At 40.4% G+C, this 72,089-nt stretch overlaps 1 protein-coding gene and 1 long non-coding RNA gene across 7 annotated transcripts in view; both read right to left on the reverse strand.

Moving 5' to 3' along the window:
- Positions 1-29,618: 29,618 nt before the first annotated feature.
- LOC108700011 lies at positions 29,619-36,268 on the reverse strand. The gene is made up of 3 exons (XR_001932923.2): positions 36,208-36,268; positions 32,142-32,187; positions 29,619-29,802 (listed from the first exon to the last, which is right to left on the reverse strand). It is a non-coding gene; the product is annotated as an uncharacterized LOC108700011 (long non-coding RNA).
- A 22,523-nt stretch (positions 36,269-58,791) lies between these two features.
- The window catches only part of mvb12b.S (multivesicular body subunit 12B S homeolog), an 82,328-nt gene continuing 69,030 nt past the window's right edge, over positions 58,792-72,089 (reverse strand). For all 6 annotated transcript variants that reach the window (XM_018232836.2, XM_018232837.2, XM_018232838.2 and 3 more), the window contains 3 exons: positions 68,708-68,763; positions 65,579-65,638; positions 58,792-59,069 (listed from right to left, as the gene is read on the reverse strand). In XM_018232836.2, the coding sequence (XP_018088325.1) occupies positions 58,983-59,069; positions 65,579-65,638; positions 68,708-68,763 (203 nt within the window). In that variant the 3' untranslated portion in view covers positions 58,792-58,982. The remainder of the gene's footprint in view (positions 59,070-65,578; positions 65,639-68,707; positions 68,764-72,089) is intronic.

The raw sequence follows: 72,089 nt of genomic DNA on the forward strand, positions 1-72,089 counted from the left end.
TAATTTGGTAAACTTTCCACTAGGGGGCAGCAGAGCCACAGAGTTTGGGTGTAATATTCCCTTGGCCACTAGAGGGAAATAGAGAGACAGGTGGTAAAAGATATAAAAGGAGGGGTTCCGCCCAGGGTGTGGTTCTCGGTTCTGGCAGGCATAGATAGACAGGTCTTTAAGTATGGCACTAGGTGCCTTAGTCAGACAGGGCTAGTTGGTATGGGAAGCTGGCACCCCAATGAGGAGAGAGTGGCTTAGTAGCCATGGTTCAGCCACAATCAAGGAGAAGGTGTGAGAATAGGGACAGTGTGGACAACTTAGGCAAAGGTGAAGGAAATTCCTACCCAGAAAGAGGGGGCACTGATGAGGTGTCAAGCTGACTGAAGCAGGGAGGTGGCACAAGGAAAAGTCCTAGCTGGGGTGAAGTGGAGGGTCGTAGAGCGTACAACTGACTACTTGACCAGTAGGTGGTGCAATTAAAAGGAACAGGCTGGGTTCACAAGTCCGGATTGCTGCGGGGCACTTTGGAGTACCTGATCACCCTTGAAAACCACATGGTATTGTGAGTGACATTTTGCAACTGTTTAAATAAACATTTTTTTATTCAGAAATTCTAGTGTCTTGTCTCAAAAGGGGCCCTTACAAGTGTTAGTTTTTTGCCCCAAAAAACACTAGATACATCTGGATATTATTATATTATTGGTTGATATTATTTTATGTATCCACTAAGCTTGTAGATGCATTTATTGCCATACTGAAAACATGACAAGGAACTTCACATATATGAACATTACAATAATGAACTTTCTAGATCTCTTACGAAATAAATTTTTGCCTAAAATGAGGACCAGATTTGTTTCAAGCAAACAATTGCCCCTGACACTGTATGCTAAAAAACAGCCTTACATTCATCATACCACCCGAAAATGGTTTTACAAGCAACCTTCGTAATGATTTGCACAGTCTTAATGGAGATTCCTCAGCCTCAACTTTAGTATCAAGGGTCAGCATCATCATTTGTCGAAAATTACATGCCAGTGAAAACTCAACAAGCCAGGGTAAACCATAGGATGACCAGAGTATAATAAACCCTGTCCAATAAAGAAACTGTCTTCAAATTATAGGCAGTCATACACTGGCCAATATTGTATTCAACGGACTGACCTTTGGGTCGATCAGTTGGATATCTGATTTGATCTCGCATTCATTTGATTTCTTTGATGTGAAAAGTGAAGGACCTGAGGCCAACTCACTCAGACCCGATTTATAATTCTTGCACCCCTAGGCTGGCCACTTTACTGTACATAGCCTCCCTTTTGGAAGCATGCACGGTTTCTTCTTTACTTCCTCACTGCCCCCATCACTTGCACATAGCTCCTTATCACTCATGTTTCTTATCAGGTCCGAAATTGGAGCGTTCTGGAGAAGAACAAATGCAGCTGGACAGCATGCCTCCCTTAAAACCGTGCCACTCTAAGCTCGGGCCTTTGTGGCCTTCTGACAAATCCAGGCTTGGACTCCTAAATATGCCACACCCACAAATGCCAGGGAAGAGGTCCAGTTTTCTGCATCTAAGTTCTCAGTTCTTATAGACAGACTACACATGGACACAATGGCACAGTATTATGACATCTCTCTGTCTAGTCTAAACAAGGATATTTATTACGGATATGGTAATATCAATTTACAGATGGCTTTACCTTCAAATAAGTCATGCCACATCCCTGGGCTACTAAGCCATTCCCCCCTGGCTTGGGGGTTGGATGGAGCTACAACATGGGAACACAACTTTCCCTTGTTTGTTATAGTTATACAGGAGCAGTGACCAGCTCCATGTTGTAGCTCCCACCCTCTCCAACTATAGTCAGGTGATCCCACTGGTGTCTAATAAAAGGGCAGCCAAGTTTGGGAGTTTTACTTTGAAAGCAGTTAGTAAGTTGCAGGTAAAACTTAGACCCTTTGTAAAATGTATAATGAAGCAATAGAATTCTTAATGAATCAGATGAAAATTAAGCATAGGACTGGCCAGATATGGGATGACTTTGACGTAGTTGGCCATCTTAAATATATGGACAAACAATCCCTGTTTTGTTTAAAGGGTAAGGCATTTTTCAGTAGCAGTATGCACAAAATGTCTCTGTCTTAAATATATTGATAATGGGTTGAGTGCAGAGGACCTCTTGTATTTGTGTATATATATATATATATATATATATATATATATATATATATATATATATATATTTATGAACTTGATGGTCGTGTATCCTTTTTTCACCCTAACTTACTGTGTTACTATATACTGTAAATATATGGTACTCAGAGTTTAAACTCTTCCAGTCATTGCTCTATGTTCTATTCTCACTCTGTATACTTGTTACACATTTCATTATGTAACTATTTCAGGAGCCCTAAAATGAATACCTGTAGTGATGGGCGAATAAATTCGCCTGGCACAAATTCGCGGCGGGAAATAAATTCACGAAACTTCAATGATGCTTGTCTTTGGACACGCGTCCAAAATTGACACCTGCGTAAATTTTAGCATTCATGAATTTCGCACAAATTTTTCGCCGTTTTGCAAATTTCGTGGGAAATTATAAAATTTTTCGGTGAAGCGAAACTAGAGAAATTCACCCATCACTAAATACCTCCCTTGAGGAGATGTTACTTAAAGAGTTCCCTTGTACACTTAACCCATTTCTAGTTCCAGAAATGCCACAATTTGCACCACCACTAAATAGGGTTCAATCCCTATTAAAGAATCGATTATTGAACTTGATGGTTGATTGAGTCATAATGGTAGAACTGGTTGCCCAATAAACCTGGCCTCCTGTTTAAATGGGTTGTTCGCCAGTGACTGAACTTTTAGTATGTTGTAGAAAGTGACATTCTGAGACAATTTGCAATTGGTTTTCATTTTTTATTATTTGTGGTTTTTGAGTTATTTAGCTTTTTATTCGGCAGCTCTCCAGTGTGATATTTCAGCAATCTGGATGCTAGGGTCCAGAATGCCCTAGCAACCATGCATTGATTTGAACAAGAGGCTGGAATATGAATAGAAAAGGGCCTGAATATAAAAATGAGAAATAAAAAGTAGCAATAACAATAAATGTCTAGCTTTAGAGAGCATTTTTTTTTTTAGATGCGGTCATTTGAAAGCTGGAAAGAGTCAGAAGAAGGCAAATAATTAAAAAAAACTATATAAAAAAAATTATGAAGACCAGTTGAAAAGTTGCATGGAATTAGCCATTCTATAACATACTTTACAGTTACCTTTCAATGTAGGACCAGCAATTTGTTTCATGCATGCTCCTGGGACCATTGCTAACGTCATGACTCGTAAATCTGAAAACGCTCTTCAGTCAAACTCCAAAAGACAGCCATTTGTTTTCATTACAAGGCAATGCATATCTAGCACAGACGGCTTGTGGTTATACTTTTCATCGCAGGAATCTCTGGCTCTTGACCTAGTTCTCTTTCTTATTAAAAACAGAATCTTAAAGGGGTTGTTCACCTTTGAGTCAACTTTTAGTTTGAAGTAGAGAGCGGTATTCTGAATCTATTTACAATTGGTTTTCATATTTTATTCTTTATGGTGTTTGAGTTATTTAGCTTTTTATTCAGCAGCTCTCCTATTTGCAATATCAGCAATCTGGTTGCTAGGCTTCAAATTACCCTGGCAACCATGCACTGATTTGTATAAGAGACTGGAATATAAATAGGAGAGGCCTGAATAGAAAGAGGAGTAATAAAAAGTAGCAATAACAATACATTTTTATGCTTACACAGCATGTTTTTTTTAGAGGGGGTCAGTGACCCCCCCCCTTTGAAAGCTGCAGAGAGTCAGAAGAAGAAGGCAAATACTTCTAAAACTATAAAAAAATAAATAAAAAAAAATGAAGAGCAATTTAAAATGTTTAAGAACTGGCCATTCTATCACATATTAAAAGGTGAACCACCCCTTTAACATAGTCCTGATGAATGTACTGAAACCTTCTTGTCAGTGAGAATTAACACAGGCCTTATGGGAGTAGTGCCAGGATACTAATAGAGTCATTACCCTGGGAAGTGCAGCGGTGGATCTACGCTATAAACCTACGATTATGTGGCTGTGAAGGACACGCCAGACTGTGTGTTTGTATTGCAGCATTATTGTGTGAGGCTTCTCTAGACAAGAGCCTTTAGATGCCTATACAAAAAAATGATGGAAATTATACTTATAGATATATTTTAACATCTCTTTAACAACCTATACATCTAAAATGGTCATTCTGAAAAGCTTTCCCTATTTTTAATTATGGATATGTTTCTGCCTTTCATAGACAAGAAAAATAGAAAACCCACAGATTTTTTCCACTGACAAAATAATCAAGGAAAAGGGCAAAAAAAAAAGCTTGACTTTACTGAGCAATAACTAAATAAAAGCATCTGTCAATAACAGCACTTGCTAGGTTTCAACACTATTAGTTGTCAGTAAAATGGCAGCAGTGTCGGACTGGCCCACTGGGATACCAGGAAAACTCCCAGTGGGCCCAGGAGTCAGTGGGCCTCTTGCTTCTAATCATTTGGCCTATTTCTTTAGGAGAACAAATAGGCTTAATAATGCAAGAATAGAGTATAGTATGTAGAGTATATATAGAGGTTGAGTGAGGAGAGGAGGTATAATAGTTTGAAAAGTGAGCCCTCAGCCTAAGGTTTTCTTGTGGGCCCCAGGCATCCCAGACCAACACTGGATGGCAGACAGGGGCGGAACTACCAGGGGTGCGATTGGACCAGGGCCTGTAATCCCTCAAGACTCGTCGGAGACTTGCAGCGACGCAAAGCCACTAGAAAAACAAATCCGGAAGGGGGCCCAGATGCACGGCCTGCACCCGGGCCCTACTTGTTCCGTTACTGATGGCAGAGAAATGTATGAGCAGTTAGAGGGCCTAGCTAGTTAAGACCCAACATCAGGTTTTTAAAGGGGAAATATAACTCAAAATGTAGTATGAAATTGGCATTGAGACAATATGAATACTTTGCATCTGGAAATTGGCAATTTGCATACTGCCTTATTGCTGGCCACTGCACTCTTTTGTGAAGCACAAACACCTGCAGGGGCAAAAAGTTGTGCTGTGGGCATTGCAGTGAAATTTCTTGACCACACCCATTTTATGGCCACACCCCATAATTACCACGTTCATTTTAGAAAATGTTGTAGGTTATGAAACACATTTCTGGTAGTTTTAGTGCACTGTTTTTGTTATAGCAGTTTTGCTAATGAAACTGAATTGCCCTTTAAGCTGTGAGGCTCAGTTCTCCCAAGAGAAGTTACAATTGTATCAGAAAATGGGACAGTTGGGAGGTATGACTATGGAGGAAGCAGAACCCGTGGTCGCTGGGGGTCAGCTTCCTCCATAGGAAAAGGGGAATTTTTTTTAGCAGGGGGCCTGGCGTGGTCTTGTTTCGCGTTGCTGCAACTCACCCCATAAATACATTGCTGTCTGCGTTATGATGTGCATGTTCGGGAGCGGGGGCCAATGTGGGCTGAAACAGGGACGTGAACTTCCTGCCTGCCCTATGGCAGGAGGTAAGGGCAGGGCTGGTCTACTCCTGCCAACATTTGGCCAGTCCCCAGGGAGAATTGTGCCCAATTACGAATAAAGTACAAAGCACATAGATACAGGTGAGTTAACACTTGCCTTGAGAAGATATTACTTCCATTAAGGGCCTCCATTAGAAATCACAGGGCCCCGTACAACAAAAATTTTTGTGTGCCCATAGGCACCGCCCACCCAGGCCCCACCCCAGATACCGCCCACTCCACACCACAGTTAAAAGACCACACAGACATCAGCGCTAAAAAAGGTAACCCCCCCCCACACACAAGTTATAAAAAGCTATTGATGGTCAGGGCCCCCTTATAAGTAAAAAAAAAAACTGGTGCCAGGGCCCCCCATTAAAGTTTTTTTTAAAAAATTGGTGGCCAGGGCCCCCCTTACAAGTTAAAAAAATTGGGGCCCCAAGAATATTTTTTTAAAAAAAACCTTGGCGCCAGGGCCCCCATTACAAGTTAAAAAAAAATTGGGGCCCCATAAAATATTTGGTGGCAGGGGCCTAAAAAGTATTAAAATAAAACATTGGTGGCCAGGGGATTAAAAAAACAAAACAACTCACATTGGTGTCAGTAGAATTGAACTTGTGGCTTCAGGACTTCAATTATAGCTGCTTTCGCGACTTCGGGACTTTTTTGCCGCTTCAGGACTTCAGTGTCGGCTCCTTTCGTGACTTCAGGTCTATCCGCAGCTTCAGAATCAGGCACACAGACACACAAACCTTCAAATTAAATTTAAGTATGATGTAGAGAGCGATATTCTGAGATAATTTGCAATAGGTTTTCATTTTTTATTGTTTAGAGTTATTTAGTTTTTTATTCAGCAGCAGTTTGCAATTTCAGCATTCTGGTTGCTAGGGTCCAAATTACCCCATAAACTCATGCACTGATTTGGATAAGAGATTGGAATATGAATAAGAAGCCTGAATGGAAAGATGAGTAATAAAAAGTAGCAATAGCAATACATTTGTAGCCTTACAGAGCTTGTTTTAGTTGGGGTTGGTGACACCCATTTGAAAGCGGAAAACAGTCAGAAGAAGAAAGCAAATAATTCAAAACCTATTAAAAAAAATGAAGGCCAATTGGAAAGTTGTTTAGAATTAGCCATTCTATAACATACTAAAAGTTACAGTAAAGGTGACCCCACCCCTTTAAATGTAGCAACAGCTGATCCAGTAGATGTTGAAGGCCGCAGGAGTATTTAGGTATCCTAAGAGAAGCTTCAGTTTAGTATGTGCAGAATACACATGCACAAAGGAAACATAAAAACATAGAATCTATGATGTGTGTCAGCCAGATTTGTATTGCCGGTAAGAAGAGCTGTGGGATCCTGTTAACAGGATCCCTATGCTGCTCTTATATTTATTTTTTGGGGGAGGGCTTCCATTATCCAGTTTCTGGATAATGGATCCCATATCTGGGTTCTATACTTGCAAACTGTCCTACAGAATTGTCCTTAATACAAGGAATAGTTACATGCTAGTATTGTACAATATGTTTAGCTTTAGCATATAAGAAATCCTACAGAATTGAGGGGTGGTCTGAAGAAGGTGTATAGAAAGGTATATATATATTACCATCCTAAGATACAAGGGCAATTTAGAAATGGTCTGTAAGCGATGCAAGTAAGGCCTTTCCTTTGGGGGGGGGGAGAAAGCAAAATAAAAAATAATTATCCTCATAATGCCTCAATTAAACAAATCCAAAGGGAGTTAAAGGTACAGTTGGCCCTTGAGTTGCTGATATGATGGCAATATTTCACTCGGCTTTTATTCAGGGTCTAGTTTTCGGTTTATATTTAGTGAAACCATCTGAAAAACATACCAGATTTTCTCCTGTATGAATAAAATGTTATAAAATACTTTCAGTCAACTCAACTTCACCACCTGCAGGCCAGACTTGGCAATGCAAGAAAAGCCCAAAGGCATTGTGCAAGACATGGAAGCTATGGCCATAGACATAACAATTATGATCTTTCCTGGAAAAGATCTTTCTAAAAAAGATTGTTTGTTTCAATACACACCTGTAGAGCTAAATTGTCAGATATACAGGTGGAAACAATAGAATTCTTCGTGTATCTGACGATTCATCACTTTCTAGTAGCTGATGTTCCTTCAAAAGGATCCCCTCAAAATTTTCCACCTCAGCTGATCGACAAGCCAACCGATATCCAAGCCTTCTGCTGATATCAGTCGGCTTGTCTGCCGCCATACACCAAATATAGTATGAAAATGTATTTATTTGATAATAGTGTGTGTATGGCAACCTTTAGGATAGGGGTGGTAAGAATCCTTCCTATAAAGATCTGCCCTGTATAGGATCTCACTCTTGTTTTGGCCTAGGGATATTAAAGGGATCCTTTCATCGGAAAACATGTTTTTTTCAAAACACATCAGTTAATAGTGCTACTCCAGTAGAATTCTGCACTGAAATCCATTTCTCAAAAGAGCAAACAGATTTTTTTATATACAATTTTGAAATCTAACATGGGGCTAGACATTTTGTCAATTTCCCAGCTGCCCCCAGTCATGTGACTTTTGCCTGCACTTTAGGAGAGAAATGCTTTCTGGCAGGCTGCTGTTTTTCCTTCTCAATGTAACTGAATGTGTCTCAGTGAGACATGGGTTTTTACTATTGAGTGTTGTTCTTAGATCTACCGGGCAGCTGTTATCTTGTGTTAGTGAGCTATCTGGTTACCTTCCCATTGTTCTTTTGTTTGGCTGCTGGGGGAAAAAAATTGGAGGGGGGTATATCACTCTAACTTGCAGTACAGCAGTAAAGAGTGATTGAAGTTTATCAGAACACAAGTCACATGACTTGGGGCAGCTGGGAAATGGACAATAGGTCTAGCCTCATGTCAGATTTCAAAATTGAATATAAAAAAATCTGTTTGCTCTTTTGAGAAATGGATTTCAGTGCAAAATTCTGCTGGAACATCACTATTAACTGATGCGTTTTGAATTTTTTTTTCCCATGACAGTATCCCTTTAAAGGGATTTGAAAAACTCTTTTTATTTGTACTTTTACTACAAACACCTGAATACTCCAAGATATTATCATAGAACAAAGCATGCTGGGATATTTCGGCAAATCCAGCCTTGTATCCTTAGGGCAATATATATTAATAAAACTTAACTTTGGCTCTAGAGTATCAGTATCCCTAGAGAGGCATGACAATCCCACTTTATCTATGTTGGCTCCATTGTCTTTGCCCCTGCAGTTGGATTGGAAGCATTAAACATAGCTTTTCTTAGCATGAACCAAGTAAGGGAAAGTATCTCCTCATTTATGAGGACAGCAAAGGCAAAAATTGCCAGTCATCACAATCAGGGCCAGAAGTAGACAACTGTGTGTGTGTGGTGGTGTTGGTGGGGTATTATTATTATGGATTATTAGTATGTAATAGAATGCCCTATTCTTTTTAATAGGTTTTCTTTTCTTTCCAATTCTAACATTGAGTGAAAACACTGTTCAATTCAGGACTCTCCTATTTATCTTCCAGTGTCTCTCATTCAAACCACTACTGGGTTGCCATGGACCCTAGCAACTAGATAGCCTCTCAAATTCTAAACTATGAACAAAAATGTTAAATAATTAGAATGACCCGACAAACACAAAAAACAAATGAAGACCAGCTGCAGCTGTCTCGGAATATTGCTGCCTACTTCATATTAAAAGTTAAATTGAAGGTGAACTACATTACTGACTAGTGTAAACAGAAGGGGTGAAAAGTAAGGATTGGCCAAGTACTCTTAGTGCGGTGCACTGCACGGTACTTGGCCTTTGTTCAACATTCTTGATCACCCACCCTGCTATTATATCCAAACTTCCATTGCTATTTGACTAAGTTCTCCCTTCACCATAGATCACTCTATCTCCAATTGTGGCCAAGGCATGTGCATCTTCTTCCTACCCTCAGTTCTTACCCTGCATCCAGATTCTTGTGGTGACTCATAATATGGTAGTGGGCACAACAGCTTTTCTGTCTGGGCACAATCATCTGCACCCATCTATTAAATCTGCCTCCTAAAAGCAGTGTCGGATTGGCCCACCAGGATACCAGGAAAACTCCCGGTGGGTCCAGGTGTCAGTGGGCCCTCATGCTGCTCAACATTTGGCCTATTTCATGGCCATTCCCAATTTCTATAAAAGGCTTATAAAAAGAAAAGAGACTAGGAGAATAGAGAGTGGGTCCCTGGTCTAAGGTTTTTTCGTGGGCTCCTGGTGTCCCAGAAAGAAGAAACAAAGAACGTGACCCTGAACTTGATTAACAAGGAGATAAACACTAGCTAAAAAGGCAATCATATAGGACCAACTGCAAGCATGGTACTATTGTAGGACCCATCTTCTGCAAGTATGACTAGGTTATCTGTACCAGTAACCTCCACACTTGTCCTGAGCAAAACCCAGACTTCTCTGACCTCGATTAAATGAATTCCTCTGTTTGCTTTTCATCTTAACAGGGTTTTGAGGTTTGGGGACAAGAGATTATGCACTGCGTTCTCAGACAGGAAAACATTTCCCATATGGGCTTGTTTTATTTAGAAGAAAGGATGGGGCTTTAGGAAGTGACTATGCGAAGTGGACACATTCTAAGCATTTTCTGCATTCAAGCTCATAAAATTTGCCTTACGGACATATCTTTTATTTTTTTTTATCTCCATCAAAGAAACACTAGATGGAAAATCTTTTTCGATCCCCACTCCAGCAACAGAATTCTGTGTTTTTTTTAAACTGCCAAGATCAATAAGGAATGTACAGTATTAGAGTCTGGAGACATTCAGGGGAAGGATTCAGATGGGCAACATGCTGAACATGGTCTAGTGGACAGTTATATAAATGAAAAGAATATAAAGTCACTAAAAGGGGAATTTGCCCAGGGCCCAGCAAAGCAGGGGGCCTACCATCAGACCTTTCACCTGCTTTAATTTTTGTCATTTCTGTGGGGTTTGACTAAAGCATCCCCACAGAAATGACAGTACCCAAATTTTATTTCACATTTGTTTGCGCTGCCTCATCCAAGCAGAAGTCATCTAGAGAAGTATCTACTGTATCTTTAAATGGGTGGTTCACCTTTAAGTAAACTTTTAGTATGTAATATAATGGCCAATTCTAAGCAACTTGTCCATTGGTTTTCATTATTTATTTTTTATAGTTGTATAATTTTGCCTTTTTCTCCTACTCTTTCCAGCTTTCAAATGGGCGTCGCTGACCCCATCTAAAAACGAATGCTCTGTAAGGCTACAAATGTATTATTATGTATTATTACTAGGACACAAAGTCACATCTTCTACTAGTTTTATAAGGGAATAATAATATATAACAAGAAATAATAGGAACGACTTTGGCCAGCCTGCTTAAAGGAGAAGGAAAGGTTAAAACTAAGTAAGCCTTATCAGAAAGGTCCATCTAAATATACCAGTAAACCCCCAAAGTAATGTTGCTCTGAGTCCCCTGACAAACTGCATTTCTTTCCTTCTATTGTGTACACATGGGCTTCTGTATCAGACTTCCTGCCTTCAGCTTAAACCTCAATGCCCTGGGCAAGAGCATGCTCAGTTTGCTCCTCTCCCCCCACCCCTCCCTTCTCTACTGTAATCTGAGCCCAGAGCAAGGAGAGATTCAGGCAGGAAGTGATGTCATACCACATTAATACTGCAGCTCCTATTCTAAACAAACAAGAGTTTCTAGAGCTTTTACTAAGGTATGGTAAAACATTCTACAGAATAAATATAGCATTCTAGCTTGCACTATTGCAGCTAATCTATTGGCAATAAAATGCCTCTGTAGCTTTCCTTCTCCTTTAAGACAATGGCAGCTTCAATTATACCATTGCAATTAGAAACTGGAATCACATCAGATTATAAAACAAAAGCCTAGAGGCTCTTTAAAGAATTCTCCACTTTATTAATTCAAAAGTCTGTGTGGTTTGTATGACAGAAGATTAAAGAGCAAGTCGAGAATCAGCATGTTGCCATACATTTGCTCCTTCCAGCATGAAGGGTTTTCACGCGGTTAACACAAGTTGGCTTAAATTTCAGGTGATTGACGGTCGGTATTGACATGCTCGAGACAAGTTTAAGTTATTACAAAAATGTCTGATATCCTGGATTTGTAAATTAGACACATTCTGGCCTCAGGGCTTAAAGAAGGGATATATGTAAACGATGGAGATACCTACCTTTCTACAGCTATAAAAGTCGAGTTTACATTTTCACTCTCTTTGAATAATAACATACGCATGTATTAATAACACAGGGGTAAGTGCAGTTGCAGATCAGCATCATTTGAAGACAATGGAAGTATCTATGGGAAGGGTGACTTGTATAGCTAAACACTAAGCGGTAGACATACAGGTGTGTATCAATTGGGTATCTATGGATTTAACAGATTTCCCACACTGCCATGATGTTTGTAACCTCATATGCCCCAATACTGATCTGACCAATGCCAGATATGAGAGGAAGAGTGATGGAGTGGTAATTTGGCCTGGTTTAAGCCCACTATACCTGGTCAACCACAAGAACAAGTCCATCACATGCAGGCAGTAATTTACACCCAAACCTGCTAAGTTACCTGCTCCACTAAAACTCATAGAATCATCACCAGACGTCAACTGCTAAAAATACAATTAAAAATTAAAATGTTGTCGTTGACGCAAATAAATCTCACTTTTTCACCACTCCTGAAGAGGCATTGAGCTGGATTGAAGCACGGTCCAGCCGAGGTCCCAGGCCATGATTGTTCTTTACTGTGCCTCTTATTTGACAGTTTGTTGACCTGTTATTAATGGTTTCAATATCCTTCCACTGCTAGTAGAAGAGGGAAAGCGGATACTCAGAATTTTCGTTGTACTCACTATTGCGAGATGTACCTCTCAGTGCAAGTATCCATCTCATGTTGCTTGTTAGTTTTAATACCTCTGTATGTCTCGGCAGTGCCATGTGGACGGGTGCATTACAGTCCTGAGACTATTTCAGTGGCAGACACGGTGCCTTCTCTGGAACTCCTGGACTTGTGTAGGTGTTACCATCAATTCTCCTTAGTCACTAACGCCTGCCTTAAACTTTACTGTGCACTGGGCGTCTTATGCTTCGTATACACAACGTGTTATATTTTTCTTGGGACTGCATGTTCGCTTTTAGTTCTGAAGATTGGTTACTTCATTCTCCTGTGAACCGTTGACCTATCACCACGGATGCTCTTTGGCCACAACAAGATTTGGAACGAGCTTGTTGAGGGCAACCAAACTCCCCAGTTGTTATTATGTTTGGGATACTAAGCCCACCAGACTGTGAGGGTTGGGCAGGGTGGGGGGCAGTTGGGTGGGGGTTTTATTTTTATGTATGTTGTTTTAACTATGTCTTTTCTGCCTCTTTTCAGTCTTTCTTTCCTTCTTCTCTTTCCCTCCCTGGCTGGATAACAATGTATGTATATGGCGGGCTGATGTGTCGCAGGGTGTCCGGAAACCTGAATTATATTCATCTTAGTGTGAGTACCCATCTCTTTTACACAACACCAAATGGCAGCTGTTAAGTTGATATCTTGGAATGTTCGGGGCCTTAACGATAAGGTAAAGCGGGCATTAGTTTTCAATTATCTTAAGTCTTATACCCCCCACATTCTCTTGCTTCAGGAGACCCACTTAGTTGGGAGTCGGGTCTTGGCTCTCCGGAAACCGTGGGTTGCGTATATTCATCATACTACATATTCCACATATGCTAGGGGCACCTCGGTCTTGGTTAGGAAAGGCTTCCCATTTGTCCTTATGGAGGTGCGTTCGGACAGATCAGGCAGATATCAAATTTTGGCGTGTGCTATAGCTGGATTTCCCATCCTCATAGTTAACATTTACATCCCTCCCCCCTTCGCAGAAACAATACTTCATGACCTGTATCAAGCACTGCTGCAACTGCCCCCCGCCCCGGTGTGTATCATGGGTGACTTTAACAATTGTTGTAACCCTCTGTTGGATAGGCTGTCCGCTCCTACAGTGACTACCTCTAAACTTGCTGATTGGGCCCGGGCCTATAATTTGGTGGATGTGTGGCGCTGGAAGTATCCTGAGCGCAGACAATTCTCCTGCTATTCTACTACCTATCAGTCATTATCTCGAATAGATCTTGCACTGGTTTCTTCAGATCTCCTCCCTAAAGTCCGAGAGGTTGGATATTTGCCACGGGGAATTTCAGATCATGCCCCTTTGCTTCTTTCGTTAGACCTCCTCTCCGACCCCGCACATAGAACTTGGCGGCTGAGCCCATACTGGTTGAAGGTCCCTAGTGTGGTCGGGGAATCTGCTGATTCTGTCGCACAATATTGGAGTGTGAATTATGGCTCTGCGGATCCCTCGACTACTTGGGAGGCTTTTAAGGCGGTCTCCCGAGGTACCCTAATGGCTGCAGTGACCAGGGCTAGAAACACCTCTAAAGAAACCCTACACCACCTAGAAATGGCAGTTACCCAATCTGAAACGGAATATATTGCCAATCCCACGCCACAGACGCATGGGGGATTTACTGCTGCTCTTAGGCACCTCAGTTTGCATAGGATAGAGCTGACTAAAAAGCAACTTCTACACGCCACCAGCACTACGTTTGCATATGGTGATAAAAATGGCAAGCCCCTAGCTTTCCTGGCCAATCCTCCTAATGGTACTTCTGCTGTCCCCAGGATACTCTCCTCAACAGGGGACGTGTTGACCTCTCCGTCTGAGATAGCCTTAGAATTCAGTAAGTTTTACTCCTCTCTTTACACCTCTACTGCGCACTACTCTAACGCTGACCTCCACGAGTATCTTAATGGGATTCCCATTCCGAATATCTCACCTCAGCAAGCAAAGTACATGGATTCCCCGATTTCCCCTCTTGAGATTGCCGAAGCCATACTATCCTTCCCATCCGGCAAATCCCCGGGCCCGGATGGCTTTGTTATAGAATGGTACCGTATTCATTTACGCGAGATAGTCCCCAAATTGCATGAAACCCTGATGTATGCCTTTGAAAATTTCTCTCTCCCTAAAACGTTCTCGGATGCGACAATTGTGGTCATCCCCAAACCAGGGAAGGACCCCTCACTGTGCTCCTCTTATAGGCCAATCTCGTTACTCAATATGGAAATTAAAATTCTTGCAAAAATTTTAGCTAAACGTCTTGTCAAAGTTGTCTCTACGGTGGTGGAACCTGATCAGACCGGCTTTATGCCTTCTAAATCAACTAGCTTTAACCTGAGAAGACTGTTCCTTAATTTACAACTGAAACACGAAAATATGGGTTCCAGGCTGGTGGTTTCATTGGACACGGCTAAGGCATTTGATTCGGTGGAGTGGCCTTACTTATGGGAGGTAGTGACTAGAATGGGTTTTGGCCCTTCCTTTACAAAGTGGCTTCGGCTGATGTACAGTGAACCAAAGGCATCCATCCGGGTTAATGGCATTACTTCCGTACCATTTCGCCTGTCCAGAGGTACTCGTCAAGGGTGCCCTCTCTCTCCGCTCATATTTGCATTGGCAATTGAACCCATGGCCATAGCAATTCGGCAGTCTCGGGGGGTACGGGGATTCATCTACAAAACAATAGAGGAGAAGATCTCATTGTATGCAGATGATACGCTCCTATACTTAGCAGACCCACATGAATCACTCGCCTCTGTACTTGGGATTGTCAAACGATTTGGTATATTTTCAGGCCTTCAAATTAATTGGGACAAGTCCATACTGTTTCCCCTTGACGGACAGCTTCCAACAGAGATGGCCGCAAACTGTAACCTAAAAGTAGCGGATAATTTTAAGTACCTAGGGATAATGGTGCACAAAGATCCAACATTATTTTTGCAGCATAATTTACACTCCTTACTCCGTAAATTCAAGGACACACTTGCACACTGGACCAAACTCCCTCTCACGCTAATTGGCAGAATAAATATATGCAAAATGATTTATCTTCCTAAATTTCTCTATATACTGAGTAATACCCCCTGCCACATACCCAAGAAAGCCTTACATGATCTAGACCGAACGCAATCTGAATTTATTTGGGGGAATAAAACACCCACTCTGTCCAGAGCCATTCTTAATGCTCCTCATGATCAGTTGGGTCTGTCCTCTCCCAATTATGAGCTATACTATCTTGCCTCCCAGGCCTCACATGCAGCCGGTTGGAAGGTGTTTGACGCTGATAACCCGGCATCCATAATAGAGGCACTCTATCTCACTTCTGTGGAAAGCCTGCACAATGCTTTATATAGGACTCGAAAGGATCTTGGCCCTTTGTTACCTGTAATGGATGCCACTAAGAGAGCCTGGGATGCAATTGTGCAACTCACTAAAGCAGATACCAGTCTTTCTCCAGATTCACCTTTGTGGGGTAATAGTAATTATCCACACTTAGCCACATTCACAGAGGTGGGAACATGGTCTAAATTTGGCCTAAAGCGGCTGTCACAAGTATACGCTGATGGAACTCTTCGCACCCTGCCTGAATTTCGCCAGGTCCTCTCTCTGCCTGATTTGTCCGAATTCCGTTATAACCAGATCAGTCATCTTTGCTCCACGCAATTCCCAACCCCTCCTCTCCTCCTGCAATACGCAGGGATGGAAAAATTGATATCTCAACCCGCTAAGGTCAAGCTTCTATCCAATGCATATAGGCACTTAATCTCTAATAGATATGATCCCCGACCCAGAGTGAAGTATAAGTGGGAGAGTAGTGGGGTTCATGTCGACCCGGATGATTGGGAAGAAATTATAGACAATCTATATATCCCTTTAGTAAGTGTAAGAGACAGGCTTATACAGTTTAAGATAGTTCATCAAACGTACCTCACCCCTCAGAAACTATTTACTATGGGAAAAGTAGCTTCACCCAGCTGTCCGAGATGTGGTGCTCCTGTAGCTAATTTCATACATCTAATGTGGGATTGCCCAGTTATACTCCGATATTGGAAGGCAATTTTGAGCTTCATGGCTACCGAACTGGACCTTCCCCAGATACTTAACCCTGCTACATGTCTTCTGGGTCTCCTTGACTCCGTGATACCCAGAGTAAACACTAGATGCCTGATGCGGTTGCTCTTCTTTTACGCAAAGAAAGTCATTGCCCTGCACTGGATGGGCCCATCGCCACCATCTCTGAGTAGATGGATTGGACTGGTTAATTCGCAACTGGAACTGTACAAGCTTACGTACTTGGCACGAGGATGCCCAAAGAAGTTTGAGAATATTTGGAACCCTTGGCTCGACTCGCCAGCCACCTTGACCAACCATTGATAGTTGCTTTTTCAGCCATACCTCTTCTCCCCACTTTTCCCTTCTTTTCTTCTTACTTGCTTTTCTTCTTTCTGATTTTATGTTGTTAAAATTCAATAAAAATTAACCTTTAAAAAAAAAAAAAAAATTAAAATGTTACTGTATATTTTATCTGATACATCTTAAGCAGTGACTTAACAAATCAAATCCACAGAAATGTGTCAGCATTTCTAGGAAAAGAAATGGTCATGCCCACAAAGTGCCCAGCAGTAACGACCAGGAGAGGAAGCTGCTAGCGTGGGCAATAGACTAGAGGGTAACTCATCCATTTGCTGAAGTTCAAATAATAGCCCAGTCTATTAAATCTTTCCAAATCAAAACCATTTTATTTCCTACAACAAAGATGATGGAGTTGTTATACATGAAGATAGCAATGAACGTAACCTGTCATGTGTTCTGGGGTTATTCTAAATAAAATTGCTGCAGTAGCCTGAAGTATTTTAGGGGGTTATGTTACATGGAAAAATGCTGGTATTGTAGGTATACCATCATGTCTTCCAGGGATATTATACTTGGAACTAACACTGCATTTATCCTACCATGTTCTCTGGGGTATAAGCCTAAACTACAAAACAGACTGCCTCCAGCCCAGCATGCAAGAAACTGTCTGCTCTCCTCTTCCAGACAACTAACCGATGTTAGAGTGTTAGAATTTAAGACCGCTGGGCTGGGGGCACTTTTGTACCAAAAGGTGTTTGTGACCATTCTTACCTATTCATACTGACATAGAGTATTTCTTATGGATTTTAGAATTTTGTCATATTACCAAATACAGTTCAATACAAAAATTCCTCAGCACACGACGTACTTGATTGTCAAGGGTGTATACACCAATTAGTATCCAGTACTAATTAGTATCCAGTATCTGCATTGAGGGGTGAGTAAAAAATGAGGGGCATTTGCCCGAGGGGGCAAGTAGGCTGGGGGGGAGGGTTTTTTTAAACTACAGTTGAATTCTCCTTTAAAACACCTTTATTGAGACATGGGCTCTAACCCAGACAAGCCGATTGTCTGGGTCAGAGCCCATGTCTCAATAAAGGCGTTTTAAAGAAAAGAAACCCGTGAATGGTGCTGTCTATAATATATAATTCGGTAAACATCTTTGCAAGACCAAGACTATGCGCATGCTCAGTGTGGTCTGGGCTTCAGTTGGGCGGTTAAGCTTAGGAATCGTCATAAATTATCAAAGCAGCACAAGTCAAATAATATCTGCCATAGAAGTCTATACAGCAAGATTGAGTAATACTAATCAGAATATGCAGACTGCACTGGGTCTGCAGATACAAGTTTCTACATAGAACACAAACAAAGCTGCTCGAGTTCTGGTAAGTATGATGGGGGGGGGACTCCCCCTGCCATTTGAAAGCATGATTGTTTCCCTGCAGAGCAGTTAGGGACCGTATGAAGTTTACTATCTGCAGCTGTCAGAGCAAGTAAAACAAAGGGGGAATTTCACTGCATACAGTCAGGTTTATTGTAAAAACGGCAGACATTTTTTAATTAAAGTATATTGGAGATAGATTTATTTTTCATTTATGAAAGTAAAAATGGGATTTTATTTTTTTGCCTTTACATCCCCTTTAAGAGCTGATAATGTGGGGATGTCCATTCTTCAAATCCCCTTTCCACAAACTATTTTCAGAAGCTGTCACTCAAGGGAGAGGGAATCTCCAGTGGGCAAAAAACAGCTGTGTGGCTTTTCCTTAATAGTTTTCTGCCTCATGGGTTATGGGTATGCCTAGGTAGAGGCCACGTTGTCTATCTAATCACAGCAGTTGGGTCTCTCTCACCTGCGCTCTCCTGCCATAGACTTTCCCAGATTAATCTCGCCCTTAACTACAATGAAAGATGGGTCAGTTTCAAGTGTTTTTTGGCTGTGAGGAACTTCAAAAACGGGAACAAAACACTTTAAATCACAACCCCCTTACCTTCTATGGCAATTGCTGATGCAATCACTTGTGTCCCTTTCCGAAGCTACAATTGGAGGCTATAAATACACTTGAAACACAAAGAAAAAAAAAATCAAGAAAATTACTTTTCCTTCCATAAAAGCAGTATTTTCTTGCAATAACATTCAGAATATATTTTCACATAAACAAAAATTAGTAATGTGGGTGCTTACACCCTAACCCTTTAAACAAACCCATCCCTCTCATCTTTTCTTTGAACATTTGCCAGTGTCAAGCTTCCAGCTGCCACTAAACAATTCCTGCAATCCAAAATTGCAAGAAGTTGTTCACTAGCAGCTGGAGCCCAACATGCTAGATATCCCAGATGCATCACAACACCACAAAACACTATGGCTCAAGGTTCAGCACACCTTACTGAGAACTGAACCCTAAAAATGAATATGCCTAAAAATGCCATGTTTTATATACTGAACTTATTGCACCAGCCTACAGTCTCAGCTTCTCAATAGCAGCAATGATCCAAGACTTTGTCACAGGGGGTCACCATCTTGGAAAGTGTCTGCGACATTCACATGCTCAGTGGGCTCGGAGCAGCTTATGAGAAGCTAAGCTTAGGGATCGTCGCAAATTATCAAGCAGAAAATGAGGTTGGCCTGTCATATCAGCCGATGCTACAGGGCTGATTATTAAATTCTGATGCTAGTTGCATTGGTTTCTGTGCTGACATGTAGTAATTATCCATATTAATTACTAATCAGCCTTAAACTGTGACATTTATATTGTATGTGTTCTGTATATTTTGAGTCTGTTCCTAAGCTCAGTAACTGACAGCAGCACAGAGCAAGTGCAGTGAATCAGCAGAAAAGAAGATAGGGATCTACCCTAAAGGGCTGTGATTGCCTTGGGCTGGTACAACATTTCTAGCCTATTTCTTTAGTTTAACTTTCCTTGTCCTTTAAAACCTGCCACCCCACTCTTCAATCTTCCCAATCCACAGCCACCTCTGTTCCAACTCACAACACAAGCTGCTTGCTATGCTTAAAGGAGAAGGAAAGGTTAAAACTAAGTAAGCTTTATCAGAAAGGTCCATCTAAATATACCAGTAAACCCCCAAAATAATGTTACTCTGAGTCCCCTGTCAAAAGAAATACTGCATTTCTTTCCTTCTATTGTGTACACATGGGCTTCTGTATCAGACTTCCTGCCTTTAGCTTAAACCTCATTGCCCTGGGCAAGAGCATGCTCAGTTTGTTCCTCTCCCCCACCCCCCTCCCTTCTCTACTGTAATCTGAGCCCAGAGCAGGGAGAGACTCAGGCAGGAAGTGATGTCACACCACATTAATACTGCAGCTCCTATTCTAAACAAACAGAGAGTTTCTAGAGCTTTTTACTCAGGTATGGTAAAACATTCTACAGAATAAATATAGCATTCTAGCTTGCACTATTGCAGCTAATCTATTGGCAATAAAATGCCCCCGTAGCTTTCCTTCTCCTTTAAAGGGATACTGTCATGGGAAAAAAAAAATTAAAAATGAATCAGTTAGTAGTGCTGCTCTAGCAGAATTCTGCACTGAAATCCATTTGTCAAAAGAGCAAACAGATTTTTTTATATTCAATTTTGAAATCTGACATGGGGCTAGACATATTGTCAATTTCCCAGCTGCCCCAAGTCATGTGACTTGTGCGCTGATAAACTTCAATCACTCTTTACTGCTGTACTGCAAGTTAGAGTGATATCACTCCCCTCCTTTTCCCCCCCAGCAGCCAAACAAAAGAACAATGGGAAGGTAACCAGATAACAGCTCCCTAACACAAGATAACAGCTGCCTGGTAGATCTAAAAACAGCACTCAATAGTAAAAACCCATGTCCCACTGAGACACATTCAGTTAAGGCGCCCATACACTGAGAGATCCGCTCGTTTGGCAATGTCGCCAAACGAGCGGATCTCCCTCCGATATGCCCACCTTGAGGTGGGCAATATCGGGCTGATCCGATCGTGGGCCCTAGGGCCCAACTATCGGATCCCAACGATGCCTAAACGGACAGTCAGATCGCGGGACCGCATCAACGAATAGATGCGGCCGCGATCCGACGGGATTTTTTGTCCCATCCGATCGAGATCTGCCCGACTTTCGGCCAGATCTCGATCGGTGAAGCCCGTCGGCACGGTCTGTCGGCAGCTTTTATCGGCCTGTGTATGGCCACCTTTACATTGAGAAGGCAAAACAGCAGCCTGCCAGTAAGCATTTCTCTCCTAAAGTGCAGGCACAAGTCACATGACTGGGGGCAGCTGGGAAATTGACAATATGTCTAGCCCCATGTCAGATTTCAAAATTGAATATAAAAAAATCTGTTTGCACTTTTGAGAAATGGATTTCAGTGCAGAATTCTGCTGTAGTCTGGACATGTTTTCCGATGACAGGATCCCTTTAATCTTGAGCAGGAAGCCCTACACCTGCAAAAGAGAAGCAGTGCACAGTGCAAGGTGTAAGAAGTTGTTTTGTTGTCTATTGCTGCCACTTGATGGCAGTCCCTCACCTGAACCTGAAAATTGGGAACCTGCTATGCAAGGAACCTGCCCCCCCCATGAATGGTGTCAAACTGCCTGAACCATGCAAAAATAGCATGAGCACCCAGCTCAGGCTAAGACCATATATGCAAGGATAAGACATGGAAATAATAGGCACATTAGTAAGGCAAAAAGCTAAAATGCTTCCAGTTCTCCATCTGCTCAACCACTCGTTTATGATTGCTTATAGGAGAGAGCAATTGGGACACCCGGGATTTGGTAGAGAATGGGTGAGAGAAGTAGATGAAAGATGTGTTGCTGATGATCAAGTTATGGAAAACTATCTGCAAATGAGGTGCTTAACAGGTTTACAACCAAGTTTTTGGGTTATAAAGTCGATTCCAAAAGGAAAGAGGAAGTTCACCTTTAAAAAAACACTGAATGCTCTGTAATCTAAACATGTTTTGTTATTTCTACTATTTATTACTCATCTTTCTCCCCTATTCATATGCCAGTCTATTATTCAACTCAGTGTGTAGTGGCTAGGGTAATTTGGACCCTAGTTACCACTAGTTCAGAACTGCTGAATAAAAAGCTAAATAACTTGAAAACCACTAATAAAAAATGAAAACCTACTGTGAATTTTCTCAGATTATCCCTCTCTATGTCAGAGTAAAAGTTAATTTAGAGGTGAGCAACCCCTTCAAAATACATTTTTAATGTACTTCAGCAGATCTAAAGTTTGGTAGTTAAGCAGCTATCCGGCTGCTAGTGTCTTAATTACCCAAGCAACCAGGCAGTGGTTTGAATGTGTGAGTGAAATATGGGAAATATAGGAGAGGGGTTGAATAGAAAAATAAGTAATTACAAGTAACAATAACATTCTAGCCTCACAAAGCAATCATTTTTTTTTTGGCTCCTGGGGTCAGGGACTCCAATTTAAAAGCTGAAAAGATCCAGAAGAGGAAGGCAAATAATTCAAAAACTATATAACAAATAAATAATGAAGACCAACTGCAAAAAATAGTTACTGCCCCTTTAATATGAAGTGTAAGGAACCCTATTGGAGAAAATTCACTAGCAAAAACATGACTAAATCTCTCTAATTATGAATTGCACGACACCTCTTGTGCTTTTATCTCAATCTATGTATATCAGACACTGCATTCTGCACAAAGGTGCTGAGCGTAAGTAGGAAATCAGCCTTTTTTAATGGATCGGCTGCAACGTTTCTTCCTTTCTCTGTCAGACAGAAATGATAAAAAATCCTTTTATCACTCTGCAAGTTGTTAATGTTCTACCTCGGGGACCTCTTCATCTGCAATAAACATCTTAAAGAAATATGTTGCCCTTGGGAAAGGTCACTTAATTTCCTTGCGGCCTCCCATACGTAATGACTTTTATTACTTGCAGGTGCCTGGGTACAATAGCAGAGCCTCCTAATAAACGTCAATAGGGGAGCAGGTACCACTTACCTCAGGGTGCCGGATGTGCACCTGTTTTAAAAGAGCAGAGCCTAAGTGGCCTATTTTAAAGGCGCGTTCTGCTGGCCAATTATTTATGTTGATAAATGTTCCGTACAGCCTTTTCTGCTGATTAACATGGGGCTGCTCCCCTGTTTGAGAAGCATTCAAAGGTATCATTTGGCCAACTAAGCCAGCACTCATCTTTGATGCTTAATTGCCAAATATGGGGTTTACAGACTCAGGAAAGCATAGGGGCAATTTCACTAAAGAACAACTTTTTGCCTGCGAAGGCTTCACCACACGGAACCTAACTTTGCCAGGCACAAATTCTCGACAGCCAAACATTGGCGAAGTTTTGCTAGCATTAATTCGTCAGCTAGCTAGCTAACGTTCGTTTCTGCCTAGCGAAACTTTGTTAGTACACTTAGGTAAATTTGAATAGGGTGGGTACATAAAGTCATATATAGGTGTCTTTATTAGAGATGTTGATGCAAATGCTTGATGTGACCACTTATTATAACAAATGTCCAAGGATAAAAATAAAGACAAAAGAGCTCCTCTAATGCCCTAGACATGAGCCCACCCTAAATAAATGTGGCATGCCCCTCAAATGATTAAAAATAATTTTTAAAGACAATTCCACTTTAAAATATGAAAAAACACCAGCGTTTTTTTCACATTTTAATTACTTTTTGGAATACTGGATATGATGTCACTGACATAAATTGAGGAGGATGTAGCTTCATCTTATCAGTTTGCCAGGTCTAAGGTAGTAAAGGAAATTCTGGTGAAAGGGGTAACGTTCTGTAAAATTCGCACTTTAGTGAATTTGCGGATTAATGATCGCTCACCTGAGCAAAATTCGTCTGGTGATAGGGCGCAAAACTTCGTTAGGGACAGTCTCTTTCGCTAGCGAATTGTCCTCTATGCCTGTAAATTGGCGATGTCCCTGCGGATGGGATTTCTGCCAAATTTTCGTCACCAAAAAATGGTGAAATTCTAATAAAGACAATGGTGTTTTTTCTATTGGCTAAAAAAACCCACCAATCACTATTTTCCGGTGAAACAATATGCACGGCGGTATTATAGCAAAGACTTTTTAACTGCTTAAGGAGGATTACATGGACGTTTTCGGCGCGATTCGATGCGCTGCACCAAAAAACAGCACGTTGATCTGACGTGCACGCGGCATGCAGCGTCTGCATCCGACAGTCGTGTCGCATCGGATCACCGCTGGGACTTCATCTGACATTTCTATCTCTTACCTTATTTCTGCGACTTGTCGCAGGCGTTTTGTCACAGCGCGACGGATCGTGCCAAAAACGTCCATGTAGTCCTACCCTAAAGCAGGCGACCGAATGAAAAACTGACACCTTTATCAGCTGTGCTACATGAGCACATTCATTGCAACCACACAGCTCGTTTCCAGTAAACATAGGTGGCAGCATAGATCAAACGGGAACCCAGGTGTATATTCCACTTTAGGTGGCACTTAAAGGGTTAACTTAATATGACCATACACACCTGTTAATGCTCTAACAGACAGCATGCTGGTACATATGTGCATTTTACAACAAATTAAAAACCTATTTGAACCACATTGCATATATTTACATTGTTACAGTGTTGATTAAGGTCCTATCATTACAGGAAACTAGATATACATCAGGTACAAATAAATATAAAATCACCAGCGGAAAAAGAACGCCATTTCTGCTTTTTATCTAGCAGGCATTTTCAAAAATGGGATCCATCTGCCTGCAATGTTACTTTTTCCACAAATCTCACATACACTAAGGGAGTTATTTATCAAAATACGTTTTTTTTTTCTGATTTTTTAAAATAAAAAAAGTCAGACGAAACTAGAATCCACTACATGACCTTATGTATTATTAAAAAAAGCCTGATTTAATGGGATTGTGGACAAACTCGATAAAATCGAGTGAAAACCAGAATTGTATGATTTTTTCAGGCATTTTTCTCGAAAAGCCCGAATTTTTCTGATTTTTGCCTGAAAAGTCTGAAATAGTTGGATTTTTGGGCTAATTCCAGTGCAGACCACAGAAACTTCCAAATAGGGACCTCTCTTACTGACTTATATAAAACCTCGGCAAGTCTGAGATGCCGGATTTATTACATTATTTATCCCATTATTACAATAATTTTTTTTTCCCACTAAAAATTCTGATTTTATAGTAAAAAAACTTGAATTTATTTAATTTTTTTCCCATTCGAACTTTAATAAATAACCCCCTAAGCCTAAGAGAAAGTTCATATGAAATCAAAATGGCTTTCCCTTAAACATCCAATCGAATGTGTATACTTCCAGGAAAATATGCACAAGGGATCAGCGCCTGTGGCAACAGAAATTAGGAACTAACATAGTGTAATACGTTCACTATAGATGATGAGTATCACCAAGTGCTTCTAATTGACTTATTTTGTAAGTGCTCCCCTTTCTCTGATATACATCTGGTTGGGGGGAACAAGTGTTAGAGGGGTGCAGAGTAAGAGATGTTTCTTCAGTGCAGCAGTGGGTCCATATAACAAATTTGGAACACCTCCACCGTTTGGAAAAAATGCCTACTTACAAACCACTCCCGTGGTCAAGCTTGGTCAACTCCTCCTGTGCGGTAGGTGAAGGAAAACGCTCATCGGTCCAGTATAAGCACCACGAGGAGGTCTGAATCCGGCTGGGACTTTGTAAACTACAATAATTTGGACTGAATGCGATCATACTAAGAACAAAATATGAGTGTATTTATTGTTTTTAAGAAGTATTTTAAATAAAACGTTTTTATACTATTTCCGGTTTCTCTATCCCTCCTTTGGAGTCCATGGAGGATGCGAGGTTAAACTAGTACCGCACAGGAGGAGTTAATAAACACGCTTGACCACGGGAGTGTAACCCAGGCGTAGGCTACAAGGGGTGAGTCCCTGATGTCAGCATCTGAGATTAAAGCGTAGATGGTTTCGATAGTCCGCCACTTTTCTATACATTGGGGAGACAAAACAACTGCTCACCAAGCGAATGGCTCAGCATAGAAGGGCAAACTCTACAGGGCAAAACTCAGCTGTCTTTCTACACTTAAAAGACAAGGGACACTCCTTTGAAGATAGCAAGGTCCAAATATTGGATAAAGAAGACCGCTGGTTTCAACGCGGCGTGAAAGAGGTGATTCATGTCAAGGTGGAGAAACCATCTGATTTTCAGCAAATCCAGTTGTTTTTAGATTTACCTATACTAGATGTACCATGACCTGGGTGAATGAAAATCTTCATAGTCATATCTTCAAAGAAGTGAGATATGAAGAAATTCACAGAGGTGTTGATTCTGTGTAGTTACTGTGATAGGATCATCCAATGTGTCATGCTACTCCTAGAAACAGGTGTTATTTGTGAGAGTTGCATGAATGGATGTGGGAAGTAGTAGTAGGTGAAACACAGTCATCCAATATTTAGCTAGAGTGTCAGAGAAACTCAAGAGGATTTTCAACAAACACCACTTCCCTGTGTTTTTCAAACCTAGCAACACACAGACAAAACCTGGTACACCCAAAGGATTTAGATTTGGGATTTTATTTTATTTTGCCTTTACATGCCCTTCGACAGGGAATTAAATAATTTAACATGTGCAATGTGTTTCTTCTTATAGTAACCAGTCAGCAGGTAGTATTCACTGGTCACTCTTAGGTGGTTATTTGTCAAAACCCAAATTTTTCTGATTTTTCAATTAAAAGTCAGACCAAACTAGAATCCACGACTTGACCTTATTTATTATTAAAAAAGCTTGATTTAATCAGATTGTGGAAAAACTCAATAAAATCATTTGCCTTTCAGCAGAATGGGGATCAGCTAACCTCATTTGAGCCAGCAACATGGGAGCTCCCAACAGGGTATAAATATGCAAAGATGGAAATCTATTCCAAATGCTATTCTGCTACCCAATATCAAGCATAAATATAGCTTTTATATATGAAGTAGGCTTTTACCTTTAAATCCAGTGTTTACAGAAAAAGATTAGGCAAGTGACTGAAAAGCTAGCACTCATACCAATATATCGTCCACTTAGTACTCATACTACTCAGTAAGAGAATGGGATATGTACACATACAGTATACACCAACAATTTTAGGGCTCTTTCAGAAAAGCATTTTGACTTGTGTTTCCCTGTACTGGATCTTTCATGTGTTTCAGCGCATGGAAACTCAGTTCTGTATTTCCTATGAGACCCAGGTGAAGCGCAACTTGATTCCCCGCAATGAGTACAGCCTAGTAGGAAATACAGGCCTGTGTTTCTTCCTGTGCTCCCTGCACCGAAATGCATGAAGGGCCCTTATAGGTCCAAATGGTAGAAATATTATCTGATATGCATCCTAAAATAGCAAGCAGAACTTTAATTTATAGAAGTGGCCAACCATGTAAAAATATTTTTTTTAATTGAAAACTGAAACTACTCATACATTTATTACAAATTTATAATTTGACAATTCTTACATTGACTACTGTACATTTAACACAGTTCTCCTCCAGGTCTGTTTTGCTTTGGTTACATTGTTTCAGGAGTCAGATGCAAAACTGCAGATATTATAAACACGACTACAGACACTGCTTTCCATTACTATTATATTTACAGGTATGGATCCATTATCCAGAAAGATCCTCATTACGGAAAGGCCGTCTCCCATAAACTTTACTTTATCTAAATAATCAATTTTATTTTAAAATTATCTCCTTTTTCCTCTATTATAATAAAACAGTACATTGTACTTGATTCCAACTAAGATATGATTAATCCTTATTTAAAGTAAAACCAGCCTATTACTAATATGATATTATAGTATACTTAAAGGAGAACTAAACCCCCCAATTATAAAAACCCCTACCCACTACCCTACATAGTCCCCTCTACCTGCTTCCCCCCCGCATGGATGATTACCCCTGAAAGTGCCCCTAATTTATTACTCACGGGCAGGTGCAGAGTAAGTTCAGCGGAGCTCATGGGTGCCATCTTCCGGCTCTTCTGTATTCTTCTGGAAGTGAACGATATATTGGAGCATGTGCAGTCTTCTGGTTCATAACAACTGCGCATGCGCCAAAAGTGCCTGATACTGCCGAAGGGAAGGAAGAGAACCCAAAGAATACCAAAGAGCCGGCACCCATAAGCTCCGGGTGGTTAAGTTCTCCTTTAAGGTATGAAGATTCAGATTATGGAGCGATCCTTTATCCATAAAGCCCAAGGTCCCGAGTGTTCTAGATAACAGGTCCCATACATGTACAATTAACTTGAAAGTTTGTAACAAATGTACAGTATATTGGAAAGTGGCTTAGAATGATTATTCAATATGCAACCAGCTGGTTTTTGGTGCAGTTTTTAGTTTTTAAGGATCCAAAATCTTTTTATTGCGCAATTATGAAATGATAGAGATTATTAAGTATTACTGTATATTCATGTTTCAGGCCAGTTTTTTTTTAAGATTAGGAAAATAAATTTGTGTATGTGACTTGTCTGCAGTTGTTTTGCTGCACTGAAACAACTTTGGGAACACAGCTATTTCCTTTCAGCAGGGCTTGGAGTATAAGGGCTGAACTATACGGTGCGCCTTCTTCAGATCCGACGGGAGAGGAAGCACATGCGCCGAAAATAATGTAAGTGATAGAAATGTCGCACCTACAAATTGAGTGCATCTAACACGACTGTTGGATGAAGATGCAACATGCGGCGTTCGCATCCGACAGTCGTGTCGGATGCACACAGTTTGTAGTTGCGACATTTCTATTACTTACATTATATTTGGCGCATCTGTCCCGTCGAATACGCATTCATTACAAATTTTTTATGTTTTTTTAGTTTGTTTTTTGTATATGTATTGCTATTGAAAGCAGTGTTTGTCCCTATGATCCTATCTATTCTCTATTGTGGTTTCTTAGACCGTTGATACAATGTAAGACAAGGCAGCTGATTAGCAGACCTGTGTTTGCTGGGGAACGAAGGGTAGAACTCCACGGTGCGGCTCGAGTCGATGCATGCGACGTGTCGGATGTCCTGAAGATATAGGAGAAGGAGAAATCGCAGGTAAGAACTACATTTATCTGACTGTCAGATGAAAACGCTGCACTTCTCTTCTCTTTGAGCTGCATGCAGAGCAGCGTCTCACTGGAGACACATATTCCATTAACCCTGGAACCTCCAGCTCAGAACCTCTGATACACAACTTTTGAGTTAAAGCCCAGTTTAAGAGTAGAAAAGTGTAAGCAACTTTAGAAAATATATGGAAGTTGTAAAAGTGCGTGAAAGAGCACGTTGAGCTACTTTAAATTTCCGCTTGACATTAAATCCTCTTTCAATATCAAGAGATCTTACGTAAATGGACAGCTTTACAAACAATTAAAAATACTAAATATATTGCATTGAAATTTTTGTTGACTCTATTAGAATCTATTACCAGGAATCCTGTTGTACAGAAAGCCCCGAATGACAGAAAGGCCATATCCCATAGAGTGCATTTAAGCAAATAATTTTAATTTTCTAAAACTATAAGAAACTATTATTTGTAATAATAAACCAGTACTTTGTACTTGGTGGTATCTAAGCTGCACAAATCCAAATTGGTGACATTTAGCAGGCTTTAGGTATGGTGAACCTTATTATGTAAAGATCCGTTATCCGGAAAACCCTCCGGTCCCAAGCATTCGAGTTAATAGATCCTATACCTGTTTATTATACATATAAACATGCATTTAATACATTATATGATTTATTTTAAACTGCTTGCCTGTATACCTAGTAATCTTTTATGTTACCATCAACCAGGCAGCCAAATAAATACAGACAGAAATTATCTTCAAATTTGTGCACTTTTATTCATTCAAAGATCAGTGTAACAAAACACTGGTTTAGCGATTGTCTCCTACATAAAGGACAAAAGGAAACATCCCCCACCAGTAGCAGCGAGCAGAAGTACATAGTGTGTGTCTTTTATTGAAAATGTATTATCGCTGCTATCCTGTCGGTCAAGAGATCTAAAAAGAAAAGGAAAGTTTTTCAAACACTATTTCATTTGTTCATATTAATATTTTAGATATATTGATGTGGTTTATCAAATAAAATAAATACAACAGGGGAAAGTCTGTGGAAATAGTTCTTTGTAGAAAACAAATACCTTTACAAGGCTTTATTTCCTCTGCTAATTAAAATTATATCTCCAATATACTAAATAATTTCAAAAACATTATAGCTAAATGCATTGCAGACTGATGTCTTTTGTACTGTTGGCAATAAAAATAATGGGTACCAAACCTTTGTTCTTGCCTTCTAATTTAGGGGTTGTCTGGTTCAGTATATACTGTAAATGTTTTGTACCTAAAATTCCCAAACAGTTTAATTGTTGTTTTAAAAGGAAATAAAACCATGCTTAAAGCTACATTTCAAAATCGACAAACGATTGGGTAATATAGGTATGGGACCTGTTATCCAGAATGCTTGAGACCTGCGGTTTTCTGGATAGCAGATCTTTCTGTAACAAACAAGGAAAAGTTGTGCTCACCACTAATTTTTAAAACCATTAGGCAGTGGTGCAATGATGCTGTGACCACAAAATTAGTGATGCACCGAATCCAGGATTCTGCCTTTTTCAGCAAGATTCGGATTCGGCCGAATCCTTCTGCCCGCCTAATCGAATCCTAATTTGCATATGCAAATTTGGGGCGTGGAGGGAAATTGCATGACTTTTTGTCACAAAATGAAGTAAAAAATGTTTTCCCCTTCCCGCCCCTACTTTGCATATGCAAATTAAGGTTCGGATTCAGTTCGGTATTCGGGCGAATCCAAAATAGTGGATTCGGGGGTTCGGCCGAATCAAAAATAGCGGATTCTGTGCATCCCTACACAAAATACATATAGACAAATACAAGAGTCCTCTGCACTCAATCAATATATTATCAATATATTTAAATATATCAATATATGTCTTAAATATATTGATAATGGGTTGAGTGCAGAGGACTCTTGTATTAATCTATATGTGATTTGTGGTCACAGCCTCATTGCACCCCCACCTAATGTTTTTTTAAAATTAGTGGTGAGCACAACTTTCCCTTGTTTGTTATATTTATACAGGAGCACTGACCAGCTCCATGTTGTAGCTCCCACCCTTCCCAGCTATAGTCAGGTGATCCCACTGGTGTCTAACAAAAGGGCAGCCAAGTTCGGGAGTTTTACTTTGAAAGCAGCGAGTAAGTTGCAGGTAAAACTTAGCAATAGAATTCTTAAGGAATCAGATGAAAATTGAGCATAGGACCGCCGAGATATGGGATGACTTTGACGTAGTTGGCCAGCTTAAATATATTGCAATATATGGACAAACAATCCCTGTTTTGTTTAAAGGGCAAGGCATTTTTTAGTAGCTGTATGCACAAAATGTTTATGTCTTAAATATATTGTTAATGGGTCGAGTGCAGAGGATCTTTCTCTAATTTGGATCTCCATATTTTAAATATAATTTAAAATCGTGTAAACATGAAATAAACCCAATAGGCTGGTTTTACTTCCAAAAAAGAATAATTATATCTTATTTGGGATCAAGTACAAAGTACTGTTTTATTATTACAGAGAAAAAGGAAATCATTTTTCAAAATTTTGATTATTTGAATATAATGGAGTCTATGGGAGACAGTCTTTCCGTAATTTGGAGCTTTGTGGATAACTGGTTTCCAGATAATGGATACCATACCTGTATCTGTAATACTGTATATATTTTATATGTAGCCTGTCTGTGGGGATTTCTGAAAACATCCATCAGTGCCTACATATCTCAGTAAATGTGACACAACTCATAAGCATTTTCCTTTTATCTCACCCACATTAAAAGCCTAGTCGAGTGCTCCTAGCACCCAAATTGTTGTTAACCCTTTTTAATGAAAAGCACTGAAATGCACCCTAGAAATACAAATATACCTTGGAAACAAGCAAACTCAAAATAAAGATCCACTGTGTCGGGTACCTCTGCACGAGAGCTGGATCATATCTGCTAAATCATGTCTACGAACCCATTTCTTAACCGTGGACAGCACCAGATCCCTGCGGGTGCAAGAGCCAGAGTGCACGAGCACTGGGGAGCTGTGCGTCCTCAGTGCTCCTCCCCATAGAGCGGGTGGAATGCATGCCGCCCCTAATAATTTGCCGCCCTAGGCCCGGGCCTTTATGGTCTTGACACAAAATCGAGCCTGACCATAGGTCTCCAAATGCTGAGCGACTACAACTCTCAGCATGTTTCATCTCAATTATATAATGAAGAATTATTATTATATATATATATATCAAATAAAATAGCATAAAAAGTTTCAGCGGCACCTTCACTCACCTAGATCCAATTATCCTAACTGGCTTCATATGTTCCTGGGGTCATTCTGCAAAGATTAGAGAATAAAAGGGGTGAACTAAGTAATTTGCCAAGGAGCTGGCAATGTACAGTCATTTATGGGGGAGGGACAGATAGTATTGTTTTGGGTGCTTGTTGTTCTGCTGAGTTTAAATTTTACGTGCATGCGTAAATATTTTATAAAGGCTCATAATATATGCGCAATTGGTACCCCTGTGATGCTTGTGATTAGCCTAATGGGATAATATCAGGGGAGCAATCACAGGGGAGATAAATATCAAAATCTGTTTGTAATTATGGCAGAAATTGTACTGGCTTCCTATTCTCTTGGCCTCTGTATGCTACTGACAGTTTAAAGGGAAAATAGGGGGGAGAGTGGGCTTCGACTTTGACTCTTTGGTTGCCAGAACAGCCTAATGCCAATGGCTATGCATCCGCTATACTTCGATAACAGCAAACACAACCGCTGTGGAATATGCAGGAATGCCTTAAAATAATTAGCACTGTTTCAGGATGCATTTTTATAGATACTGTGATTATTAATCCTTTTATAGCAGGACTCATAGATGTTCACTGACAGAGGCTATTGGGAGTTGTTATTCTTGATAAGACCTGGAAACCTTTGCAAAGTGAAATAAATACAAAATGGGACATGGAGGTGGGGGCATTAAGGACACAACATCCCTCAAATATAGTCAATATTTTCCATACTTAGCTTGGAGTCTGCAGCATTTGTGCTAACAACAAATGAACACTGCAGCATAAGTATGGAAATCCCATAAAAACCAGATACATATGAAATCTAGATAATTAGTACAGTGGTCTGTTCACACATATGATACGTGATTGCATATAAATTAGGGATGCACCGAATCCAGGATTAGATTCTGTATTCGGCCAGGATTCGGCCATTTTCAGCAGGATTCAGATTCGGCCGAATCCTTGTGCCTGGCCGAACCGAATCCTTAATATCATGTGACTTTTCATCACGAAAAAAGGAAGTGAAATTTTTTTTAGCAATGCACGCCTCTATTTTTCCCTCCCCCTCACTGATTTGCATATGCAAATTAGGGTTCGGTATTCGGCTGAATCTTTCACAAAGGATTCGGGGGTTTGGCTGAATCCAAAAAAATGGATTCGGTGCATTCCTAATATAAATCAGTTTGATATACCGTTTGATCACATTTTTTTTTGGAACTCATTTTATAGATAATGTTAAGACCCGTTTGTAATAAATGAATGTAAAGGGCTGTGTAGCTATGACTGATGCAACAATACTTTGTACATGCATAAAAAAAACTGATTTTTTCTGTGGGCAAAGCCAGACATGCTGGCTCTGCATATAGGGTGGCAGAATTTCCGAATAGATGAAAATGAAATTTCATGTCCTGTACACTGTAGAAGTTAAAATACCAGTAAAACTTTATAGTCTCGCTTATAATATATAGTAAGGCAGATACTCTGGTCTAATACAGGTGCATTGATATCAATGAAAATGTCAGTAAGAGACATACCCAGATACCTTTTTATGCATTTGAGAAGCACATCTGCATTATATTCTCCCTGGCTGATTAGACTGACCATGCTGCATTTTCTTTCACTGATGCACATACAATAGAAGAGGGTTGCGTTTGGAACTGATAAACGTGCTTAGCTGTGTTTAAAAGAATGCACATAACTGCAATACATGTATGAGATCGGTTATCCAGAAAGCTCCAAATTACAAAAAAGGCCATCTCCTACAGACTCCATTTTATCCAAATAATCCAAATTTGTTTTTCCTTATTCTCTGTTATAATAAAACAGTATATTGTACTTGATCCAAACTAAGATATAATTAATCCTTATTGGAGGCAAACCAGACTATTGCGTTTATTTAATGTTTATATAATTTTCTAGTAGATCCAAATTACAAATAGACGGTTATCTAGAATACGCCAGGTCTCGTGCAGTCTGGACAGCAGGTCCCATACATGTACAGTATATCCATCCGTGCTACTCCTAGTTTAGTACAAACTACAACTACTGGTTTTTTTTTTTTCCTTTGGCAGATCCATAACAAAGTAGGTTTCCTTGTTTCCTATAGGGCAAGCCACATTGACAAACATCTCTCACCTGTAGTAAGCAATTTCATTTGAAGCCTGCTAGAAGCCCTAAGCTACAAGATGCCTTGAGGGCCTTTAATATTTTTGCTGTGGGTCCCAGTAAACATAAAAAGTATTTCCTTTTCTCTGTAATAATAAAACAGTACCTTGTACTTGATCCCAACTAAAATATAATTAATCCTTATTGGAAGCAAAACCAGCGTATTGGGTTTATTTAATATTTACATGATTTTCTGGTAGACTTAAGGTATAACTATCCAAATTGTGGAATGATCCCTTATCCAGAAAGCCACATTCCCCATGCATTTTGGATAACAGGTCCCATATCTTGTGTAACACTCCCCAAGAAAAAACAAAACCTCTTTAGAAACCATAAAAAGGTCCCGTAGCAAAGTGTGGGATACATTTCTCCTATAAGGTGACATGCAGGCAATATTCATTGGTCACCATGTGTATGGAGGCGCGTGGAGGCGCATTCCGCACGCTTTATTATTTGAAGTTATTGATTTTGGAACTATACTTGTGTTCTGTTGTCCACATCTACTGTATGTGGCAGGTGTGTGCACAATGGCTGGGAGTTTGCAGCAGTGGGGTAAGAGGCAACAGCAGGTGGGGGGCAAGAAGTGGTTGTTGCTGGTGGGCAGTAGGACCCTAGAAGTCAGGTCCTTCAGTGTACCCGTGGATCTCCAGTCCTGCATTGCTGTTAGGAGATGCTGTTCTATTTCCTACCTCTGTCCTATGATAATTCCAGAGCATGTGGGGCATATTAGAAACCAGAGGCTTTGGCATATACATCCCATGATCTTTTATGAAGGCATCAATGTAAACAACATGCTTCCATGTGCACATTGAGCTTTTTATTAAGGCAACGAAGCAGTTAAATCGGTGACTCAGTATCTCTCTATTCAACCCAGGCTTCTGCTGCTTCCCAACTCTGGGGCAGATAAGGGGAGGGAGAAGGAAGTGCCCTCTGGAGGAACCTTGGGGTCAGAAACGAAATTGGCCTCTGCTGAATTCTCCACTGACAGGAATTATTGGCCACCTCTGACCTCCAGTTTACTCCATCTGATAAGCTGAGGGCTCCTGAGGGATCAAGCCACATTGAGCTGAGCTCTGTGCACGTACTGTATAAGCACAACCACGCTGTCAGTAGCTCCAGCTTGTAAAGGGAAAAGGGGACACTGCATGAAAACTTTTATAAAAGAATTTGGCAAAAATGGGTGCAGAACATAATAGATGAAAGGATGATATAACCGGTGGAAAGCATGCAAGGCTAAATAATTTAATGAATTGCTATAGGTGGAGAAGACTTTCAGCAGAATGGTGGGAGTAAACATAGCAATCTAATGGTAACCTAGATTGATTCATGCATGTAGTTTAGGAGGTTCTGATCCATCTCATTTCTCATAAGATCTCATAAGGTACAGTTTGGGGGGGGCCCTAGGATGGTAAGCTAATTGGGGAAGCATGCCATACTGGCTGCATCATCATGAATTAAACTGGTAGTACAGGTATAGGATTTGTTATCCAGAAAGCTACAAATCACAGAATGGCGTCTCCCATTTTATCAAAATAATCCAAATCAAAAGAAAAATGATTTACTTTTTCTCTGTAATAATAAAACAGTTGCTTGTACTTGATCCAAACAAAGATATAATTAATCCTATTGGAAACAAATCCAGCCTTTTGGGTTTATTTAATGTTTACATGATTTTCTAGTAGACTTAAGGTATGAAGATCCAAATTATGAAAAGATCCATTATCTGGAAAACCACAGGTCCTGAGCATTCTGGGTAAGACGTTCCATACCTGTATTAAAAAGAAGGGGCACCACTAGGGACTGGGCTCCTGTGAAGAGCCCTGGCTCTTTCTAACAAACTTTCTATTGCTTTTAAGTTATTACGGTAGTATATATAATGCTATGGAAAGCAGTGTTTGCATACCTCCCAACTGTCCCTTTTTCGGAGGGACAGTCCCTCTTTTGACAGCTCAACCCGCAGTCCCTCATTTGTACTGGAAAGTCCCTCTTTTCTCTGCACTGAACAGCCAGAAAAAGAAACAAAGTTTCACACTTAATTGGCTTTTAGCCCAGAACAGGTAACAGGTGCAAATAAGATACTTTGTAACAATTTTGAGACACAAAAACACAGTTTAGATAAAGAGAAATATTTGAAAATTTTCATAACCTGCCAAATTTTATAAAACGAACATGGTAATTAGGGGTGTGGCCACAGAAAGGGGTGTGGTCAAAAAATTTGCTGCGCTATGTGCGGGAAAAAATTTTTTGTCCCTCTTTTTACTTCCAAAATGTTGGGAGGTATGTGTTTGTCTGTCCCAGGGCCGGAACTAGGGGTAGGTAGAGTAGGCACGTGCCTAGGGCGCAAAGCTGGGGGGCGCCAGGCACACGCCTTCTCTGCTTCTCCTACAGCCTAGTCTGCTTGCAGATGTATCCGTCGGGTGTGTGTGTGCACACGCACGCTGCTCCTTATGGCTTTTTATTTTTGCTTGTGTTGGCTTTTCGCACATGCGAGCATTCAGTTTTTTTCTCGCATGCGCGCATTCGGCATTTCCGTGCATGCATGCATTCGGTCTTTCCGCGCATGCGCATCTGTGGCTGCAATGCCCGGCCAGGCAGCCTAGGGCACCTACCCGGGTTGGCCCGGCACTGGTCTGTCCCTTTCTATTCTCTGCCCTGATGGCTTAGACTTTTGAAACAGGGTTGGACTAGGGACCCCGGGAAAAAATTCAGTGTGCCCTGCCGGACCAGACCCACTCCCGCACATAATTTTTGCTGCTGCCCCCGACCTCCCTCTCTGGCCCCAGGCACAATGCTGGAGTAAAGGTACGTGCGTCGTGCGAGGAGTACAGGTACAGACGAGGAGTAAAGGTACGGGCGGGTAGAAAATGTACAGGGCAGGTAGTAAAGGTACAGGCAGGGAGTAAAGGTACGGGCAGGGAGTAAAGGTACGGATGGGGAGTAAAGGTATGGGCAGGGAGAAAAGGTACAGATAGGGAGGCCGCAGAGGGGTTGTAGCTAGGACAGGGGCCCGGAGGGAACTTTGCAGCTGGGGCGGAGGGCCCAGAGGGGGGCTATGCAGATGTCCCCCATTCCAACACTGAATTTAAGACAAAGCCGCTGATTAACAGACCTGTCTTGCAGGGTAACTAAGACTTTTACAACATTGTTTAAAAAGTAACAACCAGGAGCAGTGTCGGACTGGGACACCAGGGGCCCACCCAAAAATCTTAGATCAGGGGCCCACCAAAAGACCTTAGATCAGGGGCCCACTCTCAGTACTATTATAATTCCTCTCCTCACGTAACCTTTATTCTGCTAGTCTCTTTTCTTTACATGTTATTATCTATTATTCAATCTATTTAGTCTCTTTGTTCTTATAGAAATAGGTACTGACCATGAAATATGCCGAATGTTTTGAAGCAGGAGGGCCCACTGATGCCTGGGCCCACCGGGAGTTTTCCTTGTATCCCTGTGGGCCAGTCCGACACTGACAAGGAGTTAAGCAAATGCTGCTTTCAATAGCAATTGTTTTTAACAATAATTTTAAAAATGACTGAAAACTTTGAATAAATGTATATTAGAAAGGTACTGGAAAAACATAGGCTATTGTAACAGGTGCAACATTTGAGCAAGGTCAGGAACACTAAGAACAAATCAAATATTTGCTTTCCAAGGACACCAGCAAACACTACCTTCTGCATACCTCCCAACTGTCCCGTTTTTAGAGAGACAGTCCCTCTTTGGACAGCTCAACCAGCAGTCCCTCATTTGTACTGGAAAGTCCTGTATTTCTCTGCACTGAACAGCCAAAAAAAGAAATAAAGTTTCTAACTTAATTGGCTTTTGGCAGAGAGCCCAGAACAAAAGATGATAAGATACATTTGTAACAATTTCAGATAAGCAAATAAGTAATTGTAACAATATAAGATAACAGGTCCCTTGTGAAAAGTTAGACTCACAGCTTAAAGGGCAATTCACCTTCATTACCAAAACTGTAATAACTGAAAAAACCCACAGAAATGTGTTCAAACTTTCATAACCTGCCAAATTTTGTAAAATTAACATGGTAATTAGGGGGTGTGGTCTCAAAAATGGGCGTGGTCAAACATTGCCGCACTACGCACAACAATTTTTTTGTCTCTCTTTTTATTTCCAAAATGTTGTGAGGTATGCTTCTGATTGGTTGCACCTTTCATTCTACAGTATTTCTTTCATAAAATATTCATATATACTGCATAGCTTCACATACACCAGTGAATATTTTAAGATTTTTGTGCACAAGATACAATAGCTTTACTGGCACAATACAAGGACTGCTATAGGAACCAAGCCCAACATGCACTGAATAACGTATCAAATTGAATTTACTTATCCAGATGCTAAACTGCACCAGTGCCGTTATCTGTAGGAACAAACCAGTATTTCATTTTGACCCATCTACTAAAAGTTAGAAAAATTAGAGCAAAGGTTTGATCGGTTGTGTGTCAGTCTCCAGGGCCTAAATTTGAAGATTTCATTCTGAGCCTGTGGGTCATTGTGGGGACAGCAGTCTTGTGACTGCCGTCACAGTATATAGTCACAATAATGTGTAATCTAAACACTACTAATTAAACCTATTTATATATGAAATAGGATATCGAGGCTAATGCCAAAATTTCCGCTGTGAATTGCTTACACTCTGGCCACATTCTATGGGTTGGATTTCTATTGCTCTCACAACATTCCAATATTTCGCAAGGAAAAACAATATTGTGGTTTAGGGACACAAAGAAAGCCCAGTCTGAGATTGTTATATTTGGAATGGGAATTAGTGCCCATCAATAAAAGGAAAATGTAACCATTAATCAGGCTTAAATTAATTTATATAAACACCTCTTTTAATTCCTGTCACCGTGCGAATAGTGGGAAATATAGGAAGGGGTATTACTAGCTCAAAGCCCCTGGTGGAGGTCAAACTGATTCTGGGTTGTACAGATAGACAGATCATAGACAAAGTTTTACGGACACTTATGGCTGCACCAGGCATGGCCCCTCACCCACCTCATGCTCTACCCAAACAGTTCATGTGTAGATCTAAAAACTGCCTGGTGGCAGGTTCATGACTCACAAAAATTTAAGGGGACATTGTGGCCCCTAAGAGCTCTTACATACTGGTGTTGCACCCTGTGGTGGATCTCTCCTGCATTCCACTGCAGGGGAACACGACCCGTTCTGCCGTATTGATCCATACTCACGTAGATGCATGCAAGGGCCAAACCCAGGTGGAATGCAACTTGATTCATTCCATGCGCAATCCATTCCAAAAGAATGGGCTGAGTTTCTTTGTGTGTCGCAGCCTGTGTACACACCTGTGTGTAAAGTAGCATCAGACTGGGGGGCTCAGGGCCCACCGGGGCTGCTGCCTTGGCCACCCCCCAGCACCCCCGCAACTACCTTCTCTTTCTTGCAGGAAGGTCAGGGTGGGGATGTCGGAAGGCGGTCTGGGCCGGCTGAGCCTACCGGGGTTTTTTTGCAGTGTCCTGTTGGCCCAGTCTGACCTTGCATGTAAGGATTCTGTATCCTATTGTGTACACACCTGCATGTAAGGGCCCGTGTTCTGCATCCTACCTGTTTTCAGCAGCACTATTTGTGTTCAGCAGTGATGAATACAGGATGGGCAGCAAGTAGGGTTGCCACCTTTTCTGGAAAAAAATACAGGCCTTCCTATATTCTTGCAGTTTTTTCCTATTAATAACATTGGCATCAAGCATCATTTTTACTGGCCAGGCCGGTAAAATACTGGCCAGGTGGCAACCCTAGCAGAAGGTAGGTACTGGGTGCCCTGTCTATAGCATGCAGGACTCCCTTGTGCCTGTGTGGGCTGCTCTCTGCACCACAGCTTGTCAAACCTCAATTTTACCTTTCCAGATTTTATGGTTTCCTGGGAATGATGGCATTGTCTTGCGCTCCATCATGGCAAACAGCATTTTTCGTTCACAGATTTTACATTTTTTTTATGGAAAGTTTGAACACATTTTTGGTTTTTTTTTTTTAGATACAGTGATGTTTAATGTGTCACTGACCCCATCTAAAAGCATATTCTCTGTAAGGCCACACATTTTATTGTTACTACTACTTTTTTATTACTCGCCTTTCTATTCAGGCCTCTCCTATTCCAGTCCCTTATTCAAATCAATGCATGGTTGCTAGGGTAATTTGGACCCTAGCAACCAGATGGCTGAAACTGTTGAATACAAAGATAAATGACTCAAAAACTACAAATAATAAAAAATTAAAACCAAATGCAAATTGTCTCAGAATATCATTCTTTGCATCATTCTAAAATTTAATTTAAATGCAAACAACCCTAAAGCAATAACAACATGAAGGTTCTGCCCACCAAATATTTTCTACTAAAAGCCCCCCAGCCCAGCATACGTTTGTGAAGCCAACCCTCTTGACACTTTTAATGGATCTTCCATATTGCTCTAATGACGCTGGGCTGGGGCGGTGTGATCCTTCCATTGGCTAATTACAAATGAAAACAGGGCTTCAGCCTATGGAAGGATTGCGCCGTCCCCAGCCTATCAGTGAAGCAACGCAGAAGATGCATAAGGAGTGTCAGAGGGCCGGCTTTACTAAGGTTTGCAGAGCTGGGGATGCTTTGACGGGGGCTTTTAGTAGAAACTTCACCTCCTTCATATGGACACGTTAATATGATTTTTATAGGAACATCATTATCACTTTAAAGAATGTTTAAGGAGCAACTGTGGGTAGAAAACATGAAAACTTTTATATGGAATTGCACATATCCCCCCTATTCTAAAAATAGCTGCACCCAAGCTGGTGCCTCAGCCTCCTACCGACAACCCCGGACTGGCAATCTGTGGTTTCTGGCAAATGCCAGAGAAGCTGCTGTAAGATGCCATAGACAGTCACTATTTAGTGGGCTTGTGGGAGGCTATTTGGGCCTCTGTGTACCCTGAAATGCCAGGGCCTATTTTGAATCTCAGTCCAGGCCTACTTCTGCCTAGTCCTAGCCCTGAAACAAACTCAGAGAAATACAGACACACACACCAGTGGAATCCATTACCTGCTCTCTTCCCATGGCTTCTTTGGAAATTCTAAGCTACCTGCAACCTGGCACAAACTCTTTCTTGATTGGAGGACCCTGGTCACATGACTGCCGTAGGTAGCTGCAAACCTGCCAGATTTTTTTGCAAAGATTTTGGACGCACCCCATGTCGCAGTTATTGACAGTAACAGTTAAATAAGATAATTCAGTTTTTAGTTTAGGCATGGTGTTGGATTATACATTGGTCCCTTAACATTACAGTCATGAATAATTCAGTTTTTTGTACCCCATCCAATTTCAGGGTCCAGGCTTAGTTACATCTTCTCTTCCAAGTGATTCAAAATGCAGTTGCACTCACCCCCCAATGCTATATAATAAAAATTTCATAATAAAAAAAAAACAAGATTTGGCTCTGTATTTATAACCTGCCCCAGTTGCCTAATTACCTACTGCACCACGATCTGCCCGACAGAAGGCCCTTTGCACTGTGTCCATTAGTGCTGACGTGAGGAGTAGGGTGCCTTGTGTTAAGGTGGGTAGTCACTATAAATTCTGAACGGGGCTTTGCAAGCCTTTAAAAGGCAACTGACATAATTTGTAATATGCAAGGTAGGATGCAAAGTGCAGAAACCTCCCCATTCCAGGGTCGGACTTGAGCATTGGGGGCTCACTGAGGCTGCAACGCCAAGGGCCCTCCTGGTAATCACCAGGGCCCCCCTTCCAACTTCCAAACTCCTGCTTGGCTGGGTTTGGTAGCCACAATCCACCATACTTTGTGCTCTGCCCTGCATGCAGAAGAATTGCTGCAGCTCTCTAATTTGACCTGTTTGCCAATGAGCTCAGAATCATGCCGATTGCAGTCGGACTCACAGTAAAATGGACTAGACGGCTCATACGCCTGAACAAAACTGACCCTATAGTGTGTAAATGTGATAAGGACCTTAAACTGTAAGCTCCACTGGGGCAAGGACTGATGTAGAATCTCTATAAAAATAAAGAAAAACAATAAAAAGCACCACTCCAGGGAAAATTCACCCACAGGACAGCTTGTTGCATGAATAAAGTCAGTGGCACTGATGCTCCCTCTTGTGGCAATATTAAGAACAATTTGTTTTCAAGATGGTAAAACCTAATAATAAACTGCAAGATCTATTCTAGGGGGTTAGTTATAAAAGTCTGAATGCCAAAAACTCGAAAAATTTAAGTTTTTTTGAATATAAAAATCTGAATTTTTTGTGAAAAAAACTCAAATTTTTCGTGATTTATTGCCAAGGATGGAAAAAGACAGAATCTGAAAATCCGGCATCTCAGACTTGCTGAGGTTGTATATGAGTCAATGGGAGACGTACCGAAGAGATCTGTGCTGGGTTTCTTGGAAAAATCCGAAGATATTGTGGTTTTCGGGTAGAAAATACAAAATATTTGTACGATTCTAATTTTTTTTGGGAAAATGTATTTATAAATAAGGGGAAATAACCCATGCGGATTTGCTCAGAGTATATTTCAGAAAATAATGAGATAAATTTGGATTTTGATAAATAAACCCCAAAGAGTTTAGCTGTAACCAAGGAAAGGGTAATTTAGAAGTGATTTTTAGCAGTACCTAAGGAATAGAATGCCATTTAGTTTAACTCTGCTGCTCTGGCAAAACAAGGGTTACCAGCACAGATGTGGTTGACTTCCAGTGTTCCCATCTTTCACTAAAGCAGGTCACAAACTGGAAACATATGAACCGACTTAAAGAGTTTTGCTTAGTTTATCTCCAAGAAATCACTGTCTGGGGACAGATCTGTCCTTGTTCGCTTAGTGGTTTAATGCAGATTTCTCTGGATGTGTCTATTTGAACCTTGCAAGGATTCACACATATACTTTGGGGTTTTGCTAATGGAATTCACAACTAATTCCTCTGTCCTCTCCCTTCAACACTTACTCAGTAGGTCTTCATTTCTTTTGGCCAAAAGCATGGGAACAAGATGCTACCTTAAAATTATTATACTGGGAGATAGAATTCTTTACTTTTTTCTCAAGAGGTTTCTGAACAACTATTCCCAGCAGCTGGCTGAGGGTGATGGGCGTTACAGCTACAGCTACAAAAGTTTAAACATATCTGGCTGAATATGTCAGAAGATGTGAGTGTAAATATAAATGAATGGAGGCGTTAACATTGATAGCCTTTAGAGCTCAACCCAAAAGAAGCTTAAGAGAACACCTAGAAACCCATTCAGCGAATAATGGGAGAAAAATCCTTCCTGCCCGAAATGCATAATAATTAGTGGTGCTTGCGAAGCAAAGCATCACTACTGTTATCTTGTTAGTGGTGCTTGCGAAGCAAAGCATCACTACTGTTATCTTGTTAGTGGTGCTTGCGAAGCAAAGCATCACTACTGTTATCTTGCAAACTTATTTTTATTCTTCTTCCGTATGAAAGTTTGGCGCGTAACTAGTCCCGCACCGTTTGTCCTAGACCCATGAATGAGGTGTCAAATCGTGCGGCTTAATCGGGAATGGGGTGGTATGACTTTTCTAAGGCGTTAAATTTACCACATTTGAAGAGGTTTGCGACCTGTGTCAGATGATACCCCACACGAGGGTATAAGTTTTACCCCCGGGGCAGGAGAGGTCCCCAAATTTGCCCCATTGACTTATAATGGGGAATTTATCGAATAATTAGTTTGTCGCAGACCCATGAATGAGGTGTCAAACCGTTCAGCTTATTCGGGAATGGGGTGTTGTGACTTTTCTGTCCTATTTTGGGGACCCAAAAAAGTGAGCGGAGCCGCAAACAACCAATCAGATTTTCCCTATTGACTTCAATGAGAAAATGTAAACAGCTGTAATTCTCACAGTAATAAAGCCAGAGCTCCCAAACTTGGCACCGTGGGTCACTGGGTGACTGCGGCCAAAATTTACAAAAAGTGGGCGGAGTCTACAACAGCCAATCAAATTTCAGCCATTCAATTAAATAGGAAAATTTTAAACTGCTGCCGCTCTTAGACGGTTAATGGCAGCCTCCTCAAAGTTGGCACAGTTGGTCACTGGGGGACTGGGATTAAAATTAAGAAAAGTGGGTGGAGCCAAAACCAACCAATCAGATTTCTTTGATTGGTTTTAATGGGAAAAATTAAGAAGGCTGCCATTCTCTCAGTATTGATGTCAGGGACCTTGAATATCACAAATGTGGTCGCTGGGGGTTTCCACTTCAAGTTTAGAAAAAGTGGGCGGAGCCACCAACAACCAATCAAATTTCATTCATTGATTTTCAATAGAAAAAAATAGAAATGCTGCCATTTTTACACATTAAATGACAGCATTCCCAAACTTTGGTATGTTAGTCACTGAGTGACTGTGGTTCACAATTAGGAAAAAAAGGGGCGGGGCAACAACAGCCAATCAGATTTCAGCCTTTGACCATAATGAAAAATGATAAACTGCTGCTATTATCACGGTTTAAATGCTAGGTGTACCAAACTTGGCTCAATTACTCACTGGGTGACTGCGGTCAAAATTTAGGAAAAGTGGGTGGAGCCATAAACAGCCAATCCGTTTTCACCTATTGACTTCAATGTAAAATTTTTGATTACCGCCGTTCTCACAGTTTTAAAACCGGAGGCCCCAAACTTGGCACTGACCATGACTAGGTAACTGGGGTTAAAATTCAGAAAAATGGGCGGAGCTTAAGACAGCCAATCAAATTTTACCTAACGCTATTCAATGGGAATATTTAAATTCCTGTCATTCTTACACTGTTAATGTAAGAGTGCTCAAACTTGGTCCATTTGGTGACTGGGTTGCAAATTTTTAAAAGTGGGCGGAGCCAAAAATAGCCAGTTTGTTTGGATTGATTTCAATGGTAAAATTTGGTTGGCTTTAAATTTCACCGGTTTAATCCGGATTCTACCGACTTTGTGTACTCTCTAGGCACCAGGGGCGACTGGGCAAGACACCCAACATATATGGGGGGCCTGAGTTTTGCCACGGCAAGCACCACTCACATTTTCTTCAGGAAATGTACCTCTCTAGTTGTCTAAATATTGGCCAGCAAAATGTTTTTATTGTAAGGGGGCTCACACAGGGCTGGATTTAAACATAGAGCACCCCTAGGCGGGGCCCACTCATCGCCCCCCTTCCCCTATACCTTCTCTCCCAAGTCTCATCTCGTTGTGTCCAGAGATGGGGGTTGGTGTGTGGGAGGTTGTAAGAGGTAACATATCTCCTGTGTCCCCCCAGTACTTCTGAACTCATTGCGATGTGACTGGGTGGCATGTCGACCCTAGAATTCTGCCACCCTAGGCCCAAGCCTTTGTGGCTTTTCCACAAATCCGGGCCTGGACTCACATGAAATCCTTTGATGACTCCAGCTGCTGAATAGTAGAGCATTGCTACACTGCAACTCTCAGCCGAACCTTGCTAGAAGTGTCTGAAGGAAGGTGATATTGTTCAACTACAAATTAGATGCTCTGACAATAAAAATAAAGGGCACAAGTGGTTCTTAAAGGGGTGGTCCACCTTAAGGTAACTTGTTTTAGAATAACTAATTCTAAGCAACTTATCAATTGGTCTTCTTTTTTTTATATAGTTTTTGAATTATTTGCTGACCCCATCTAAAAAAACAAATGCTCTGTAAGGCTACAAACGTATTAGTATTGCTACTTTTTATTGCTTATCTTTCTGTTGTGGTCCTCTCCTATTAAATGGGTTGTTCATCTTTAAATTACAGTTTAGTATGATGTAGAAAGTGATATTCTGAGTGGATTTGCAACTGGTTTTCATTTTTTATCATTTGTCGTTTGAGTTTATTTGTTTTTCATTGAGCAGCTCTCCAGTTTGCAATTCCAGCTACCTGATTGCTAGGGTCCAAATTACCGTAGCAACCATGCATTGATATGAATAAGAGGCTGGTATAATGTCTTATAGAAATATGAGTAATAAAAAAAAATAGCAGTTACAATAAATGTATAGCCTTATGCTTTGCTTAGAATTAGCTGTTCTATAACATAGAAAAAGTTACCTAAAAATGTGAACAACCCTTCTAATTTACAGGTATGGGATACGTTATCCAGAAACTCGTTATCCAGAAACTCGTTATCCAGAAAGCTCCGAATTATGGAAAGTATGTCTCCAATAGACTTCATTTTATCCAAATAATTCAAATTTTTAAAAATGATTTTATTTTTCTCTGTAATAATAAAACAGTAAATTGTACTTGAGCCAAACTAAGATATAATTAATCCTTATTGGAAGCAAAACCAGCCTATTGGGTTTATTTAATGTTCACATGATTTTCTAGCAGACTTATGTTATGAAGATCCAAATTATGGAATTATCTGGAAAGCACCAGGTCCTGAGCATTATGGATAACAGGTCCCATACCTGTACCAGACTTTTATTCATATCAGTGCATGTTGCACTGGACCCTAGAAACCAGGTTTAGAATGCATTTAAAAATGCCTGTGTGTAAAAGCAGGACTGCTATCTTTAATGAGCCCTGACCACCTTCACCCTTGGGGGGTACAATGACAGGATGCTAGTTCCTATTACATTAGATACTAAGGCCTATCAGGACTAACCTCTGGACTAACCTTTGGACTAACCTCCGGACTTCTGTCAGGTTCACATCCTGCTGGCGCTATCCACAGGTGAGCACATGTTCTCTCCTCATCCCCATCATAGGACCAGTACTAACCTTGGGTCAATACTTCCCTCCCACAGGGCATAGGCTACTAACTGAAGCAATGTTGGGTAGTGGGGGAAAGTTAACCCTTTGTGTCTCCAATTAACCCAAGCCTTTGACAGAACCCAGTAAAAGGCCCCTTTGTTACCCTGTCTTGGGTAACGTTCAGGCCCTAGGCCCGGGCAAGGCCACAAAGGCCCAGGCCAGCAAAATTTTAGGGGTAGCATGCCACCCAGCCGCATCCTTAGGAGCACTGGGGACTCAAAACTCCCCACTGCTCCAGTGCATGGTCATGCAGTCGCTAAGTGGCCGGCGCTAGGACCATGCAATCCGGCCCTGGTAATGTTAATTATGTCATACTGACCCAATGCTCAGTTATATAGAGATATAACTGCTGGACCCTACAGAAGGCGACAAAGTGTCTGAGTTGTGTGTATACATGGAGGCAAAGTAGTAGAGGTCTCAGACACACCAATTCATGCATGAACTCCTTATCCTGTGCCAACATGATTCAACCCCTGGGCTTCTGGTGTATATTTGCCTTTATGGAATCACTGCAGTAATTAGAACCTTTCCAGAAACTCAAAATAATTGCAATGTGATGAGGCTTATCATTTGCAACCCAACAAACCAGATAGAAGGTTAGATTTGGAGGTACTGTATGTAAGAATTAGCAGTTGCGTTGTATTACTTTTCATTTTTGGCAATGTACACACAAGGAGGCTATTGTGTGCCTTATGTTGCAGCTCTACAACTGATCCATTCTCATTGGGTTTCATTCATTCTCATTTGTTCCAACAATACCGTATGTCTAATGTTGATATAAGGTCGATGTGACATTCTGCCACAGATTAGTGGTGCTGACAGTGTGGGACTGGGATGCCAGGGGCCCACCAGAAAACCTTAGATCATTGGCCCACTTTCCAAACTATTATTCCTCCCTCATCACTCAACCTCTTTATTCTTCTAGTCTTTTATTTCAACATACAATAATCTATTCTGCCATTATTAAGCCTCTTAAAGAAATAGGGAATGACCATAAAATGGGCCAAACGGTTAGAAGCAAGAGGGCCAACCGACACCTGGGCCCACCAGCAGTTTTCCTGGTATCCCAGTGGGCCAGTCCAACACTGGGTACTGGGAGTTGTAGCACATGAATAGCTGAAGCTTTAAGGCTGATACCATACAGGGCTGAAACTGGGCCCACTGAACAAAATGACCTTACTCTTAGATGAGTGTTGCTGCCTTCAGTGTGTCAACAGGTTAATTAATCCGTCTTTTAAAAGTTGTACATTTTAAGAATAATTTTCCAGGCCTTTAAAGGGGTTGTTCATATTGTAGTCTCTCATTCTAATCAGCAAATTGGATTTTTGAAAAGCGCACACCCAATCTTAATTCAATAATGAGGTGCTAGTCCCATGAAGACCGCCCAAATAAAGTCTCCCAAAAATTCAGTACAAAAATAGATATAGGGACTGCACACTCAAATTTAAAAAGGCAAAATTTTATTACATTTACAAAAATACACTTACATTTTCAGCTATGGCCCAATATTGGCCCATGGCCCAGTATTGGCCCTACGCGTTTCGACCACTAGCGTGGTCTTCATCAGGGGCAAATTTCATAGAATATTGCAAAAAGAGATTCTAATCAGTGCATGGTTGCTAGGATAATTTGGACCTTAGCAACCAAATTGCTGAAATTGCAAACTGGTGAACAACCCCTTTAAAGTTGTCCATAAGAGTTTGCCATCTTGGTAGATTTATTTAGACAATAAAAATTAGCTTTGTCATAAAAGCATGAATCACTAATTTATTTACATTAACAGGGTTGTTCTCCTTTAAATTAGCTTTTAGTCTGATGTAGACAGTGACATTCTGAGACAATTTGCAGTTGGTTTTCGTTTTTTAATTATTTGTCGTCTGAGTTAATTCGTTTTTTTATTCAGTAGCTCTCCAGTTTGTAATTTCATAAATGTGCTTGCTATGGTCTAATTTACCCTAGCAACCATACATTAATTTGAATAGGAGGCTGGAATATAAGCAGGAGAGGGCCTGAATAGAAAGATGGGTAATTAAATGTAGCCTTACTGAACATTTGTTTTTTAAATGGGGTCAGTGACCCAATTTAAAAACTGGAAAGAGTCAAAATAAAAAATGCAGTTGTTTAGAATTAACCATTCTTCAACATACTAAAAGTTATTTAAAAGATTAACTACCCCTTGTATTGTGACTTTTATATATACAAACACAGGTAGCTAACAGAGATTGTGTAATGTAATGAACTGGTACAGAAACCCCAAAAAAACTTGTCATTTATGATTTATATGGGTAAATTTGCACCTGGGCAGAAGCCCATAGCAACCGTCAATGACCAGCTTTTCACAGGCAGCTGTAGGTTGAACAACAAACATTTGATTTCCATGGGTTACTGCCCAGGTGCAGATTTTGCCCGTTGTTTATAAATGAGCCCCATGTTTTTTTGGGTTGTGTTTTACTTTAACTCTTGACTATACATAATGGCCATGGTGTTGTAATAAGTTATGTCAGTAAAAACCTTTGCAGGCTAGAGATGAGAAAAAAAATTTCTTCCAATCACACAAGATATTTCAGATTGTAGGCCCATGTCATAGGTGACAGATATCCAGCAACTGGACTTTTATGCCTCCAGAAGGGGATATTTCTAGTTCTTCTATGCTGGTTCCTCTAGCATACCCTTATACATGAAACACATGAATGCTGTGCTGGGGTTAATGATGTGGTGTGTCCATGATATTTCATCAGGTGAACCCTTCAGGGGTCAGGGATACATTTGCCCTCCCCTTCTCTTACACTGCACAAGTGGTTTTCAAACAGAGGTTACAAAAACAAGAGAGAGGGATTGCCGGCAACCACACAATTAATCTCAAAGGGCTGCTGTATGTTCAGGGGACTCAGACTCTTAGACGGGAGCCAATATATAACCACGGGGCAGGCCCTTAACTCTCAAGATCAAATGAAATCTCAGATTATCCCTTTGCTTGTTCATTAAAGGACATTTTAGGGTCCATCTTTGATGCATAGAGATGTTTTCCCTTCCCGGTGATGTTGACACAGGTGGAGTGGTATAAGAGGACTATCAAGATTTGGTTGTACTTAGCTCTACAGATTTACTGATGACCCCTCCAGTAGCACTAGGCAATTACCATCATTTTCCCACGGACTTAGGAAAATATATTAGTTATTAGCAAATAAGCTTTAGCCAAAACTGGGAGTGTTTGTGTAATTTAATGTTCAAAACTGTCTCACCCTTGGTACCTTTAGGAAGCCTTATAATACAAGCCTTATAATATAAGCTAATAGGATATCTCCATGCTGCTGTTTATCTCTGCAAAGACAAATAAAAGAAAATTGTTATCTCTGGTTCCCATGTACCTTTCTCACCAGGACACAATAAAATGGGATTTTAAAAAATATGTGGTAGGGAGAATATATAGTACAAGTATTGGACCCGTTATCCAGAATGCTTTAGACCTGGGGCTTTCCGGATAACGTATTCTTCTGTAATATGGATCTTTATACCTTAAATCTACTAGAAAATGACCTAAATATTAAATACAAACAATAGGCTGGTTTTGACTTCAATATAAATTAATTATATCTTAGTTTGGATCAAGTAGAAGGTATTGTTTTATTATTACAGAGAAAAAGGAATCAGTTTTAAAAATTTGGATTTTTGGATAAAATGGAGTTCATGGGATATGGCCTTTCTGTAATTCAAAGCTTTCTGGATAACGGGGTTCCGGATAATGGATCCCATCCCTGTACTTCATACTGTATAGGGAAAGTTGTTCTATTTATTAGTACCTACATACAAATATGATGACTTTTCTGTTTAATTCTGCCCACTGTATAATTATAACTTGCCACTTGGGGCCCACCGATAACGGTTTCCATGGAAGGCTGGGCAGGGGGAGTTTTTACAGCACATGCAGTTTATAGGGGGAGGGCCCGACAGGGGGCCCAGCCAGTGAGTAGTTATGCCACTGTGTGGTGCCCCTAGGCTATTGCTGGGTCTGGATGTGTGCAGGGTCAAGTTTAGCATGTGCAATTGACCAGTGTCGGACTGGGATGCCAATGGCATGGGCATGGGCCCACTTTCCAAACTATTACTCATCTCCTCACTTTTTTGTCCTAGTCTTTTATTTCTACATACTATACTTTATTCTTCCATTATTAAGCATCTTAAAGAAATAGGGAATGATCACTAAATAGGAATGGTTGGAAGTTAGAGGGTCCATCAAGAGTTTTCCTGGGCCAGTTTGACACTGCCATTGACACCTCTGGATCTGCATGCATGCCCTTACCTGCCTTCTTCCAGCAGGTGCGCCCAATCAGAACCAGCAGTGCAAATAAAAATAAATATTAAAAGCTAGACAGTGGGCCAGCAGCCACTTACAACACTTAAGCTTTCTAAGTAGAGCTGTCAGAGTCTTCCTCAAGTCAGGGAAAAAAATATATGTAAGATATACACAGTTGTAGTCAGAATAATAGCACTGTATTAAAAAAAAAAAAGTGAATGAAGCTCAAAATCCTTATACGTTTTGTTTCCATCCACACAAATGCATTGGGAAACTGCACATTCTATTCCAAATCAAAACATGAAGACAAATGTATCAAATTTGTGTTATTCCTTTACAGAAAGTGAAGAAAAGGGAAATTAGACTGTTCCCAAAAATAGCAATGTCTGTATCAACTGAAAAATGTTTCAAGATTTTGCTTTCCTTCGAATGATTGAACTAATATTGAGTTGTATAAGCAGTGTTTCTGAGAACTGCTGCACATCTGTGTTGCATGGAGTCCACCAACGTCTGGCACCTGTTACATTCCACAATTCTTCTGCATTTCTTGCTTTTGCCTCAAGAACAGCATTTTTCATGTCTCCTCACAAATTTTCTCTTGGATTAAGGTCCGAGGATTGAACTGGCCACTCCACAACATCAATCTTGTTGGTTTGGAACCAAGATGTTGTTTGTTTACTGGTGTGTTTGGGGTCATTGTCTTGTTAAAACTCTCATTTCAAGGGCATTTCTTCTTCAGCATAAGGCAACATGACCTCTTCAAGTATTTTGATGTATTGAAACTGATCCACGATCCCTGGTATTCGATAAATAGGCCTAGCACCGTAGTATGCAAAAAAAAACAAAAACATCCCAATATCATGATGCTTGTGCCACTGGCTTCACTGTCTTCCCAGTGTACTGTGGCTGTAATTGTCCCTGTTTTTTCACAGAATGAATGACGTCACAAATTGAATTCCACACTGCTATTATTTGGATCAAGCTATTATTATTATTTGGAACAAACCTTAATTAATGATTTAATGACACAGATTCAGCAGTGTGTCATGACTGTTGGGTTTGTCTCCTTTTTATCCTAAAAGAATTCCTTAAATCAATAGGTTGTCAATACATACCCTTTTATTTATCTTTTATTTATCTTTTATTTATCTTATAAGGGCCACTTCCAATTATCAGCAGCTAGCTATAGGCCATATACAAAAGAATCCCATTTCCATTTACCTGCTATGTGTCACCAGTGCTGCCCTCCTGCTTCTGAATTTCCAGGGTGGGGCAGATACACCGTGTATCATCTTGAAAAACAGGGTATGAGTGAGCAGGTTTTTTAAATAATCCATGTCAAGTGCACTGCACCTCCATTCGTTCCAAAGCTCGTGGAGGGGGAAAGGCTTTTTTTTTTTTTCTTTTTTTTTTCTTTAGATTTTAATAGGCCTTTTGGGTTTAAGGTCCAGCAATAATAACAAGGACAGCAAATGAGTGTTCACTCCAAATCGCACTATAACTGGCCTTCAGGATGGGATTTTGATTGGCCTACATCAGTTAAAATAACATAAAGGGCAGTACTGTAGAGTTTAATGTGGAACACAACCCACAATGTTTTTTTTCTGTATCAGGAATCAGAATCAGGTGTGGAGAGTATGAACAGCCAGATAGATACTACTTTCAATAGAAATTACATTTACAAATAACTTTAATGGTTTAATGAACCATTGAATTGAAATATTACATAAAATTATAATAAACCTATAAAAAATTATTAACTTTTTTTGCAGAAAATAAAATGCTTTGTTTTAATTTTTTAAATGTTTCAAAGCTAATTGCCGATAGTTTGCTAGCTGCTGAACCTGCAATTCAGCACCTATGTTAGCAAATGAGCCCTGTATAGTTAATTATAGAAAAACAATATTTAAATTGCTACTTGGCAGTTGGCGCTCCCTAGTTTGCACGTCTATATGTGATACCCACAAACTGCTCCCAGTGCTGCCAAGTGCAGACAGAGCTGTATTCATAGCAGAGGTGATCCTGCTCTGTGCTTTAAATATCAGTATTGGATAGAGTCAAAGGGGGACAGCATCACTAGTGCAATGAGCACAATCGAGCTCTTTGCATTAGCGCAGCTGGATTTCCTGGTTAAAACCCAGAAATTCGGCTCTTAAAGTTACAAGAGGTGGCTGCTAGCTGATGCCTAAGGCAAGATTTTTACCTTGCTTCATGACAGGCGTGGCCCTGATTCATAGGAGAAGAGCAGGACTCTATGCCCCAATCTGGAGTGCAAAGACCTGCATCTAGGGTGCTAAGTGCGAGATGGCAAGATGCAAAGTTCCTCCCATTTTTTGCTCCTGCACAAAGTAAATAATTAACCCGTATCTTACTTTATTCTTCCTTTTGTTGAGCGTGCCCTTCTATCTACAATTAATACAGTAACCTTTACCAGTGCTTGATCTGATAATAAAACACCAAGATGAAAGGTTAAAGACATACTTTTATTTAATAACAATTTATATTAATACACACTAGTAAACCCACAAGGAAAAAAAAATCCCCCCCTTCTTTGAAAAAAATACAGGGGGGGCATTAAAAATAAATATAAAATATTTAAATTTTTTTTTTGCATTTTTACAGAACTGCACACTTTCAATGAAATCCAACACAGAAATGCATAGAATAGCACGACGGTACGGAACCATATTATTCTTTCTGGCAGAAAGGGTGTCTGGCTGTGCAAGTTCCAATGTCTGCCAATGTGTCAGTTCCAGCAAAATACAGCATCTTTTTAACTTTAAACACAAAAAATTGGGTTATTTACGGAGTTACTGGTATTCTCCCCTTTATGACAAAAAAGACAAAAATCTGGTTGTTTAGTTTATCCTAATTCTACCTAGAGCAATATTCACACCTTGCACCTCTCTCATAGCCCCCCTATGGCTTTTTAAGAACAGCGCTGTCTAATATCTGGCCTGTCTATAGATGGAAGCAATATTCCAGAGACCGACTCATTTTCCAACAGAAAACCCTATGGGCCTGCACCCAGACCCAACAGTCCGTAGTTACGTTACTGCACAGGGTACAAAACGGTAGTGTAGGCTGGTACAGCTGATCTAAATACCCAGAAGGGTGCGCAGCTCGGGTCTCTTGGGAAATCTACCCCTATTACATGCCTTCTATTAATTCCACAACCTCGCTCACAACCTCAATTCGATTTTATTTCACAGAGCATAAAATAAGATTTGAAACAAAAGCCCATACAGATTTATGGCACGCAATCTGCCTGTACACTGTCCCCATCACATACACATTTTGGAAATGATGTCCCCCCCCCCAAAAAAAATCCCTTAGGTGTACAGACTAGTTAAAGTCCAATTTTGTAATCTGTACGGGTTTAGGGTCCTGCTTGCTCTGTGTCTGTTAATACTTAAATTAGAGTCCAGCTCTCTCACAATATTGTATTACACTCTTCAGAATTCCAGCTCATAAACCCTTTTTGTTTTTAATTTGAAAGGATAATTACAAGGAATTGGTTACTTGAGAAACGTATCCTGTGTGTATCATATAAATGAGATTCTGCACTCGACAGAACATCTGCTTTATACAAAATGTCCCTCACACGTCTCACTACTAATGCACTAGCGCAGCTTCATTTCAGATTTGCCAATACATGTACAAACAGCCTTTTATGTCATTTTTGTTGGCTTCTAACGTCTAATTTTAATTTTCTAATGAATATAAAGACTAAAGTATGTGGCAGAAGAAGCAGAGGTCAGTGACAGCAAAACAGTTATTATAATCAATTATATTATAGGTATGGGATCCATTATCTGGAAACCCGTTATCCAGAAAGCTCGGAATTATGGAAAGGCCGTCTGCCATGGACTACATTTTATCCAAAGACTACATTTTATCCAATTTTTTAAAATTATTTCCTTTGTATCTGTAATAATAAAACAATAGCTTGTACTTGATCCCAACTAAGTTATAATTAATCCTTATTGGAAGCAAAAACATCCTATTGGGTTTATTTAATGTTTAAATGGTCTTCTAGTAGAATTAAGGTATGAAGATCCAAATTACAGAAAGATTCATTATCTGGAAACCCCCAGGTACAGATCATTCTGGATAACAGGTCCCATACCTGTATAGATTTATCAGTAAGAAGCAATATCTGCCACAATCCTATAAGACAAAGCGACCAATCAGATGCCAACTGTCATTGCCCTAATGCAATAGATTGGTATGGGATCCGTTATCTGGAAACCTGTTATCAAGAAAGCTCAGAATTATGAGAAGACTGTCCCCCATAGACTGCATTTTATCCAATTAATTCACATTTTTCAAAATGATTTCCTTTTTCTCTGTAGTACAGAGGTACAGAGGTATATAAGAACAAATGCCCTGCATTCGTTTAGAACAGAGATAAAAGTAAAAGTGCTATGGCAGACTGGGTAGTCCAATAAGCAGCAGTGACCTGAAAATAAGAGTAAAAGAAAAAAAATTACAGGGAAAAATAGCCATGAACAGACTAATAACTGTCCATAAAACACAAAGTGCCATTGAGTGACCTTTGACAATTCACAGGGTTTTATCTCTGCTGCTCTAAACACTAGGGGACATAAAAATGTCTATCAATTTACAATAAAACAAGTGTAAACTTTGATGGAACATGAAATGCCTATTTGTAAAGCGGATACACTTGCTCTAACACAGAGCGGACCCTTTTAGAACACATATATAAAGGCTTTGGATGCGCTACTTATTGATGCTAGAGTAATTTTCGTATCTACTTTATACGGGTATGGGTTATGTTACCCGGAAACCCTTTATCCAGAAAGCTCCAGTTTACGGAAAGGCTGTCTCCCATAGACTCCATTTTATCCAAATATTCCAAATTTTTAAAAATTTTTCTTTGTAATAATAAAACAGTAGCTTGTACTTGATCCAAACCAAGATATATTGAATACTTATTGGAAGCAAAACCAGCCTTTTGGGTTTATTTAATATGGACAGGATTACCTAGTGGACAAGGTATGAAGATCCAAATTACAGGAAGATATGTTATCTGGAAATCCCCAGGTCCTGAGCATTCTGGATATTGGGCCCCGTACCCATATTACTATGGTTAATTGAAGATGGAAAGGTCACTGTATTAGGCAACAGCCACACAAAGCTGATTCTTGGCCTTTGAATAAATGCAGACTAAGAATCAGCCTCTCCACTGGTATCAGTCTTCTCCTGTGACTGCACAAGAGACACTAATGGGCCGATTCACTAAGGGTCGAATATCGAGGGTTAATTAACCCTCGATATTCGACTAGGAATTAAAATCCTTCGACTTCGAATATCGAAGTCGAAGGATTTAGCGCAGATAGTTCGATCAAACGATCGAAGGATAATTCCTTCGATCGAACGATAAAATCCTTCGAATCGAACGATGCAAAGGAATTTAATCCAACGATCGAAGGAATATCCTTCGATCAAAAAAAGTTAGCCAAGCCTATGGAGACTTTTAGATGGCGAACTAGGGGGTCGAAGTTTTTTTTAAAGAGACAGTACTTCGACTATCGAATGGTCGAATAGTTGAACGATTTTTACTACGAATCCTTCGATTCGTAGTCGAAGGTCGAAGTAGCCCATTCGATGGTCGAAGTAGCCCAAAAAAAACTTTCTTAATTCGAAGTTTTTTACCTTCGAATCCTTCACTCGAAGTTTGTGAATCGGCCCCTAGGGGTTATTTATCAACACTGGGCAAAAGTGCCTATAGTCAGTAACCAATGGAAACAAATCAAATTGTTGCATTCATTGTTCTACCTGCAGCTGGCTGGAAAAAGCCAATCACTAATTGTTTGCTATGGGTTACTGCCCACATGCAAATTTCCATATTGAGTTTGTATTTCATGCTGATGCCAGCAGAGGGGGTGATTCTCATCGGCAGATAAACGCAGTCCGATGTGGCATTGGGGAGATGTCTGGAGCCACCCTAAACAGCATGGGGACCTAATCTGGCCTCAACAAAAGAGCTAGAATCAAGTAAGGCCGGGGCAATAGCTCTAGCAACAAGCATCTTGCATTTCCTTTATAACTTGAAAACCCAAAGGAAAATATTAAACCATCACAATTTTGAGGGGATTTGTGATTAAAAATAGAATTTTATAAGACTAAATACAATTTTAAATCCAACCTTTAGAAGCGTTAAAGAACATAGATTATATTTACAGAGGTAAAATCGGTTTCATTGCATGAAATGGCATTTATAGATTTACCCTTCCACTAACTGCTTGTGGATGTTGGTGTGGAAGCATGCCTGGCATGAGTTATAATCCCTTCATATTGCTCCTTCTCTAGATTCACAGTAAAAGGTGAGGGTTAGGGTGAGGAGTGATAGCCTTCTATTCACTATAGTTCTGGGACTATGTCTGGTATGAGTAAATAGACTAATAGGAGGTGTTACGAGGCCTAGCATTAGTGCCTAGTTAGACCTAGTGCCTAGTGTTATAGGGAACTGCTATAAGTATTATATAATTAGAGTTAGAGAGATTATATGAAATAAATAGAAGAGATATAAGGAGACGTTATGATTCTCAATAGGAAGAATTCAGGTGGCAGGAGTGTATTTGAAATAATAGGAGGGTGTATATTCAGCAGGAGGAGTTATATGCAGTGTCGGACTGACCCTCATGCTGCTTAACATTTGGCCTAGTTCATGGCCATTCCCTATTTCTATAAGGCTAAATAGATGGAATAATAGATTATAGTATATAAAAAAAGAGACTAGTAGAAGAGAGATTGAGTGACGAGAGGAATAAAAATAGTAATGAGAGTGGGCCCCTGGTCTAAGGTTTTTGGGTGGGCCCCTGGCATCCCAGTCCGACACTGGTTATATGTAGCAGTAAAGGGATTTTTTTTGAATAAGAGATAAAGAGTTATAGTGGTGTCTTCCATGAATAAATATAATAGAAAACATATTCAGTATTTGATAGCCAGACTTTTGTGCCAGGTATATCACATTATCATCCCTCCAGCTACTATATTCTACAACTTTCAGCATAGACTCTTGGCTGAGATTTGGATCTTCATTAATCTGGTTATTTGTAGTCGCGTTACTGTGCAACATGTGACCCATGCTTACACCCACCAGTGCCTTGAATTGTGAAAAACAGATATGCCTTGAATGAATCATTGCAGATTCTAGAAATACATCTCTGGTACCAGGAAAATCATTCATATCTCAGGACCGTACAGCTAAGTGCACAGTTGACACAGAGTGGTATTCTCCATAAGGAAGCAGATACTCCAGCTACTTGCTCCATTTGATGCCATCACGTAACAGGCTGAATGTGAGCAGACATACTCAGTACTGAAACACTGTGGCACATCGAACCAAGAAAGGCTTGCGAGTGGTTATATATCTTTACAATGTTTTTTTTTTGCTCAGTTTACCCCCATCTTTCACCCCCATCTTTCACCCCCATACTGTTTATATTTACAAAATACCAATACGAAAAGAGATGCTGTTAGAAAAAGGACACCTCCCTGTTGAAACGGCTCAGGCAGGGAAGAGGTTAATATCGATCAGCAGCAATGGGTTCTGCTCAGTAGTATTTGTGCGTGGCACCTTTCATGCCTTGTGCCCTTGCTTCTGTCTCAGGGTGGGGGCATTTGTTGGCAGCGGGCAGGACTAGGGGGCAGACGGGCTGCAGCACTCTGTTCTGTCCTGAAGCTGTAGTCATACTGCAAGGGGGAAAAAAAAACATTAAAGAAATTTTAGATAAACATCATCCATACAGAAAGTGACTTTTACATATTCACCATATTGCTGCTCTTGGCTGAAACAGAAAGAAAAATGTATAAATGGTGCCCTCCTGTGGCAGAAAGAAGCAACAGCTGTCATTGCTATCCAGCCACCAATACCATGGTGGAGTGAAGAGATTCCTAATACAAAAAATGTATTAACTTTAAAGTGTATATATATGTGTGTGGGCAATTCCTTTGTTATGTCATTATCAATGAAGCAGATAAAAGCCCTGGAGACAACATGCGGTCAAAGGAGCTCTCCATGCAGGTGAAACAAGTCATCTTTAAGCTGCAAAAAGAGAAAAAACCCATACGAGAAATTGCTACAATATTAGGAGTGGCAAAATCTACAGTTTGGTGCATCCTGAGAAAGAAAGAAAGCACTGGTGAACTCAGCAGCGCAAAAAGACCTGACGTCCATGGAAGACAACAGTGGCGGATGATCGCGGAATCATTTCTATGGTGAAGAGAAACCCCTTCACAACAGCCAAACAAGTGAACAACACTCAAATATAAGTTAATGGAGGACACTCCCAGAAATGATGAGGTGCAAATAACCCCAGGATAACCCCACAGTCAGTTACACAAAACCATATACACAAAGAGAGAGCAGATGCACACTCAATGAAAAAAATAATACTTGGTAAACAAAGGTGGTATTTAAAAAAATGTTCTTTTATATAGTATATAGCAAATATAAATACAAATATACATCAGATATATACATACCACCAAGTTACAAGATCAAGGCAAATAGGGACAAACCACAGGGAGCAGATACACTTGCCAATGATAAGAATTAATCTCCATAAGGTGTTAAAAAGCACTGCTCCTGGTAGCCAAGATATGGTACATTCTAGCACCTTTTATTAGAGATTTGATGACTAAACCCTTCCACTTCTATTAGTACAGAGATTTGATGACTTAAACGCTTCTATTCCAATACAAGGCGCCGTTTGTGGTTGCTATGATACGATGTACGCTGACATTGACATCAGTGTTTGCGCAAGTAGGGAGCCGCGTAATTACGCTGGGTGTTAACCCAGTGTTATAACGCTGGCACACGTGACGTCACGAACGCGGAAGTACAGGAAGCTTGCGAAAACTGAGATTTTTGAGTCTAATTTATTTATACTCTAGATAGCTTGGTGAAACATCAGAATTCCCCTTGACAAACGCTATAGTGCCGAAACGTTGGGGTATTCTCATCATTGGCAAGTGTATCTGCTCCCTGTGGTTTGTCCCTTTTTGTCTCGATCTTGTAACTTGGTGGTATGTATATATCTGTGCTAATACTGTTTTGTATAATATACCAGTTTATCTGATATATATTTGTCTGCCATATACTATATAAAAGAACATTTTTTAAATACCACCTTTGTTTACCAAGTATTCTTTTTTTCATTGAGTGTGCATCCCCTCTCTCTTTGTGTAAGTGAACAACACTCTCCAGGAGGTAGGTGTATCGATATCCAAGTCTACCATAAAGAGAAGACTGCATGAAAGTAAATACAGAGGGTGCACTGCAATGTGCAAGTCACTCATAAGCATCAAGAATAGAAAGGCTAGATTGGACTTTGCTAAAAAAAACATCTAAAAAAGCCAGCAGAGTTCTGGCAAAACATTCTCTGGACAGATGAAACCAAGATCAACCTCTACCAGAATAGTTTAGTTAGTTACATAGTTAAATTGGGTTGAAAAAAGACAAAGTCCATCAAGTTCAACCCCTCCAAATGAAAACCCAGCATCCATACACACACCCCTCCCTACTTTTAATTAGATTCTATATACCCATACCTATACTAACTATAGAGCTTAGTATCACAATAGCCTTTGATATTATGTCTGTCCAAAAAATCATCCAAGCGATTCTTAAAGGCATTAACAGAATCAGCCATCACAACATCACCCGGCAGTGCATTCCACAACCTCACTGTCCTGACTGTGAAGAACCCCCTACGTTGCTTCAAATTAAAGTTCTTTTCTTCTAGTCTAAAGGAGAGGCCACTGGTACGGTGATCTACTTTATGGGTAAAAAGGTCCCCTGCTATTTGTCTATAATGTCCTCTAATGTACTTGTAAAGTGTAATCATGTCCCCTCGCAAGCGCCTTTTTTCCAGAGAAAACAACCCCAACCTTGACAGTCTACCCTCATAATTTAAGTCTTCCGTCCCTCTAACCAGTTTAGTTGCACGTCTCTGCACTCTCTCCAGCTCATTTATATCCCTCTTAAGGACTGGAGTCCAAAACTGCACTGCATATTCCAGATGAGGCCTTACCAGGGACCTATAAAGAGGCATAATTATGTTTTCATCAGAATGATGGCAAGAAAAAAGTATGGAGAAGGCATGGAACAGCTCATGATCAAAAGCATACCGCATCATCTAAAAAACATGGCGGAGGCGGAGTGTGATGGCTTGGGTGTGCATGGCTGCCAGTGGCACTGGGACACTAGTTTTTATCCATGATGTGACACAGGACAGAAGCAGCTGAATGAATTCTAAAGTGTTCAGAGACACTGTCTGCTCAAATCCAGCTAAATGAAGTCAAATTGATTGGGAGGCTTTTCATAATACAGATGGACATTGACCCAAAACATACAGCCAAAGCAACCCAGGAGTTTATTAAATCAAAGAAATGGAATATGCTTTAATGGCCAAGTCAGTCACCTGGTCTGAACCCAACTGAGCATGCATTAAAATGAATAAAAGTGAATAAAAGGATTTTTTGCAGCATCTGCGTCTACCTTGGTCTGTTCCACCAACTACACTTTCAATTGAATGCGAGTACCAAGGACGAGGTACAGGAACTGACCATAAAGGTTAAAAAAATTGAGGGGAGAAACACCACATCCAGTGGAAACAAAAGAAGCTTTTGAGCATGCATTTCACTTGTTGGACAGAAAGTCCCACAATCAAACAGCAACTGAAAGCCGCTGCAGTAAAGGTCTGGCAGAGCATTAAAAAGGAGGAAACCCAGAATCTGGTGATGTCCATGAGTTCAAGACTTCAGGCTGTCATTGCCAGCAAAGGGTTTTCAACCAAGTATTGGAATTGAACATTTTATTTTCAGTTTTTTAATTTGTCCAATTGCTTTTGAGCCCCTGAAATGAAGTGATTGTGTTAAAAAGGCTTTAGTTCCTCACATATTTATGCAATCTTTTTTGTTTAGTCTTTTTTGTGCCTCTAAGGTGTTTTATTTAAAATTAATTGTGGTAATGTACAGAACCAAATATATATATAGAGAGATATATATATATGGATATATATATATATATATATATATCCATAGAAGAATGCTAAATAGTGATGGGCGAATTTATTCGCCAGGCGCAAATTTGCGGCGAATTTGCGCGATTCGCCGCCAGCGAATAAATTTGTGAAACGCCCGCGAAAATTCGCGGCAAAAATTCGCCGGTGGCAACATGTTTTTTTCCGAAAAAGCAGTTTCGCGAATTTTTCACCGTTTTGCGAATTTCGCTCAAAATTCTCGAATTTCCGGCGAAGCGAAACGGCGCAAATTCGCCCATCACTAATGCTGAAACACACCAGGATTTTTCAAATTGTAGCTTGTTTATTTGATCAACGTTTCAGTCCTCACAGGGTCAAGATCATTTTTGAATGAATCTTTCAAGAAGGATTCGTGGGTTTGGCCAAATACCAAACCGAATCCTAATTTGCATATGCAAATTTGGGGTGGGAAGGGGAAAAACTGTTTACTTCCTTGTTTTGTGACAAAAAGCCATGTGATTTCCATCCCCACCCCTAATTTGCATATGTAGGATTCGGTTCGGCCAAATCTGAATCCTGCTGAAAAAGGCTGAATCCTGCCCGAATCCCGAACTGAATCCTGGATTCGGTGCATCCCTAAAAATTTAAGGATATTATAAGTCACCAAGGAGTTCCATGCTTTTATACAAGTCATGGAGGTTACTTCTAATATCCTCATATTTTCCTACAAGGGGTACTTTATTTATTACAATACACAAGTTTTAGTGAGTAATGTGACAAAAATGACATCACTAAGCTCGGTTTATAACTGATGACATCACAGCTGTTTGTATAATGATATAATTTCAGGATATGTACAGGATATGTACCATGTGTACTGCCGAACAGAACCTCCTGTAGGCTGCCAGTCCACATAGGGGCTATATATATATTATATATATATATATATATATATATATATATATATATATATATATATATATATATATATATATTTATTTATTTTTTTTAATTTTTTTTACATACACAGGTCTGTTTATAGGACCGGTCATATAAATAGCCCCCCTATGTCCACAATTGCACAATTACAAATCCCAATGTGAGAAGACCAACCAGCTGTAAATTACCTTCTCTAATATGGACTGCTTTATTATTCCTAAACTCCACCCATGCTTGACAATCAAAATTCCCATCTAAAGCTGGCCATAGACGCAAAGATCAAATCGTACAAATCAACGTACGATCGGACTTTCCCATTAACCTGCCATTAACCATTCTGATCAAATAATGTAGATCAGTAAAACAGATCAGCCAATGTTCTGCCCCTGACAGCAATCGTACGATATCTATGTCCAACCAAAGCTAGTGATAGTCTCCCACTGAAAATCGTACGATCGGCAATACATGCAGAGATATTATCGGCAGGCGACAGAAATTTTCTAACCTGTCTGATCGACCAAACGACCGATCTCCGCCGGACGAAAAATGTCGGGACTCTCCACACACGGTCCGAAAATCGTACGAATACACGATTCGTACGATCGGATTGTTGCGTCTATGGCCAGCTTAACAGAAGAAAATGTCCAGGGATAAATTGGATTTGGCCTCAGCACAAAGATAAGCACAAATGTCCAAAAGTCACATTTTTTTATTCTCAATGAACCTCTTAAGTAATGCCAGTTTCTCTGCAGATGCCTCAGTAATAAGACACCACTTATCTGCAAATGCACTTTTGACAATTGGCCACATGGGGTACTGTGAAAATGAATAATTTTAGGATGGATCCATAGGTAAGCACTTTTGCATGAACCATGATTTAATACACACATAGGATGACTTGGCATAAGGACCAGATTTGGCCCTTGTCCCCCCCCACACTGAACCACAGTCTCTCCCTCACTCTCGCCCGGGCCTAGGGCGGCATGCCACCCAGCCTCATCCTAAGGAGCACTTCTGAATAACGGAAAGAATAAAGGGTGAATCTGGGGGCACTTACAAATTAATAAGCCCAACACTTTACTGCCAGAAGGCTGCGGTGGCCCTGGGCCAAAAACTTATGGTATGATAATTCTTTCTTAAACATTAGTTCTCCTTTATATCCTATTGGGCAACATCAGTGACGGGCAATGCCGGCTGGGCCCCCCCCCGCGGCCGTGCCCAAACGAGAAAGCTCGTGCATGGGCGTGCACAAACGAGTGTGGAAAGGCCGACTTTAGTAAGGGTAGGCGGCTTACAAGGTACGTGCCTGGCGCCCCCCAAGCTTTGTGCCCTAGACATGTACCTCTTCTGCCTATCCCTATTTCTGGCCCTGGGCAACATCGCTTAACCAGAGAACCACCCTTTGTTGCTATCTGACAGAATCAAACAATGAATCTGAAGCCCCAACATTTTTTAGTCTAATTCTCTGTGCCCTATTTCCCTATGACAGTCCATCTCACTGCCCCTAAGACCCTATATTACACTTGCTACCCTCACCGCCACAGATTTTGGGGAATGCCACTCTTCATATTCCTCAGCAGTTTTATTACACAGCAACTTCAATCTGGATTTTATACCCCATTGAATCCGTAGACATTAATAATAGGTTGCAATGAATTTTAAAACAGTTAAATAGAGGTTAAAAATAGAAGCATTTGCTGTCTATTAGCTACAGGGTTTTTTGCCATTTAGCAAACAGTGACAGCAATTTGGGACATTAGAGATGACACATATAACACATAGACCCAGAAAATATATTTAAAGTGTATAAAATATAGCCTTTCCAGCTTACAGGGGGTAAAACGATGGAGTGGAAGACTATTTGTCAGTCAAAAATATCCTGGAGCTGAATCAGGATGCGCCGCCTGGATCCTAGCACAGCACATAAAGATGTCGAGTATTTGCTAATTAGCGCTTAAAAGACATAAATTAGATATGCGTGGCTAACAGCAATTATAATTAAGACGAATCTCTCACCGTTTGGGAACTGAAGGGGGGAGCGGTATAGTGTGTGTGTGTCTGGGGGGGACAAAGAGTTATAAAAACAGATGCTAGGAACAAAACAGCAAGAAAAGCCCAAAAATAGGCCAAAGAGCTTCTTGTCTGCATTTCATAAATATATATTGGACACTTCCATATGTGAAACAGAACATGTTTTGTCACATCTGTATAAGAGAATAACTGTTCTGTGTCCAACTAATCAAGTGTTCTCCCTCTTCCCAAGGCCCCTAAACTTACCTCCTTCTCGATTTCGGCCAGCGACTTGATAGCGATTCCCAAAAGGTCAACTTGCTGCATCTAAGAAAGAGATTAGTTATGTTATAATATAACTCAGGACTAAATTCTAAGCTGCCAACGTCTCCCTATTATACTACAGAATAAGGTTAATGCCCTTTTGTATCCCATCTCTTTATATTGGCACAGAAAATACCTGCTGCATAATGAAATAATGTGAGGCCAAACTAGGGATGCACTGAATCCTTCTGCAACTACTGAACCCTTCTGCAACTACTGAACCCTTCTGCAACTACTGAACCCTTATGCAACTTCTATATCCTTCTGCAACTACTGAACCCTTCTGCAACTACTGAACCCTTCTGCAACTACTGAATCTTTCTGCAACTACTGAACCCTTCTGCAACTTCTATATCCTTCTGCAACTACTGAACCCTTCTGCAACTACTGAACCCTTCTGCAACTACTGAACCCTTCTGCAACTACTGAACCCTTCTGCAACTTCTATATCCTTCTGCAACTACTGAACCCTTCTGCAGCGCTGGAAAAGGAGGTATGCCAGTGGAGAAACGAATTGTACATGCACCAGTTTTTTTACAATTAGATAGGGTTCGGATTTGGTTTGGCCAGGCTCTTGCATTCGGCCGAATCATGCTAAAATTAACCCTTTTTCGGCTGAATCCCAAACTGAATCCTGGATTCTGTGCATCCCTAGGCCAAACACCTCTACTCAAAAATTCAGTCTAATCATAATCTAGAGCAAAACATAATTTGCATACTCAAGTTTAAGCAAAATCCCCCCAAAAATTGTCACCTTTTAATGGCCAATGCATGAAAGTCACACTGAGCACTGTGGCTTAGTATTTAGCATTATTGTCAGCACTGGGATCCTTGGCAGGGCTGTTTTTGTATATAGGTACCCAACCACTGTCGGACTGGCCCACCGGGATACCAGGAAAACTCCCGGTCGGCCCAGGTGTCAGTGGGCCTCTTGCTTCTAACCATTTGGCCTATTTCATGGTCATTCCCTATTTTATACTACTTTATAGGAAAAAAATTGAGTATAGTATGTAGTGATTAAAAAGAGAATAAAGAGGTTGAGTGAGGAGAGGAGGAATAATAGCTTGGAAAATGGGCCCACGTTCTAAGGTTTTCTGGTGGGCCCCTGGCATCCCAGTCCGACACTGCACCCAACACCCCATACCTACAGCAGCTGCTTTTGGGTGCCTATATTTTATTAAAAACAAACAAAACAACAACCCCAACCTGGTGAAATGGGGTGAATTTGTGTCCCTAGTCCTAGGATTGATCCCAGCCAGGGTGCCATCTGTTCATTTCAAGAACATGCAGGTAAGTAACTTGTTATTTACAGTGTGTTATGAGGACTTAGCTTGTAAGCTCCATTAGGACAGGGACTAATATTTGTCAATGTTATATAAAAAATATAACGTTAAATATCATTGACACATATCAGTCTCTGTCTCAGTGGATAATTTCATGAGATTCAAGCTCATCATATATATGCAATATACGTTTTTTGTTTGTCTAGAATAAAAGTATCCCGCAGACTTTGCTCTGGGTGGGATAGGAGTTCTGACGAAATTTTGACTTGGAGCAGTAATCTCATTTTAGCAGTTGAATAAATTATCTGTGTAGCCTCGGGGGCATTAGTAAGGAATAAAACTCTGTGCAAACACTTTAAACAGCCAGGACAAATAAATGCCCAATAGGAGTAATTTTTTTTAATGAACCAACATTACAGAACAAGCTTTTCTATTCACTCTATAAAATAATTATCTGTGTCTAGAAGAGGCCGCTAAAGTTTGAAATAACTTTCAAAAAGCAAATTTTACCAATTGACTACTTCCCAACAAAACCACAGGAGGGCAGCAGAACAAAAGGAATTTGCCTTTCCACACCATTTTCACAGTTTGCACCCATTTCAACTGAATGTGTAATAAGGAGGGATTCATGTGCAAATACAGAATAAGAGTGTTAGGAGTAAGAACAGATATTGAAAAGGTAGACTTAAAAGGTGGAGCAATAAAAGATAGAAGTTTGAGGTACTAAAGGGGTTGTTCACCTTTAAATGAACTGTTAGTATGATGCAGAGAGGGATATTCTGAGACAATTTTCAATTTGTTTTCATTTTTTATTTTTTTGTGGTTTTTGAGTCATTTAGCTTTTTATTCAGTTTGCAATTTCAGCCATCTGGTTGCTAGGGTGCAAATTCCCCTAGCAACCATGCATTAATTTCAATAAGAGACTGCAATATGAATAGGAGAGGCTAGAATAGAAAGACTAGTAATAAAAAGCAATAACAATACATTTGTAGTCTTACAGAGCATTTGTTTTTAGATGGGGTCAGTGATCCACCCCCATTTAAAAGCTGAACAGAGTCAGAACAAGAAGACAAATAATTCAAAAACTATAGAAAATAAATAATAAAGACCAATTAAAAAGTTGCTTAAAATTAGCCATTCTATAACATGTGTTAAGTCACTAATAGCCATAATGGTTGGCATTCACGATCAGTGGGAAATAATAGATGGGGTAGAGGAACAGGAACTCACACTAAAAAAAGTCCCTTACTGGGAAAAAAACCTACAGTAAGAGCAAATATGAAAACAGAACACATGAGAATAATAAATGGAAAGAAGTTGAGAAACAGGGGAGGCAAAAAGAAAGTCACAAAGGGCAGAGTATGAAAGATTGGGACAGAAGGAGAATGGGAAAAGAGGATATGAGGGAGAAAGGGCATTATAGTGTTGATGCCATACATTATTACAGGTATGGGATATGTTATCCGGAAACCCGTTATCCAGAAATTTCCGAATTATGGACTCCATTTCATCCAAATAATCCAATTTTTTTTAAATGATTTCCTTTTTTCTCTGTATTAATTAAATATAAAACGAAGATCTAATTAATCCTTATTGCAGGCAAAACCAGCCTATTGGGTTTATTTAATGTTTACATGATTTTCTAGCAGAAGATCCAAATTACGGAAACATCCGTTATCCAGGAAGCCCCCAGATCCCAAGCATTCTGGATAATAGGTCCCATACCTTTACTGCCACCCCCTAGAGAGTTGAAATATTTGAAAATCCTGCCATTTGGATGGAAACTTACCGACTCAGATGCGCAGGCAAACTTCTCTGAGATCATGAAAGGTACCCCATCCATGGCTGCAAGAAAAGGCATCATATTAAAAAGATGCAACAAGCTTACACAAACACACATTGGTCTTCTTTAGTCTAAATGTAGAGACTTATAGGTGCCTGCTTGTTGGTTTCTACAGGTTACTCCATTCATGAAATATTTTGTCAAATTTTAGGTGTATATATCATGCACACCCCATACGCAGTTTTCCTTGACCCAGACAGTTTTTGTCAGTCTTGGAATTGTGGCAAGTTGAACTTCTCCAGTCTGTACAATGTGGCAGCGCACAGGGAGAAGAATTCTACTTATGTGTAAGGGTAAAACTACACAGGAGATTTTGAGCAGATTTTGTGGGTCAGATTTTATCTGATCTTGCCACACAACACCACAAAGAAGATACTGTATGTATGATCCTACAAAATCTCACCCCCCTATAGCTAGAATGTAAAGTCAGACAGTGTAGTTTGTTTGTGCATCAACATCCGACAGTCAATGGAAAAATAAAGTTGGGCAGACACCATCAGAATCTATCTCATTGGATTAGGATGCAGAGAGCCACATTCGCATCCAACAGTCATTTTGGATGGAAAATTTTCCATGTAGTTTACACATCAGATTTTTGTGTAAGTCCCATTATATTTTGACCTATGTGACTGCATCCGACTTGTGGGATGTGGTCTGTCGATCTGACCAGTGTTGAACTGGGACACCAGAGGCCCACCCAAAAAAACCTAAGACGGGGGGTCCACCCAAAAACCTTCGACCACAAACCTTATCCCAATATTTGGAAGGGCTGTCCAGGTTAACCTTCCTGTCGGGATTTCCAAATTTGAAATCCAGACAGGACATTGAAGTTAATGACACAGCAATCAACCAATTGCTGATCGCCACGTCATTACTCCTACCCCAGATCTCATAGCTCACCCCTGACATCATCTGCCCTACCACAGATGTCACCGCTTGCCCCGGATGTCATCAGCTCCTCCCCAGACATCTCCAGCTCTGCCCCTGATGTCATCGATCCGCCCCCTGCCCATTTTTTGAGAACAGATAAGGTAGCAACCCTAGTCCACTGGGAGTTTTCCTGGTATCCCGGTGGGCCAGTCCAATACTGGACCGACACCATCCTGCAAAATTGCCAAAGGAGTGTAGGCCCTAGAGGAATAATCTGCAGGTAACATGGCAACACACTGACAGTTAATACACAAACAAAAACCAGCTGGACATACAGCATTTTTCGAGAAGTGGAGCTTTGTTGTAACGTGGCAAAATGATACACCGTGTAAAGTGCTTGAGTGAACAGGTGCTCAGTAGATGGTAGAACACTAAGGTGACACTCAGCAAGGTTAGATTAAATAGCACCCAGTGGGAAATAATGTAATAATAAATGAATGGTATCTAATGGGAGCATGGCAGATTCCTGTAGCCAAACGTTGGACATAATAAGTCAAAGACGGCCAACATCTGGCCCTTCTGCTGTTTATGAACGTCAGCTCTCAGAGCAGGCACTGTGCATAGAAGCTCAACAGCTGGGTGGCTGTCAGGTTGGACACGTTTAATGGCAGTCACCTTTATGACACCCTTAAGAGTAACATTGCTCCATCTTTATAGATAGACTAAAGCCCCAAGTCAGTTAGGTATCAATAAAGTCTGCTCCATCTGTATCAGCACCTACAAGTCTTACAGGTAATGTAGGCGAGTCAAAGCACCAATGCAAAAAGGAACCCATGAATTCCCCATGCTGCACAGAGCTGTCCCATGCTCTCCGACAAGAGGAGCCCAGCAGCATTGCCGTCTGGCCTCCTGTCAAGCATGAGTTAGGGCCCGCTCCTCTTAACGAGCTTTCGTGTCACCTGCACTCATTAAAACGGAAGCCACTTCATCTGGGCTTTCTGCCACTGTATGGAGTACACAACCCAAAGCCATGCCAAGGCCTCAGCAGTGTAATTAGCGTCCTCCTAAACAAACGAGTTTCCACACAGCTGTAATTAAGCAGGTCTGTAATTAAGTAGATGCCCTTTATCATAAAGATCATGCTTAAAACGGCTTGAAGAATGAATGTGTTATTAATGTGATAACTTTAAATCAGAAGCCTTTCAGCAAGGCTGTCAAACGTGTAAATGTATGTGGCTGCTTTACATAGCAGCGCAGGCTAGGATTTATGCAAAGACCAATATTATGTGAGATTAATAGCATTTCCATCTGCATTTAAATACAACCAGAGTATTAAAAAAAAAATAAAAAGAAGAGAGAAAAAAAAAAGAAAACTTCTGTAAAAAGATTAAGTCTGTTCGCTTATGAAATGCATAATATGCTTAATGGAGTATTATTCATAAAGGCAACAATGACTGGAATGCATTGGATGCACTACAATAGCAGGCTGAATTATTTTCAGCATGCCAGATGACACACAATATTAATGCAGAGATGGGGGAAAAAATGTACTAATTAGATATTGGATTTCCAAAAATTTGCAATTAAAATTTGCTGGCGAAAAATCTGCTGTGACAAAAAAAATTGTCGCGAGCATAATAATTGTTGTGCGTCAAAATTATTCGGACGCCCATTAACTTTAATGCATTTAGACAAAATAGTCGCACGTATAAAAATTGACGCTCGTCAAAATTATTTTGACGCATGTTGACTTCTGCAAATCTTTTTGTCCCTCTTTCTATTTACAAAATGTTAGGAGGTATGTAACTGGGTTCTGTATAAGGGATCCCCGTACAAACTTGGGGCAGCAGGTCAATGGCTAGAAACACAGAGTTGCAATTTCAGTGGTTTTACCTTTCTCTCTACATCAACTACTACAGTAACTATTAAAGCAGAACTATCCAAATGAGGCCTTGCAGCCCGGAAGTGGCCCTCCAAGAGATTTCCATAGCCCCTAAGAGCACCAATGACCTCTTTAGCGAACATCATCATATTATTATAATCTTGTCCCCGAAGAAGTTGTATAGTATAGTTGTAAACAATTGGCCAACAATAAAGAATGCTTTAACCAATGACCAGACTGTGAAAAAATTATTTGGATAATTAACATTAATCTACAAGTATCAAGAATTCATATAAAAACCTTTAATTTTCTTTCTCAAATCAACTGAGGCTGGGACGTGATTAGTTCGGAGCCGGGACCCAATGAATAACAGATGAGAAAACAAAGGAAGGCTCATTTTTGCCCGACACTGTAAAATCCACAAATGATAATAAATTATTGTATTAATATGGAAATCATCCTGCTGTTACCATCCGGTGATTAGTATATAAATTACATCTGATTACATGTTGCAGGGGAATAAAAAGCCTTGCCTGTAGGGGGGAAATAAATTTAAGACCGCAAGTTGAACTTTTG

Source organism: Xenopus laevis, chromosome 8S (genome assembly GCF_017654675.1).
Source record: "Xenopus laevis strain J_2021 chromosome 8S, Xenopus_laevis_v10.1, whole genome shotgun sequence".
In the NCBI taxonomy this organism is placed as follows: domain Eukaryota; kingdom Metazoa; phylum Chordata; class Amphibia; order Anura; family Pipidae; genus Xenopus; species Xenopus laevis.